This window comes from Setaria italica, chromosome VIII (genome assembly GCF_000263155.2).
Source record: "Setaria italica strain Yugu1 chromosome VIII, Setaria_italica_v2.0, whole genome shotgun sequence".
In the NCBI taxonomy this organism is placed as follows: domain Eukaryota; kingdom Viridiplantae; phylum Streptophyta; class Magnoliopsida; order Poales; family Poaceae; genus Setaria; species Setaria italica.
The window spans coordinates 8,295,843-8,367,251 of NC_028457.1; the positions used below are offsets into that span (position 1 = coordinate 8,295,843).

Sequence of the window (71,409 nt, forward strand, 5' to 3'; positions counted from 1 at the left end):
AGCTTAAGTTGGGCGGTTCCGCCACAGCACTGTAGCGGTGTTGCTCCGACATTGTTCACATGAGCTGTTTTTCTCTTTCTCTCCTTCCCTCTCACAAACCAAGGAGGAACCGATGGAGCCACAAATTGTGGCTCCTCCGGCTCCAGCTCCTCTGACGCTACAGTAGCGCATCAGGAGGAGCTGGAGCCTCTGAAGCTCCACCAAATTGGCCCTAAGTCTATGTATATATGCTTGTATGTTCTGATGATGTGTTGATTCAGTCAATCAACACGAAAAACAATGGTGAAGCCTTTTGTAGCATTTTGGATTACTCTAACCAACCAGAAAAGGAGTAAGGTAAACAATCAAACTCAAAATTCCAAAACAAGGATTTAATCTTGCACGTTTAACTTTTTATTCTCTTCTACCAATCTCTGCAACTAAATAGCCCATAAATATACAATACAAAATCCAAAGTGATGTTAGCAAATAATTTACCCCTTTTTGTTTGCGCTCAACTATAGCATAACTGGAAACATGAGATGAACTTTTGTATTAACAAAAACTTGGGTTCCATCAAACCACACAAAAATTACCAAATTTAATTAATGCTAACAAATAAATCTCGTTTCACCATGAAAAAAAAATCCCTCTTCTTAGCTAACTTCCATTATATCATTATTGTTGACAACTGTTATTTTAAAATTATTTATTTCAATATAAGTTATTGATGACTCGTTATTTCAATATAATTATTAATCTCGTTACTTCAATATAATGTAAAAGACTACTGTAGCAGCACATGTGCTACAACAAAGTTTGGATCTCTGGCTAGAACCATTCTAGCCTTTCATGGCTAGGTATTGCAGTTGGATTTATCAAAAAATTCTAGCTTTTAGGAGCAAGCTAGCCTACTGCCTACACGGGCAAGCAAAACCCCCAGCCCCGAAGAGCCAAAACGGCTCGCTCTCTCGTCGGCAAGGACGATGGCCACGAAGCAAACTGCAAACAACATTTGTAACTGCCATCCTAGCTCGATGGAACCAAACGCTGTGATAGAGCCAGCCTGGCTTAGCTGAGAACGAGCTAGTTTATTTGCCTAGTCAAGCAAGGCTTGTCAACAAGTTTTGGCTTAGCACGACCGTGTGCACAGTGCACCTGTTTGCCTTGTGTCCCCACATGAATTGTACTCCGTATCTCGCTTGCTTGTACATGAAGCTGCATGCATGGTTGGCGCCCTTTTAAGCATCACCGGCTCATCGTACGGTCCCTGATCACTCGAAACCTGCAATTGCCTGCCATCCCCTGATCTTCCACGCATTCCGAGGCAACGAGCATGACCTTTCACCGCAGAGAGCAACCGACGCGATCCATGATCCGTTCCTCGCCTTCCTTCAATTCGCAACCCGCAAGCCGCAACGCAAGATTTTAACTTCTCCACTGCCCACAAATACGCACGTCCGCCCTTCCCCATCCTCCAAAAATCACGTAAGCTAGCTACCAAATGGGCGTTCTCGCGCTCGTCGTGATGACGGCGGCAGCGGCGGAGTACAACGTGGTGGGCTACGGCGCGCGGCCCGGCGGCCGGGAAGACTCCGCGCCGGCGTTCCTCGCCGCGTGCAACTACACGGGCAGGTCGGCGCCGGTGGTGCGCGTCCCGGCGGGCACGTTCCTGGTCAGCCGGGCCTACTTCGGGGGCCCGTGCCGGAGCGCCGCCGGCGTGGTCGTGGCCGTCGATGGAACCGTGGTCGCGCCGGCGGCCGTGGACAGCACGACGTAGATCCAGTTCCACTACGCCCACGGCCTCAAGATCCGCGGCGGGACGCTGGACGGGAACGGGATGGCCCACTGATGGGCGTGCAAGAAAGCCGGCCGGCGATGCCCGCCCGGCACCACGGTAAGCGATCTTAAATCATCATTGAATTGCAAAGAAATGAAATGGAATTCTTTCGTAACAATGTGACTGATGATCAAGATTCTGCATTTGCGATTGCAACGGAGCCAGACGCTGGACATCAGCCAGTCCAACAACGTGAGCGTGAGGCGCCTGACGCTGTTGAACAGCAAGAACGTCCACCTCGCCATCTTCGACTGCACCGGCGTGACGCTGCGGGGCGTCCGGATCGCCGCGCCGGCCGACAGCCCAAACACGGACGGCGTGCACGTCCAGCTCTCCCGCGGCGTGCGCGTCCTCGGCGCGACGGTCGGCACCGGCGACGACTGCGTGTCCCTGGGACCCGGAACCTCCAACGTGCTCGTCCGGAACATCCGGTGCGGCCCAGGCCACGGCATCAGCATCGGGAGCCTGGGCGGGGACGCCGCAGGCGAGGCGCCCGTGCGGAACGTGACGGTGGAGGGGGCGGCGCTGACCGGCACGCAGAACGGCATGCGGATCAAGACGTGGGGGAGGCCCAACCGCGGGCTCGTCGCCGGCGTGTCGTTCGCGCGCGTCACCATGCGCGGCGTGCGGAACCCCGCCGTCGTCGACCAGAACTACTGCCCCAGCAACGTCAACTGCCCCGGCGAGGTGAACGGAGATTCTCGCTCTCCGCAGCGGCAGGCGGCAGCGGCCTTTCGTCTTGACCAATCCTTTTGTGTTGTTGGTGATGATTGATCAGAGCTCGGGGGTGAAGATCAGTGGCGTGGAGTACGCGGACATCGAGGGGACGTCCGCGACGCCGGTGGCGGTGAGATTCGACTGCAGCGGCAGCAACCCGTGCACCAGGATCACGCTCAAGAACATCAACCTGACGTACGAGGGCAAGCCGGCGAAGTCCTTCTGCAAGTACGCCCACGGGTTGGCGGCCGGAGTCGTCAGACCGCCTAGCTGCCTCTCGAGTTAGGAGCGGGGGCCATCGCCGGACAGCGTGCGTGCGCGTGCCGCCGCCGGTGATCGTACTGCCGGCCTACCGTCTCCCCATCACCAGATTAATGGCTGCGTGTACTGAGTACTGACGATTGTTTGGCACACACGCGTGGGGATTCACTTTGTATAGTTATATAATTTCGGAGTAAGAGGATAGTATTAAGTGTAATATTTAGCATTGGAAGTGCGGCAATTTTTAATCGAGGACGAGGTACATCTGTTTGGTGCATCTGATAAAATAATCTTCTCAAATGGGACTCCACAAACAAGCTAAGTGATAATGTGCTTAAAATGAAGAGCTTTACGCGCCATTAAAAAAGTTCGTAATTCCATATGAACCACTGGAAAATTTGTTGTGCATTAGTTTAATTTTTTTTCCCTCGAAACCAGTTCCGTCTAATTTGTCTTCCACCTTCCTCTTTTCTTTTCCCATATTCTCGTGGCTCAAGCACACGTTATCGGAGCTAATCCGGCAAGGCGGCAAGCACGACGATACCTTGGCCCTGGCCTCCGCATGCTTCTCTATTCAACTCGCCCACCCCTCGTGCAGCGCCGCCGTGGCTTGGAGCTTGACGGAGCAAGCGCCGCCACCGGCCTTCGCCGCACCCGTCGCTCGCTGGACGAAGACGCCGGCACCTCCAGCTTCCTCTCACCAAGCCGCACCCAGCCTGCTAGTCCTCATCGCCTCTCCATAGCAGGACCTTCGCTGACCGCGTGAAGCCTGGATGCCATTGATGCAACCCATCGGCTCCAACATCGAGCCGAGCCTCAACCACCTGAAGACATCGATGAATTTCCTCTAGAGCGCCGCCGTCGTTCTTGAACTCCAGCCGTTGCCGTCCAGCACTCCAGTGCCGCGGGCCATGAGAGCAAGCTCTCAGGCTTGTGCAGACAACGAGAGGCGTGAGTGGAGTACGGTGAGGGAGAGAAGCAAAGACTGCAAGAGCAGCGCGGCGACGGCAGCGCAGAGCCACAAGCCCAGCTGCGCGGGCCGGGGAGCTTGGGGCTCCCAGCTGCACGTGCCCTCACCCCACCTGCAAGCAACCGGGGGACCATCGCCATTGAAGACTTCAGGAGCTGTTGGCTTGGAGCCAGGGGCACTTTGGCTATTCCCACAAAAATCTGACAAGTTCAATAGCAGTATAGCACCAACGGTGAGTTTGAGTAACGGGGGAAGTAACGACAGTGGCATAGGAGGGTATAAAAATTTCAAGTAGTGGCTCTTGAGCTCAAGAATTTTTCTAGTGGTAAATATGGGATTGTGAACTTTTTTAATGGTACGCAGGGAATTGTCTCTGAAACGAATGCTGACCATCGTTAGCTAGCTAGCATCCATCTAGTGTTAAAAGAAGTTACTATGTTTGCTGATATAGTTTTTTTAACAAAGCCAAAACAGAGTTATAAACAGGTGTCACTGGATAGCGAGGGGCTCAAATAACGTAGAAAAAAATATATAGCACAGCAACAAGACAACAAGGAAAAAATGGGTTTGTATATCTTTGATCCTTAAACACAATACTTCATCATCTTATGAGTCTATTAGATGTGTGCCTTTCATTTTTTAGAAATAAAGAAAAAAAATTAAAGTGGATCTAGTCATGCTATATATTAGCGTGGGCTATTTTGCTAGTTACTTCAAACATGGTTTTTAAGACGCCAAGGCGAGGCTCGTCGACCTACCCCATTCTAGACGCCTTGGCAAATAAGGTGCGCGGCGAGGCGACGCTATACTCATATCCTAACCTACAATGGAGCAGCGCGAACATACATTGATTCATACCTCTTTGCTGCCAATTCTGGAGCATATGTACTAGTGATCCTCCTCTTTCCGGTTTCCCCTGCTGGCTTGATCCATGTAGCATGCATCCCCTTGCAAGTTTCAACATGTGTGGAATGTAATTATGTAATAGAAATTTGTTGCAATCATTAATCAAATGAAATATGGATCAAGCATTCAAGTGAAATACCTTTTGAACTCTCTTTCCTTTTCCCAAGCAGCAAGCTGCATATACAATAAGCAATTCAGCAAGACTAGGACAGATGCAAATTATGTAAGCTGAGATCAACTAGCAGCGAGAGTGGATGAAAACACAACATGGGTAGCAATATGGCATCACCAAATCGGTTCACAAGTTTAGAGCCTTAGATATTAGTGGCTTAAATAATAATAGTCACAGCCACATTACAAACATAAGCTAGAGTCTTATAACAACCACATAATGACACAACCAACAGCTTAAGAGCCTAATGACATACTAAGCAGTGCACACAACACAAAAGTAGCTTTGTTGCAGATCTGAAATCTGCTAGCAGCCCAACTCTTAATACCCATCATCAAATTCATCAGGAATGTTTGTAGCTTCCATGTTCTCTCCATCAACATTGGAGTCATTGGGAGCATCCTTGCAATCGCTCACATCCACATCATCATGTGGGTTATCTTTTTCCTCTTCTTCGTTGGCTGAACCAGAGTCTTCTTCAAGCAGCCTTGGGTGTCCATTTTTCTTGCACACTTGTTGCTTGCTTTCCTTGAAAGATTGCGGCCTCGCAGCGAGCTTGATGCACCAACAGCTTCATCTACAAGTTCCCATGTAAGTCCATTCTCACTACCAAGCTCACATCCACAAGCACCTTGAAGACGAACATAGCTGGAGTCTGCCCACTCATTGTGCCAATCAAACTCCTCAATGACCAAAGGGTCAAAATCTTTCCCTTTCTTCTCACACCTTTACTGGAACCTAGTCTTCATCTTTCAATTGTAGGAAACAAAAACAATTGTATTCTATCTCTTATGCAGCAACTGATTTCTTTTCTTTGTGTGGATCTAGAAATGAACAAATTGGAAAACAACAAGCAAAGAGAATAATTAGCTTGCTGAAATGTAAATTGCACTACCATCAACTAGACTTGGTGAAGTGAAAACGACAAATAGAGATGGTAATAAGTATCTCACAAACTCAAAGGTACTCCAGTTCCTCTCATAGCTAGATAATGATGCACAAAGACTAACAATATGCCTAGAGAATCTTTGAATCTCAATAGCATGGCCACCATATGAACTGCACCAATCAAGTACATTGCAAAAAAAAAGTACATGTTAGGAATAAGGAATGAAAACAGTATTGTCAATCAAATAGACTTGGTGGAATTGAATTACAAATAGCACTTACGAGGGCTCATGGACTCCATGTTTTCTTTAGCACTTTTTTTTGAGAATGCTTCTACTCTAAGGGCTTCATATTCCAAGGATTGAGCATGAATCTTGTCTCTAGTATCTTTGTCTTCCACCATTCTATCAAGCACATCAATGAAACAACCCCTTAGTTGTCCAACAATAGCATCATCTTTGTCTTTTATGAGAGGATGGAGTTTTCTTGGGTTCAAATATAGTGCAGCCCCATATAGAAGATGATCCATCTGCTTCACCCAACGTTTCTTAATAATGTCCATAATTTTCTTGAGCAGGGGTTTCTTGATATCAACAGCAAAGCTCAACTTGATCTTCTCCTTTACATGATTCATTAGTGCTATCACCTTTGTCATTGCAGGCCTCTCATCACCATCAACCACCCTAAGTACAATGAGCAGTGGATCTGAAACTCTAAGGCATTCTTTAACTGAATTCCAAAACTCCACAGAGAGAACAATGTCATATGCACCTCCTTACTGGCTGTAGTTTTTGCTTATTTGTTTCCTGTCCATTCTTCACTAGGAAATAATGACTTCAAAGGATCCTTGTGCTTGTCCAAATACTTCAAAGTGAGGAAAGCTGTGGCAAATTGAGTGGCTGCAAGTCTCACAAGATCAGCCCTCACCTGTCTTTTCTCTCATCAAACTCATAATTCTACCATGCCGGTAGATGAAAGTTGTGACACGCCTTGCACGTGCAATAGGCTTATTAAACTGTTGTAAGTTCCTATTTCTTCCAGCATCAGATCCAAGCCATATGCAGCACATGGTTTTCAAAACTGTGATGGAATCCTATCCATCAGAATCCTACCCGCTGCCTTGTAGTTGGCCCTATTGTCGGTGACAACTAACATTTTCTTTCCCAATATCCTCAACTTTCTTCTCCAACAAATCAGCAAGTATAATTGCATCATGTACCTCACTTGATGCATCAACATACTCTAAGAAGTAGATCCTCTATGGGCTGTTAACAAGGAAGTTGATCATATGCCTTCGCCTCCTATCAAACCATCTATCCGACATAAGCGTGCAGCCATAATGCTTCCATGGACGCTCATGGTCCTCCCTCATGGTACTTGTCAACTTAACAACATCTTGAAGTAGTGGCTCCCCAAGTAGATATGGAGAAGGGGTCTTGTACCCTGAACAAAATGGTGTGGTTGCTTCAACTGCAATCTGCTTTGTTGATGCTACATTAAATGGTATACCACACTCATAAAAATAGAAGGCCCATTGCATATCAACATAGTGCTTCTCTTCCTTGGTCTTCATCTTGGTTGGAATTGTTGTAACATCCGCAGAAATCACCAACTAAAATCACCCGTTAAAAACCGTCTTTAAAATCTTTTTACCGCTGAGCTCCCGAAAATCGGAAACCTCCCCGACGATTTCGCCGTCCCGGTACCCATGTGTGGCGGAACCGCCCAACTTAAGCTGGTTTAAGTGCGCCTAATCGCTGTTGGAACAGCAATTATTCGAAACGCACCTAAAACAGCATAAGTCCGGTAGTCCGTCGAGTGTCCCTAGGACTCCTCGAAGGATCCACGATGTGTCTCATAGCCATACATCAGGATAATATCCGCGATGGGATAATATCAACAAATATTACATTTTTAAAGACATAACAAAGGTACGATATATTACAACCATAGTTTGAAACAAACTTAATAGTGCAGGTTAGCGTGTTTATAAGGATTTAAAACATGCACCAGTCCGGAAGAAAAATAAACACTTAAGTTTTATTCTAGAGTATCATGAGACTCATAAGATACTCTAGATCTTCAGAGCTTCCTCTTCGGTGGGTCCCTGCTGGTCTTCTGAAAATAACAACAAGGGATCCCCTGAGTACGAAGTACTCAGCAAGTCTTACCCGACTAACCAATATAATAGCTTTCTTTGGAAGTGGATGCTTAGCTTTTTGGTATACTTGGCTAATGCAATTTTTGCCGAAAAGCTTACTACAAGTAAGGCCTTAGTTTTATCTTTTATTTAGGTTAAGTTATTACCTAACCATTCTAAATGATAGCAGAAGTAAAAACAACCATAGCTGTTAAGTCATACATCAAATATCAACTAAAGGTATATATATATATATATATATTGCATGAATTGATACTACGATGCTCAACAGTGATCAAGCGCATTCATAACCGAGAATTGCGGCGATCCGGATCTAATTACATCCTGCAGGAGAGTACCCTGATCACCAGCATTATACGGCTATCCAGGTCGTATCTAACAACCTCTCGATTAGCAAAGTCAATGATTAGGAATATGACTACCCGGACCCAGGGATGCACCCCCACATGGGACCCCACGTCTGGCCCGATCTCCATGTGAGTTTCAGGCTACACCCCTGCCAATCTCCAGCACGTCAAGCGCGGGTACGAAGCATTCTTGATCATAGAATTTACTAATCTACTGGGCTTTACTGGTCCCATACCCAGTAAGTGATCAGATGCTTATCACTTGATCAAAAGTTAAGACACGAATCGGGCCTTAACCAAATTAATCTAGCAGACAGAACTACATCTCTAGCTTCTGTCCGCTTTCAAATTTCCAAGTTATCCTTCATAAGCAACATGTATGACTTAAGAGTTTTCCTTAAGGTTGGTAAACCAAGCATGTAAGCAAGTAAGCAATTCTAGACTTGGGTAGTTTCTAAGGTTTGAACAAGTGGCAAAGATGTCCTTAAATCAAGGCATGATCATACACAAGAATAGGTTTCAATCAACTCCTAGACTTAGTGCATACATAAGCAAATAACCTATAACTAGTCACATGAAATAACGACTCCAAAATAGATAGGTATAAATGCACCGGGGCTTGCCTAGGATCAACAAAGGTTAGTTTCTTCGGAAAACTTCTTTATTAAAAGAGGCACTCCACATTTCGCGAATGCTATCCATTTCCAGCTGAATTCCATGAATTCCCACTTCAGGAGTTGTGCCATCTACGATTCAGTATATGCAAGAGTTAGAGATGCAAACTTTTGAATACAAGACTATACAACTTTCCTTCATGATAAAGTTGCAAGCCAACAAGGACTATACATTTTATCATGATAAAGTTGCAAGCCAACACAAAAAAAAACCCCAAAGATTAACCCACCGTTTTTATTTCCTTTACTAATCCTACCTTAGACCTTTTCTTTTAGTTTTAAAAGCATTATAATAATTTTCTAACCTCAAAAACCTATTTCCTATGAATTAATAAGGATTTGTGGATAGTAAAACATTTTTCAAGTTTTATACATTTAATAATGTTTTAAGTATTTATTTAAATACCTTAAACAAAAGGCATTAAATAAATACCTAAATTTTTATTATTTTTTTCCTAGGGTTTAAGAATTTTAATGCATAAAGGAAAATAAAACAATCCTAATAAAATTGGTTTCACTAATTTTGGGCACTTCTAGAATTTCCTGTGAATTAAATGGTGAAAATCGTATTTAATCTAATAAAAGAAAACCTAAGGTTTATTTAAAAACCCCCGACCCAAACTTTTCTCACCTAACCTCCTCCTATCCACTATCACTTCCACCTAGGGTCCACCCGGCCTCCTACTTCCTCCCTCTCTTCTTCATTGACAAGTGGGGCCCACGGCCGAAACCTTCCTCGGACCGAGAAGTGGCCCGTCAACTTAACCTTCCACGCGTGGGCCTTCTTACGACAGCCCCTTTTTGGGCTGGCTCCCCCTTCTCTCCTCTTTCTCAACCGCGATCGGCCCACCTTCTCTTTTCTTTTTCCACTCGACCGGCCTGCTAATCCGGCCCAACGAGCGCCCCAAAATAAACGGACCTCTTTGCGACCGGCCTGCCTTTCTCACAGGCCACGGCCCAACTTTCTCCTTCTCAACCATTCGCTGGCCCACTCTTTTCTTTCTTCTATTTCCTCCTGGGCCGCACGGCTCGGTTCCTTCCGAATGAAAAACGGCCCACCGGCTCTCCCTCTTCTTCTTTACACCGCGCGGGCTAGCTGGGCCGTCGCCTCTCTCCCGGCCCAAAACGGCGGCTGGCCTTTCTTCTTCTTTTTCTCCCACTCCCACCTGGGCCTCCCCCACCGGGACTTGGCATCACGGCCCAAGCACACTGACCGGCCTGCTCCCCTCCTTTCCCTCACAACCTTCCTGGCGCTCGGCTTCTCCTCCCTGCGCCAAAACAGGGGCGCGCGGGGCCGACGGGGGCTCGCCGGCAGGCGGCTCGCCGGTGACGGGGTCGGGTCGGGGAGGAACCCCCAGGCCGCGGCACACCCGTGGGCGGCGTCGGCGCTCCGGGAGGTGGCCGGAGATGGCCCCTCCACGGCGGCGGCGGCTTGGCTGGCTGCCGGCCATGGCGGCGCACGGAGACGGCGCAAGCGGCTCCCACAACTCCCCCAACAGCTCCCACACTCTCGCAGGATGCCCCTAGACCCGTCAATTGAGAAGAAATGGCCGGTTCAGAGGCTCACCTCGAGGAATTGGTGACGGTGGCCGGCGGATTAAAACGGCGGCACACCGAAGCTTGACGGCGGGGAGCTGGAAAACGGAGGGGCGTGGGGCGTTGAGGAGGAGCTGGCGGAACCTCGGGTGGGTGGAATCGCAAGGAGGAGCGGCGGCGTGGGTGAATCGGCCGGCGGCGGCACTGATTTGCTTGAGCTCGGTTCCTGGCTATGTAAAGCGGCGGGATGAAACGGATAAGCGCGGGGATAGCGATGTCGTGGTCTTTCACCGTTCGTAACATCCAGCTTGGCCCATGGTAGGCGGCGTGGTGCGAACGTGGCCGTCGCGCTGGCCGGCATGCGCGAGAGCCGGCGACGGCACGACTCTGCCTGTTGCCTCTGTTCTGACTGTTCTTAGTTCTTCTTTTCAAAACGATGTGTTCATCCCTCCATTTCTTAAGATATTCCATCTCAACTCGTAGAACTCCTTTAAGCAAACTTGTAGATTAATCCAAGTACTCCATTTAATAGATTGGCCTCCAACCGAATTAAGCACCCTAAGGTCGAAATTTTGGAGCTCCAAGTTTCTGTCAGCTTGTACGGTTACTGAACTTTATCGATTCAGTTCGACAGTTCTAATATGGTCATTTACCCTTCTTTGGCACCAATTTCAGTAGCCCAATTGTATTCCATATAGGCCAACCACTCCCTATTTGTGTTCTATAACTAATAAGGATTCCATTTTGCACCAGAAACCATATAACCTTTGCACTGGATTTTCCTGAAATTTGCTCCAAACATTGCTGTTTAACACTGTTTTCACACTTAGAATTTATGCAGCTCAAGAGTTGACCGAAATAGTTAGAGTGCTGACTTTGAGATTTGATTTAAATTTGATTCTTTCGCTATCTCTGAGCAACAACACCTTATTAAACATGTCCAAGGATCATACTTCACCGCTGTCTAGTTTCCTTTGCTCACTTTTAAGGAAATTTCTCCCGAAATTGGTTCTAAAGTCCTGTACTCAATACCATTTTCAGACTTAACCAAAATTCAGCAAAACTGCCGATTGTGACAAAGTGCCAACTTTAGGCTTCCATTTGAAATAGTTCCCTCTGCTATTCCTGATCAACAACACCCAAATCTTGGATTCCAAAGTTCATACTTCAACATGGTGTAGTTGTCCTGATTTACTTATTTGAGAAATTTGTCAGAATTCACTTTCCAAAATGGACTCTGAGGTCGTTTTTCTGATTTCCTGTTTTCGTACGGTGAACAGTAAACGTAGTTTTTCATTTCCTTCTCTGATTTCTTTTGAGTGTTTAGGATCAAATATTATTCCAAATTGTTGACCTTTAAGTTCTAATCATCTTTACACTGCTATTCTATATTTTTGCTGAATTTTTCTGAATTTCAAATTCAAAATTCAATTTTCGGCCAAATTTGACCCGAATTTGATTTTCGGTCAATTCCTTTTTCTTTTCTTCTCGAATTGCTTCCAACTCCTCCAAGTCACTTTGATGACTAAAATGGCGGATGTTACACCATGCCGACCCCTACCTTTTTATCTGTGCCCGTAAATCTCGCCGCGTGCCGTCGATAGACCGCCGCGCGCGTGCTCCGACCGCGTACCGCGATCGCCGCCGATCCCTCTCTTTTTCTTTCTCTTTTTCCCTCCCCCTTTTTCCTTTTCTTTTTCCTTCTTCCTTCTTCCTCTTTCTTCTTTCTTCTTCCTCCCTTCTTCTCTCTTCCTCTTTCTTCTTCCTGGCGCCCGAACCGGCCCCAGCTCCTTAACTTCCCGGCGCCACCCCCTACTGGCGCCACGCCGCCCGGCCTCCGCACGCCAGGGGCCCGCTCCGCCTGGCCCGGCGCCGGCCGCGCCGCTACCTCCCTCGGGCCGCGCGCCCGAGCCGGCCCCGGCCAACTGCGCCGCTCCGCCCGGCGCTTGGCCGCCCCTGCCCCGCGCGCACGCCCCTGCCCCACCGTCGGCCGACCCCACCGCCGGTGCCGTGCCGCCCACCGCACCCTGCCCGGCCCATCCCCTACCGCCCGCTCAGGCCCACCTACGGCGCCGGCCGCCGCCCGTGCACGCCACCGCCGATCCCACCGCAACACCGGCCACCTCCCCCTCGCCGGCCTATAAAAGGCCCGGCGCCCGGCCATCTCCCCACTCCATCCACCAGCACCACCGCCACCCGTGCCGAGTCCCCCGCGCGCCACCAACCGCCACCGCCGGAAGCCGCCACCGAAGCCGTGCGCCGCCGCCGCAAGCCACCACCGGCCGCCCCTCTCCCATTGCCGCCACCCACGGTAAGGGAGGCAAAATAGGGTCTCCACCCCTTCCTCCACCACCTCCTCCGCCCACGGCCGCCGCCGGTGAGCTTGGCCGGCCGGCCACCGTCGCCCCACTCATCCCCACTCTCCCTCTCTCTTCCTGGAAGAAGAAGAGCTAAAGTTCCCCAAGATTCCGATCTGACCCACTATTTCTTCTTATTCGCGAAACAGTCCTCCCACCACTCTCAAAATCTATTCACGGATAAGCCCCTCCACCTCCAAAAGTATTTACAAAAAGGTCCCTGGTTTATTACAAATCAGTCCTAAACCTCCGTTTAAGCCCCTAATTCATGTTTAACCTGTCATTTCATGCGCCAAACTTCCTCCAATTAATCCCAAATTCCAACACGTCATCCTCCAGAATACTTTCGCCGATCCATATCCAAATTTCCCAAAAATAATCCCTCTACCTATTTTCCGTCAACGTTTCTTGTTCGGAGCTCACGGTTAAAAACCGTTTCCTCTTTTATTTATTTGTGTGTCTGTTTGTGTGTGCCGTAGATCGCGGATTGCCCGAGGAGGAGCCCGAGGAGGAGTTTGACCGCGAGCCCAAGCCCGAGGACCAGTACCGCGAGCCGGAACTCCCGGAAGGCTTTGAAGACGGCAAGTCCAATCTCACCCTTTGATGCATACTTAATACCTAGTTTTTCAAACACAACCTATTGGCCTGTTTTACAAAATGCATATTATTTCATAGCAAGACATGGTTGGATAGCCACCCCTTGATTGTTATGAACATTCCTTGCCATCCTATGCTTATCTCTAAATATAACTTGCTCTGTTTAGATGATAACCACGGCTAGAACGCTTAGGAATTTGTTACACAACTGCAATCATTATTACCATGGTGTTTTCGAAAAATGAACGTGTGTGTGTGTGCAAGTGAGAAAAATGGCTTTTCGGGTTCAAGGGAAAAGGATGTGTAGACAGGATGGATGGGTATTCCTTGTGTGGGATGCCAGGTTGTTGTGCTCGTACCTTGGTGGTTGAGCAATGTTGGGAGATATCCATCTTGTCGTAATTAAGGACCGAGTTGATGTGTCATCTAGCCTAATTCCACCATCGTGCAACCACTCGACCGTTGTATGGGCAACGGCTTAGCATAAATCCCACTAGCTGAATTGTTAGTCCTCAGGGGTGCTGGTGAGCAACGGGGGGCCATGGAAAAGGAGTAAGATCTGGGTGACTTAGGTCCCGGTTACGGTCTCATGAATGAGCCGTGAACCCCTTGGGTGCTTCCGTGAGGGCTAGTCAGTCTTAGCTAAGGTGGGTAATGGCTTTGTTAGGATCCGCACCGGCACTAAGGTGATCGTGCTGCGGTACCCTACTTGTAGGAAAAGTGTGCAACCTCTGCAGAGCTAAAACCTATCCAGGTAGCCGTGTCCACGGCATTGGACGAGTTACGGCTTGGTCACATAACTAGTTCTTGGGCAAGGATGTCACGTGTGTGTGTGTGTGTGTGGGTGTTGGATTTTGGAAGAGTCCGGCAAATGTGCCGTGCGCTATGGCGGTCGGGGAGTCCGATAGCGATAAAAATTTGGATCCTTTGTGTAGGGTCAACCCCACTCAATATTTCAGGTACTAAAGGAAAACTTTACAAAAACCCTTTCGAAAACGATCCCCTGCATGTGTTGAAAATTTAGCTTTACCGCAAATGAACTCTAGCCTATCCTTGTTGTGACCTGTGCATATACTTGTATCCCCCTCCGTGGATGGGGTTGGACTTGTTGAGTACGTTTGTACTCACCCTTGCTTCGTTGCTACAGAGGAATACCCGGACTTCATCGCCGAAGACCTCGAGTAGAGGTTGTGTCCGCACCCAACGCTGCCTGTGGTGTTGGCCTACCCAAGATGTTGCTGCTGTCGTGTAGTCCCGAGTGCTGCCTTTTGGCAGTCGCTTGGTTAGCCGCCGTTATTTATTTACTGTTTATCGCTGCGTGGCTTTCACGCCCACTCCCTCGGGAGTTGTACGGTAACTGAATTATCTGTCGGATAAATGTGCTATCAGCCTCCTGGGACTGATATTTGTATCACATTTAAGTCTCTACTTATGTGGGGACGCTTCAGGTGGTATCAGAGCCGTCGTTGGCTGTAGGACGCGACCTTGGGACCGGATTAGCCCTTTTTGACCAAAACAAAAGAATTAAAAAATTTCTGCCTACCTCTGCTCTATTGTAAAACTAATTTGTGCCCCGGTTCTTGCCAGATGGAAGAAGGGTTGTGGACCCACAGCCGTTGCACGGAGGAACCCGGTTTCCCCAAGTTATTGCTTGTCTGCCTGAAGCGCCTTGGCATCCGAGAGCTCTCGGAGTGTTCCAGCAGAGAATACGAGCGCTACGGTATCCCTCAGTGTGAAGTAATCATCCACATTGGATGGAGTGCTCGCTACCCCAACATTGAGCCACTCCAAGTATCAGCTATGGGATTCAGACATCGGGACACCTACCCAGTAGCGGCTCGAAAAGCTCTCGGTTACCTATGCCAGATGTACGAGATGCACCTCGAACCCACATCCATGAGGTACTTTCCGCCCGCCGAAAAGGACCATCCGGGTTGGAGAGCCCGAATGAGAGCCTTGGATGAACACGGACGGCGCGAAGAGGACACCACCATATATCATATGGCCGCTTACCTCGTCAGCTTGGATAGACTCTATGATCAGCAAGCTGCAAAGCTGAGGCAACAAGTTCGCCATGTCGAGAGGGCAGAGATTCACATAAGGATGCTCCAAGCAATGCTAAGGGAAGCTAGGGCACAAGTGGCAGCTGCCCGAAGCGCAGAAAATGCAGCTATGGAAGCCCTTAAGCAAGCTCAGAATCGGCACCTCCGAGAGCTCGAGGAGGCGCATCTCAGCGGGATTTCTAAAAGATGGATGGTCACCTCGGAAGCCGAAGGGCCTCCTTGCTCTGAAGGGAATCCTCTCGCTCTCGAGTACTACAAGTACCGTGGTATCCAAATCCCACCAGTTGCCCCCTTCCCCGATACTTCCAGAAGGGGCATTGATCTCACAGTGGGAGAAGCCGCAGATTCCCCTCTCGAGTGCGGAGCATGGAACAAGGACGATGAGTCATCCCTCCTCATCCCATTAGAAGACCACTCAGTCCAGGGAGAAGACTCGCCCCGCGAGTAGTATGCCCAGCCAGGATTGCCCAAGGAATGAAGCCGTCATGGTCCGCAGTTTAGAGTTGTACCCTCCAGTTGTGTTGCTGTAACCGGTCGTGTAGTACGTGTTTTGGCCTTACCCCCAACAGTGTTGTACCCCCCCCTGGCAAAATAAATAAAATCGCTTGTGTTTGTTGCTTGTTAGTCTGTGTGTTTGTCGACAGGAGGTGGATTCTGTCTCTTCAAAAATACGAATTAACCACTTTAAAGATCACTAAAATCCAAATCACACTCTCATAAAGTCTCACTCAATCTGCAGATGCCGCCCAAGCGTGCCACCAGGACTTCCCCAAGTCAGGCCCATGCCACCCCCAGTGCGGAGAGGCAGCCAGAAAGGCAAGAACCGCCTCCGGCAGCACTTCCTGAGGAGCAGGAAGTGAGCCAGCCAGAAGGAAGGGGAGAAAGCCAAGTGGGAACACAATAGCCACCGCCCCCACCAGTTATTGATCTGGTTCAAGTGATGAACAACCAGACCCTTTTGCTGGAAGCTCTAGCCAACGCCGTTACTCGCCAGAGGCCCCGCGGGCAGAACATGAATGAGAAGTTGACGGACTTTCTCCGGACCAAGCCACCCACTTTTGGTGGGTCTGTCAACCCTTTGGACACAGATGACTGGCTGCGTGTCATCTAGAGGAAGCTGGAGCCATTTGGTTGTGAGGGCAGGGACAAAGTTCTCTTGGCTGCCCACCAGCTCACTGGGACCGCCCTAGCTTGGTGGGAGAACTACTGCTCTGCCGCCCAGGATGCCTCCACTATCACCTGGGATGAGTTCGTGACGGAATTCCGTCGCTACCATATCCCCGCAGCCACCATGAAGCGCAAGGCGGATGAGTTCCGTGAGCTCCGCTAGGGTAACAGATCTGTGGAAGAGTATACCTTTCAGTTCATGGAGCTGGCCCGTTATGCTCCAGAGGAGGTGGACAAGGATGAGAAGAAGCAGGACATGTTCAAGAAAGGCTTGAACGCGGAGTTGAGGACCCTGCTCACTCCCTAGATCTACCCCGACTTCAACACCTTGATGAACATGGCCATCTTGACCAAGAGGGCCAAGGCAGAAGAGCGGAGGGACAACAAGCGTCGATTCCTGGAGAGCAAGGCACACCAGCAGGACCGATTCCAGAAGCCAAGGAGCTTTGGTCACCCCTTGCCCAGATCCCAAGCTCCCATGCATTATCGGACCTAGTCCCAAGCATCTGGCTCGCATCAGACTGCTGCCCCATTCAAGAGCCAGAACCCTATCAAGGCCCCACAGAGCAGCGCCAGCCAAGACACTGGCAATGGTAGGGCATGCTTCAACTGCAGGGAGCCAGGACATTTCATCGCCAACTGCCCCTATGCCAACAAGCCAGCAGCGTCAGCCTTGTCCAACTCAGTAGCTGGGCCCAAGGCCGCATTGTTAGGGGCCAACCGTGTGCCAGTCCGCAGCAGCGGCAACCCCAGCAACAACAACAGCCAGCAGATGAGGCCGCCCCAGCAATCATTTGGACGAGCCCGCGTCAACCACATCGGCGCGCAGGAGGCTCGCGAAGCTCAGGGCGTGGTACTCGGTGAGTTTCTAGTCAGCTCAGTCTTGGCAATAGTACTTTTTGATTCTGGAGCATCACATTCCTTCATATCCTCAAGTTTTGTGGAAGAACACCATATACCTACAGATTCGGGGTACTCATCCCCACTCTCCCTCTCTCTTCCTGGAAGAAGAAGAGCTAAAGTTCCCCAAGATTCCGATCTGACCCCCTATTTCTTCTTATTCGCGAAACAGTCCTCCCACCACTCTCAAAATCTATTCACGGATAAGCCCCTCCACCTCCAAAAGTATTTACAAAAAGGTCCCTGGTTTATTACAAATCAGTCCTAAACCTCCGTTTAAGCCCCTAATTCATGTTTAACCTGTCATTTCATGCGCCAAACTTCCTCCAATTAATCCCAAATTTCACCACGTCATCCTCCAGAATACTTTCGCCGATCCATATCCAAATTTCCCAAAAATAATCCCTCTACCTATTTTCCGTCAACGTTTCCTGTTCGGAGCTCACGGTTAAAAACTGTTTCCTCTTTTATTTATTTGTGTGTCTGTTTGTGTGTGCCGTAGATCGCGGATTGCCCGAGGAGGAGCCCGAGGAGGAGTTTGACCACGAGCCCGAGCCCGAGGACCAGTACCGCGAGCCGGAACTCCCGGAAGGCTTTGAAGACAGCAAGTCCAATCTCACCCTTTGATGCATACTTAATACCTAGTTTTTCAAACACAACCTATTGGTCTGTTTTACAAAATGCATATTATTTCATAGCAAGACATGGTTGGATAGCCACCCCTTGATTGTTATGAACATTCCTTGCCATCCTATGCTTATCTCTAAATATAACTTGCTCTGTTTAGATGATAACCACGGCTAGAACGCTTAGGAATTTGTTACACAACTGCAATCATTATTACCATGGTGTTTTCGAAAAATGAACGTGTGTGTGTGTGCAAGTGAGAAAAATGGCTTTTCGGGTTCAAGGGAAAAGGATGTGTAGACAGGATGGATGGGTATTCCTTGTGTGGGATGCCAGGTTGTTGTGCTCGTACCTTGGTGGTTGAGCAATGTCGGGAGATATCCATCTTGTCGTAATTAAGGACCGAGTTGATGTGTCATCTTGCCTAATTCCACCATCGTGCAACCACTCGACCGTTGTATGGGCAACGGCTTAGCATAAATCCCACTAGCTGAATTGTTAGTCCTTAGGGGTGCTGGTGAGCAACGGGGGCCCATGGAAAAGGAGTAAGATCTGAGTGACTTAGGTCCCGGTTACGGTCTCATGAATGAGCCGTGAACCCCTTGGGTGCTTCCGTGAGGGCTAGTCAGTCTTAGCTAAGGTGGGTAATGGCTTTGTTAGGATCCGCACCGGCACTAAGGTGATCGTGCTGCGGTACCCTACTTGTGGGAAAAGTGTGCAACCTCTGCAGAGCTAAAACCTATCCGGGTAGCCGTGTCCACGGCATTGGACGAGTTACGGCTTGGTCACATAACTAGTTCTTGGGCAAGGATGTCACGCGTGTGTGTGTGTGGGTGTTGGATTTTGGAAGAGTCCGGCAAATGTGCCGTGCGCTATGGCGGACGGGGAGTCCGATAGCGATAAAAACTTGGATCCTTTGTGTAGGGTCAACCCCACTCAATATTTCGGGTACGAAAGGAAAACTTTACAAAAACCCTTTCGAAAACGATCCCCTGCATGTGTTGAAAATTTAGCTTTACCGCAAATGAACTCTAGCCTATCCTTGTTGTGACCTGTGCATATACTTGTATCCCCCTCCGTGGATGGGGTTGGACTTGTTGAGTACGTTTGTACTCACCCTTGCTTCGTTGCTACAGTGGAAGACCCGGACTTCGTCGCCGAAGACCTCGAGTAGAGGTTGTGTCCGCACCCAACGCTGCATGTGGTGTTGGCCTACCCAAGATGCTGCTGCTGCCGTGTAGTCCCGAGTGCTGCCTTTTGGCAGTCGCTTGGTTAGCCGCCGTTATTTATTTACTGTTTATCGCTGCGTGGCTTTCACGCCCACTCCCTCGGGAGTTGTACGGTAACTGAATTATCTGTCGAATAAATGTGCTATCAGCCTCCTAGGACTGATATTTGTATCACATTTAAGTCTCTACTTATGTGGGGACGCTTCAATTGTGGGTTGAGAAATCCCTTTATGCCTCTCATCAACTACTTCTTCAGATGTTTTCGGAAGAAATTCAATAATTGACTACTATTTCACCTTAATATTGCTTGCAGGAACTTTGAATAAATAGGATGCATGATTTTGTTTGGCTGCAATCCCTGAACTTGGCTGTACCCAAGAAACTTGAGATGCAGGAGAACTTGATTCCACTTGAACATATTCAGTGCTTCCACCACTACTACATCATTTTTCTACTCTTGTTGCTCATTATCTTCTAGGAACAATGGCATTCTCCTCATGTTTCCCTACAAGTAATCTCTCATCTCTTTTTTAATTGCAATAGTGGTCCTCGCACACATTTTTACATCTCCATAGACCATAGCCACTTGCCAAGTACTGCTTCAGCCTTTTAATCCCTCCACAAACCATGATATCTCAAAGGGTGCATGTCACTTGATCTCTATTCTCATGGTTTGCTCAATAGCCATACTTGTAATGAAAAAATAAATTTTTGATGCTAGACATTTTTGGTTTCTCACATATGCTTCTGTCCAAACAAATATTGACCGAAGAACATATCGTAAGGTAAAAGATATAGATAATAATAAAAAAATAACTTCATATATTTATCAATATTTTTTTGCCTCTACAATCTAAGTTTGTTGAGGAAGACTGCAAGCGCTTTATTCATCAATCCATTTGTGAAATATATGCCTTTCTTTGGAAAGTTTCTCTATAGTCATTTTGTTAGATATAATTTTTTTTCAAGAAAGAATACGTTTGTTTTAGAATGTGAGCTCAAAGATGTGTATCTTAAAATGTTCTAGAGTATGGGGGCAAGACGAGGCAAGAATATGTATATAGTAGAAAAAGGACTCTATTCAATTCATATGCCAATACAAAATATCTTTCTCAACCATGGTATGGTATTAAATAATTAGTTGGGAAAATATCATGCATTTCTTATGAGAAAATTTGTATGCTAATTATGGGTGAATTTTCTCGCTTGCAAATTGCCAACCTTTGGAAAAATTAGCATATAAAATTGATCCATATGATTTAGGCTTGGAAACACAACCTTTGTTCGCTTTATTCATTCATACCACAGCAACACCGCCAGCGCACGTAGGCGTAGAGGCGTGATTATTCCTTACTATTAAATATTTTGTGTGAGTGTGTCCATCCATAGGCAGCAGAGTAGAGGCGCCATCCGATCACAGATCAATGGTTGGCAATGATCTGCTGCCCCTGGATCTCGTACTTGAAGCCGTAGCTGCTCTTCTTGGAGCTGTCCGCTGACCAGATGAAGAGCCCCGGCAGCTTGTTCTGCCGCTGCAGCTCCTTGGCCGCGTTGATGCCGAGGTCCGGCGAGATCAGCCCGGTCGTGTTCCCGGTCATGAAGCTGGCGAGGACCTTGCCGCCGGGGTAGTTCGCCGACTGCTGGTCGTAGAACTGGACGTACAAGGGGACGTCGGTGTTGTCGCCGTAGCCGTAGAACTGGAAGTTGACGTAGTCGATCACGCCGTTGTACTTGCGCCACAGCGGCTGGTAGTACCTCTGGATCGTCGGGTCCTCAAACGGCGCTATGGAGGTCGTGATCCACGGCATGTTCGCCTTCAGCTGCGTCAGGAGGCGGCCCATGCACTCGACGAAGGTGTTCACGTCGGCGCCGGCGGCGAAGTGCTCGTAGTCGACGTCGACGCCGTCGAGCTCGTACGTGTTGATGATGTTCGTGAGCGACGTCGCGGCGTTGGCCACCCACGAGTTGATGGACGTCGGGGTGAAGACGGCCTTGGTGATGTCCTGCACGCTGTCGCCGCCGATACCCACCATGACGGCGACGTTCGGGTGCGCGGCCTTGATGGAGGCCACGGCGGCGGGGGACAGATTGCCCGTGTCCCAGAACGGGCTGAACACGCCGTTCGTCGGCACCGGTGTGGGCTGCTGGTTCACCGGTGTGTAGTCGATGGCGAAGGAGAGGATGAAGTGGAAGCTGACGAAGGCGTTGATGGGCACGTCGGAGAACCGCACGCCGGTGAACTGCGCGCCGATGTACTCCCGGAAGAGGTAGCCGTTCGTCATGGCTGACCGAGATCGAGATGAGCTCCGGTTGCTGACTTGCTGTGTCTTGAAGCAAGCAAAGGTAGTGCCGTGCACACATCGATGGAGGAGGCGAGGGGGCAGATTTATAGGCGTCGTGTTTTGCTTCTGATCGTCTGCATGGATGCGTGCAGCGAATTACCAAAGTCATGTCATGTCCGTGAAACACTAATTTTCTAGTCAGTACCAGTGCTCTGTCACGTTAACAAGGAATAAGTCCATATTATCTGCCAACGACGACTTTGCATAACGGATATGCTAAAAGGATATTTGATGAACACACTATGGAAAAAGAAAAATACAATAATGCCAAAAATGTATTTTAAATATATAATCAATAGTTGAAGGATATTTATTATAAAATTATATTTCTCATTTTTATATGAATATTTATATATGTGGCACGCCGTTTTTGATGATATCAATTGACAAACGATCGACCAAATGAGCTTTTCTCTGATTATTGTTCACTTATCCGAGACGTCCTGATCGTTGCCACCGCACTGGCAAATAAAAAGACCATGTACAACCACAAGAGGGTCAAGTGGTCTCAATTTTTAGGTTCAGTGGGTTACTGCATCCGTTCTGTATAGATGGTGAGCATGTGGACCTTTTGCAAGTAGGAAGTGAGTCGAGCTTGGGAGGTGTGGTCGTGCACTCTAACCCCATCTAGGTTCGAGTCCTTTTAACTCAAATTTGAGTGTCTATTTCTTCTTCTTAATGAAAAATCGTTAGTGTCTAGCATTGCAGACTTGCACATTTTCCCTTTGAATTGTCGTGGAAAAAGGATACCCATTTGGAAACAGTGACCTTGCATATTGCCGACCTCCATATGCGTAGACTAGCTAGCAAGCATACAAATATCTGCCTAGACAAAAGTCGAAGGAGATCAGAACTTGAGCGTCGAGAGCGACTTATATAGCCCAGGAGCAATCCTTTCTGCTGCAACTTGGGGGGATAGTGGATATACCATTATTGAGACATGCCATCCCATATGCATATGCCCCCGAGTGTATGTGCAACAGGGATCGACACGACGGGACCACCGCATACACATCTCAACTTTCTCCGTCTACAAACGTAAGGATTTGTGGTTTGTTCCGAGCCAGACAATTATAGGTCGGACCAAGATTGTATATAGAAAAGGCTAATAATTAATATTTATGGTATAAAATTAAAATGATTCGATCTATTATGAAATATATTTTCATACTTCACTTTTTCTAATAATGTTGCATAGATGCTAGTTAATACTTGTCACTATATAAACTTGATCAGGCTTTAATTAATTTGTATAGTTGATCAACTTAGGACAATAAATCAGAAGTCCACGTGTCAATGTCAGATGATGGAGTGTTACTCCGGCAAAGTTGGCTTGTTGCGTATGCGAAACAGCACACATGCGCAGTCCCGGTTGCTACGCTGCTGCCCTCGCACACACGACAGAAATCACCTTATTAGAGCCGCCGGGCCGGGGTAATAGCTGGAGGACTGGAGGAGGAGCCCCACGCGTCCTTCCACGCGGCCGGCGCCGAAAGAAGAAGACTTTGCCATGCGACCCGGCGCGCGCGTCTCTCGGCGCAAAGCTCGCGCAGAGCCTCCGATGTTGAATTCTCCCCGGCCGGCCGGCCGGCGTGTTGTTTCATCGATCAAGAGCGCTCCTTGAAGCCAGCGGCGGCCGCCAGCCGGGCTCTACTTGTACTGCTACGAGCTTATCCCATGCAGTACGTACGTTCACGTGATGAGCTAGGGCGTCGTCGGCCACGCAGGTCATCGGCCGGATGCATGTGACCCGGGTGAGGTCATCGATCGCCGGCGGCTTGCGGAACACCGCAGGTCAGCCACTGGCGGTGGAAGTCGACACGCGGCACGCGTTCGTACTTCGTACACGCACGTACGTAGCTCGCCTCCGTGCATCCACAATAGGTCCGCCTCGTCGAGCTAAGCTATAAGGAGCGCATCCGGATCCGTAGTAATTATTTGCCGAGAATCCAGCGCTAGCTGTGCATGTAAAGCTAGGCCCGCTTGAATCAGGTTGTGTGGATTTTAAAAAGCTAGCTAGATTCTGGATGGATTTTCAGGATCTGGAAAATCTGGATGGTATTGTTTGAATCTAAAAATCCGATTGTATGGTTGTTTGTTAGATAAATGTCTTTCATGCCCGCTCGCTGCTATCTAGAAGGACGATGAGCAGAAATGTAAAATATGCATGCAGAATCTGGTAGAAGCAAACCCTTGAGCAGCTTTTATAGGGTAATTTTGATTCCGGTCAATTCACCTACCCACGTCAAATCCCGGCACACAGTAAAGTCTGCAATTTTTCACCATATATGATTAGCTTTTTAATTATAAAGTTGTGGTCCCATTATCTAAATATTTCTATTTTTTAGATGAAAATTTATGAGTATTCGAATATCAAAAATTTAAATAGCATTTGTTTTCCTGGAATCAACATGCCCCAACATGGGAACAATATTTTTGTACCATTTTCTCATATTGTCCAATTTCAGAATGAGTTGAACGAGTAATATAATACTGCTTTATTATGTAATCCATTCGTCCCAAATAACTATTTGTTTTGGATTTTCTAAGTACATATAGCTTTTGATATCACCTAGATATATACTATGTCTAGATATATGGCAAAAGTTATGCATCTAGAAAAGTCAATACGAATATCCCCTTTGTTCCAAATTGTAGGTCATTTTCCTTTTTCTAGATACATAGATTTTGCTATGTATCTAGACATAATAATCTACAATTTGAAACGGAGGAAGTAGTATTTTGGGATGGAGGAAGTAATTATTGTTGTTAGATCACATCACTGGTGGTGTCAACGCATCGGCTCCGAAGTAAACAGGATTGATAAGATCTCAACACAACCTGTCAACTGATCCTTGAGGATACACTACTACGCAAACATTCAAATCCAGCATCACCGCCAGTTTTGATTTCGTCGGCAAAAGGTCGGCGGTGATAGGGAACCATCACTGCCAGATCTAGAACCGGCGGTGATAGTTATTAAAAAAATAAAAAGAAGAAATTCCACCCGCTGGGCTGGCCACACCCCACCGGATCCGGCCGGCCGCATCCGATTCGGCCGGTGCACCCCGCTGGAGCCCCACCGCGCGGTTTGCACACCAGAGCATCGAAGAGAGGGGGAGGGGGGGAGAGAGCTCACACACCGTGCCGTTGCCGCCAGCTGCCTCTCACCCGTTGCGTGACCTCATCGCGCCGTCGGCCGCCCCTCACCCCGTCACCACCGGTCGTCCCTCCATCGGCGGCGCCGCTCCCTCCATACTAGTGAGGAGCGAGCGGAGGGGGGAGGGCACCTTCGGCCGCGGCCGCTACCGCACCGCCGTGAGAGGGAAGGTAGAGAGAGGAAGAGAGAGGGGGCGGAGAGAAAGGACGCGGGGAGAGAGAGGACGTGAGGGAGAGACGAGAGGATAAGGCGGGCGTGACCGTGTGAGGAAGAGAGGAGTGCTCGTGAGTGGATAAGGCGGACGTGAGGTGCTATATATGAATGGAGGTGGATAAACTTTTCAGGTCCGAACCTTAGGGCATCACTGTCGGTTCCAAATATGAGCCGACTCGTAATTGGAACCGGCAGTGATGGTATATGGTCACCGCCGGTTTTAGTTTTCACCGTCGGATCATATAAAAAACCGACGGTGAGAACTTATTACCGTCGGATGGCTGAAAAGCGGTGGTGATGATATTTTCTATAGCAGCGATACATGATCCTTACTAACAAGTAACTTACTTCGCAGAGACCGTGAGAAAACACATAAACCACCGGTGTCCAGTGTTCTCATTTCTTTTAAGTTTACGTTAGCATACTAAAAGAAATATATCTCTAAAGAAGTCATGTGAGTTATTACACAGTCAGATACCCAGCCGTAGTCAGAAGGTTCAGTGGAATTCTATGGCCTAGCAGCCAAAGTTGACCCATTCCTTAAATATTGCAGCGAGAAAAATCCCAGATTCCCAATTTTCTAGAACATGGCGGCATGGCTTTGGCTTGTTTCTTCTCTGATCTGCTCGCCTGCTGGCAACTACCAGAGTCAAACATGCATGTACAACCACTATATATATGCCACCTCGCGTCCTCCATTGATGTGTGCACGGCACTGCATAATATAGCTGCTTCGAGACAGAGACGATAATCAGAGGTCATCTTCTTTGTCAGCCATGACGAACGGCTACCTGTTCCGGGAGTACATCGGCGCGCAGTTCACCGGCGTGCAGTTCTCCGACGTGCCCATCAACGCCTTCGTCAGCTTCCACTTCATCCTCTCCTTCGCCATCGACTACACCCCGGTGAACCAGCAGCCGACGCCGGCGCCGACCAACGGCGTGTTCAGCCCGTTCTGGGACACGGGCAGCCTGTCCCCGGCCGCCGTGGCCGCCATCAAGGCCGCGCACCCGAACGTCGCCGTCATGGCGGGGCTCGGCGGCGACAGCGTGCAGGACGTCGTCAAGGCCGTCTTCACCCCGACCTCCGTCGACTCGTGGGTGGCCAACGCGGTGTCGTCGCTCACGGGCATCATCAACACCTACAGGCTAGACGGCGTCGACGTCGACTACGAGCACTTCGCCGCCGGCGCCGACGTGGGCACGTTCGTCGAGTGCGTCGGCCGGCTCCTGACGGAGCTGAAGAAGAGGATGCCCAACATCGCCACCTCCATCGCGCCGTTCGCGGACACGGAGATCCAGAGGTACTACAAGCCGCTGTGGAGCAAGTACTCCGGCGTGATCGACTACGTCAACTTCCAGTTCTACGGCTACGGCGACAACACCGACGTCGCCCAGTACGTGAGGTTCTACGACGAGCAGGTGGGCAACTACCCGGGGGCCAAGGTCCTCGCCAGCTTCAAGACCGGCAACGTCACCGGGCTGATCTCGCCGGACCTCGGCGTCAGCGCCGCCAAGGAGCTGCAGCGGCAGAACAAGCTGCCGGGGCTCTTCATCTGGTCGGCGGACAGCTCCAAGAAGAGCAGCTACGGCTTCAAGTACGAGACCGAGGCGCAGCAGATCATCGCCAACCATTGATCTGTGATCGAACGGTCAAATCTTGCCATCAAAGGACTTAAATAAGGATCAGCTTCTTCTTTTTTTCTGAAAGAATAATAAGGAATAAAGATTTTATAAAGCCATCTTTTGAAGTATCATTGCGTATGAGGCCGGCGAGAGGGATTATCATCCATGGATGTGGTGAGTCTCGGAGTGGTCAGCGTGGACGCATGGTAGGCTACTTTGTTCTCGGCCCAGTTTGACCTCTTGCCACCAATGCCCCTCTCACGCTGCCACGCAAATGCATTTTTTTTCTTTGCAGGCGGACAAGCCAAAACAGGGCTAACAAAATGCTCGCTTGTGCGCAGCCCCGCTGCACCTTTAACGCCGATGTATAGTTTCAGCGCACTCTTACTTAAAAAAAAGTATCATATCAGCTTTTCAACGAAATAAAGATATCACTTTCAATGTTTCATTGCACAATTTCATAGATAATTATATGCATCATTTATTTTTAACATGATGTTATGATCAAATTTGTCATGTCATGAAACCATAACATGCTCAGTGCAAGTTTCATGGGACTTGGTAAATGTGCCAAGTGGATTTCATGGGGATGAAACTCCCTTCTCCTCTCTCCTCATAATTAACCAGTCAAGTCAGCAGTTTTGTTGATGTGGCATGTGATTTAATTCCTATGAAATTCCATGACACTTCCATTGAGACTGGCCTTAATTAATGTAGTTTGACACCTGAATGTAAAAAATATCCTAGAAATGCAAGTCAAATATTATGGGCTCACCAAAATTGGTAAGACTTTCCTAGCACTCAATTAAACATGCAACTTTTGGCTACTTCTAAATGATCCCAGCTTAACCTTACCAAAAAATGTCGAAAAAGGGTGGAGGCTCATGATCTACTTTGTGCTCGGCTTGTTTTTGACTTGTTTCAATATCAACTCGAGTTCTAAATGAGCCAAGCTCACCCTTGTCCCCAAAGTTCTAAGATTTTTGAGCTTTGAGATTTGAAAGCTTTGGTAAGCTCCTGCTTTTACTAATATATGTGACTCTGTGAGGTGTATTTTAATTTTCTTTGTATATTGTCTAATTTCTCCAAGTCTACAAACAAGACAATGACTCAAGTCTAGTACTATAGTAATTTTTAATTAACTAAGTTTATGATCGATTTCTTTAGGCTCGTGAACTACTTGTGTTTGATTTGCTTTTAAGCTTGACTTGATATCCACATAATTACAAGCAAAAAAAGAAACTTGAGCTTAGTTGTAGGCTCGGACGATCCTGAGAATGGAATCGAGCTTGACTCGACGCTTTAGCAAGTCCAAGCCTAAAAACAATGAGATTGATCGAGCTCGTCTCATTTTCAGTTTCTACCATTTTCATATTCTTCTACATCTTGTCCGCTTCCTTATGTACCTTTTTTTCCTTCATCTTGGACATCCTTTTGTTGCCATGTGCCACCTCATAATGATTGATTAGTATCAAGCATCTATTTAACCTCATCCTTAGTACTCTATTTGTTTGAAATTATAGGTCATTTTGATTTTTTTAATTCATAGATTTTATTATAAATCTTGACATAACTTATATCCAGATGAATAAAAGAACTATAAATTTTGAAAAATCAAAACGACCACGTACGGAGTATATCATAAATTTTAAATCCAAAAAAAACCTAAACCTCGTCCTGTGGCTGATGCAAATTTCCCAAGCTTTCACCATTTCCAGGCCAAGTACAGCAGGAAAAAAAGAACTATAGCGCGCACGCGGCAGGGATCAATATCATACTAACGGACACGACAGCCACGGGTGCGGTCCGCCTCGATCCAATCCACCCTGCTGCTGCCACCTCTCTCCCTCTCCTCCGGGCCCCACACCCTAGTCAACCTCAGTCCCCTCCCCTCCCCCCCACCTCCCGTACACCGCGTCCATACACCGCACGCCGCAACCCACATCCCAACACCAACACATGACAGACCCACCGCACCATGCACCGTGTCCACGCGCCCCCGGACAGTCCACCTCCCTCCCGCTCCGATCGGAGGAGGCGGAGCGCCGCGGCGCCGACCAGTGGCAGTCCCGATCTCCCCGGGGAAGCCAAAAAAAAAAAAACCCTGCGCCTATAAACACCCGACCTCGCCGGCGCGCGCGCGAGCTCCGAGAAACCCTCCCCTTCTCCGCCGCGCCGCTACCCTAACCAGCTGACCTTGCTCGCTGTATCTATGCTCGAGCTGCTAGCTCCTAGTTGTTGCTACTACCACCGCGGCCGCTGCTGATCGTTGGTGGCGCGGAAACCATAGCCTCCCGATGGAACATGGTGGTTCGGGGCCGGCGGCGGAGGAGGAGCGGCCGGCGGGGGGGCTTCCGCGGAGCGGCTCCGCCAGCCGCCTCAACGCGCAGGCGCCGGAGTTCGTTCCGCGCGCGGCGGCGGCGGCGCCCCCACAGCCGCCGCCGCCGCAGGCGGTAGTGCGCCTGTTCCCACCGCCTCCCCCCGCGGCGTTCTTCGTCGCGGGGCCGCCGCCCCCGCCGCCGCCGTTCGAGTACTACGCGGCGGCGGTTGCTGGTGGTGGTGCCAGGTTCGGCGGTCCCCCCGGCGCCGCCGCAGGGGCGGAGCAGGAGGTCGACGCCGAGTCGCCGGCGAGGGACGTGGGCTTCGACGACCCGGTGCACAAGATCAGGAAGCAGGTGGGTTGATGCTCCTCTGCTTGATTCGATAGGCCTAGATCAGGGACGGAGTTTCCTCAATTTTTTTAGTCTCGTAGAAGCTGCTAGCTTTCTAGCTAACTTTAGATGCTTCTCTCTGTTGCTCGATGTGCTGCCCACTTCCATAGGCGCAATAACATTAGGAGTGAAATTTGCTACATCTTCTAGTCTCAGAGATGCTGGAACTGTTAGGCCTGAATTTGGGTTGATTGAAAAGGCAAAGCATTGCTCAGATTGAGCTGCATGCTCTTATAGGCTCGTAGTGACGGTTGTGTACCAGCTGCGTTGTGCACGTGGTGTTTAATTGAGGTGGAGTGGAGCTGCTACTAATCTAACTTGTAATTGAATGAGAAGGCATTTGTTGCTATGGTTAGCTGGATGCTCTTATAGTTATAGTAAGATTACTGACGGAGCTTTCTAGTCCTCTGTGCAGTGCAAGCAGTTTAGTTGAAAAGGATTTGCACCGGATGGAATGGATCTGCAAGCAATCTAACTTCTCAAATTTATTATCTGTAAGGATGGAGTACATTTTGATGGGTTAAGATGTTAGATAACTAATCCTTTGGTTGAGTAATAATGATGGAGGAAAAATTGGTGGGGTTCCCTAATATTTAATAATGGATTGATTCTTCAAGGTCCAGGGTCAGGGGTGATACTGGTGGACAGGGTGGGATGAAGACTGTAGCTGCATGTGGTGAATGGGTGAGGCAGTGGAAGCGATTGCCGGCGACTCGGTGTCACCGGCAATGGTGGGTGGTGATGTCATGTGCGGGGAAGGGACGTGGTGGTGCTAAGGCATAGAGGCAAAGGGGGTGACGGAACATGCGCATTGGGGGGGGGGGGGGGGGTAGCATGAGATGAGATTGAACCTCTTTTGTCCTTTTTCTTGCTTGATCCAAAAAGGGTGCATCACCTCTCGTTGCACTTGGCTCCCAAGTAACCAATAGATGGAATCCTTATAGATTGTACCACTCTTGCCTAAACAAACTTGAACAATTTCAACTTTCCTAACGAAGCCAGCCCATGATTCCGAAAGATAACCTTCGGGCAGGGCTGACTTCATGAAGAAAAAGGAAAGGGCACTCACACCCGTTCTGCTGGCGGCGGTTGTCCTTGCGTTGCTGGCTGCTGCCGTGCTCTGGGTCAGCTGGGCTGAGCCGGCCCATGGCCTGCCAGCCCATGCAGCCAGGCCTGTGACAGAGGATCGGCATTTTTATTCCTTTTAACGCATGTTAGTGGCAAAACTACTTGACATTCATGTTTTAGAGTATGCTCTGTAGTTGTGGTATCTACTCCCATTAGAACCTAAGTACCTAACACATCCCATGCTGCTGAGTGGTGGAAGCAGGAGGGTGGGTGCTCCTCTCCGTAGTTCCTTGTGCTGCCTACTTCGGTAGGCCCAATTAGATCACTAGATCAGGAGCGAAATTTGTTCAGTTTGCGATTTTTGTAGTCTCACAGGAGCTATCTGCTCTTTGGACCACTTTAGATGTTCCTCTCTTCACTCGATGTGCTACCCAGTTCCATAACAGCCAACCACATTAGAAATGGAATTTGCTTCATCTTGTAAGCTCAGATATCCTGGAACTGCTAGGCTACTTTAGATGCATTTGGGTTGCTTAAAAAGGTTGCAGGCCACTTTAAACAGCATTGTTCAGATTGAACTACAAGCTCTTACCTGAATATATTTTCCTATGATCTAACTTTTGTTACCTGAATACATATTGCAAGAGAAATTATCGGTCAAAGTATGATTTACGTAAAACCGCGCCTTATATTTGTTTATGTGTATTAGCAGCAAATAAATGCACCCAAATACATGACTTGTCAGTAGTGGTGGGCTGGTGGCTGGACAATAAATGCATACTTATCAGAAAAATATTCGTGAGGATAAAGAATGATATGATGTATTAGCAGCCAATAAATGCTCACTTCTCAGAAAATGTACTATGCAGTCTTATTTCACTGAGTTATATTTTCTAGGCATTAGAGCTCTAATTCTTTCATTGTGTTACTTGAGCAGAATCATATTTGGTATTAGCTAATTAGCATTATATCAGTTGTTTCCATGATTTTGTGTTATATATTACTTTCATTTTTTTGCTTTACTATTTGTCATAAGCAACAACTGCTCTTGTCATGCATAATTCTGCTGTAAAAATATTATAGCAGTCATCTTGGCCACTTCAGATTGAAAAGAAAAGGTTGTTCACATGCTTAATTTAGCAAATGGTTGTTTCATGAAATGCAATGTAATTATACTGGAAGATCCTTTGGTACGATCATGTCAATTAAACAGGTTCTTAGTGCGTATTGAGTAAAGTATAAGTAAGGGGGTGTTTGGATCCTGGAGCTAAAGTTTAGTCCGTGTCACATCAAATATTCGGAGGCTCCGTGTCACATCAAATATTCGGAGGCTAATTAGGAGGACTAAATATGAGTTAATTATAAAACTAATTACACAGATGGAGGCTGAACGGCGAGACGAATCTATTAAGCCTAATTAATCCATCATTAGCAAATGGTTACTGTAGCAGCACATTGTCAAATCATGGACTAATTAGGCTTAATAGATTCGTCTCGTTGTTTAGCCTCCATCTGTGCAATGGGTTTTGTAAATAATCTATGTTTAATACTCCTAATTAGTATCTAAACATTCGATATGATAGGGACTAAAGTTTAGCCTGGGGATCCAAACACCCCCTAAGTTGAATTGTGTATTCTTCTGTTTGTTCAATGCTTGATGCTCTCTGGTTCCAGTCTGTCAGTGCTTCATTTAATATTTGTAGTTCAGAGAGAGATTACTTTTAAATTTTTTATCCGAGATCCACAGCCTTTGTGATTGGTAGTAATCTGGAAAATCCAGTTAAAGGCAAAGTAGTATCTTACGGTATGTTATTTTTTATTTCTGTATTTACTAATTTCATGAAATCTGACCTTGTAGGTGGAGTATTATTTCAGTGATATAAACCTAGCAACTACTGAACATTTGATGAGGTTTATTTCGAAGGACCCTGAAGGATATGGTGAGTTGTATGCTTGCTTTTGAAGTTATTTCATTGAAATGTGGAATATGAAGTATCAAATCACCATCTGGTGTTGAATGTACAAGTTTTCTTTGGAATAGAAAATGTTTGATATTTAAAATTTATAGCTTTCTTTCCATAATTAGAATTTAGAAACCAAGTCATGTTTGAGCCATTGAGGTCTTGCTACCTTAAGGTGATGGTAATCAAAGTAGGGTTCCAAAGTGAATATAGACATAGACTATATTTATTCTAAAATACTGACGCACTTTCTCACTCAATGCAGTGCCAATATCAGTTGTTGGTGGCTTTAAGAAAATCAAGGCTTTGGTTCAAAGTAATTCCATGCTTGCTTCTGCTCTTCGGACTTCATCAAAACTTGTGAGTTCCATGACAATCAAATTGATAGTTACACCTGATACTAGCATAGATTATTTTGTTCTGTTTCTTTGTTCGCTCAATCCTTCATTGATGGTAGGCATAAGATTAGTGGCATCATACACTCACTGTTGCTTATGTTTCCCTTCAAATCGATATTAATTCTATCTGCAGCAGCAATATTTTTAATTATTTGGGCATATATACAGGTCGTTAGTGATGATGGGACAAGAGTAAAACGCCAGCAGCCATTCACAGAATCAGATTTAGAAGAACTCCAGGTGATTAGGAACTCTTTATATATGGAATGGCACTGCCATATTAATTCTATAGTATTCTCTACTAAAAAATCTATGGTAGACTGTCAGATAAGGAACACCTCTTCTGTGTTGCAGGCCCGAATTGTCGTCGCAGAAAATCTTCCAGATGACCATTGTTACCAGAATCTGATGAGGCTCTTTTCAGCTGCTGGCAGGTAAGCATTAATGTAGGTCTATGTAAAAGGCACTACTTACCTTTCAGTCTTGAAAACTGGATGAACCATATTCTGCATTTCTAATTTTTTATTTTTTGCCATGTTCAAGTGTGAGGACAATTCGGACTTGCTACCCTCAGACTCCAAACGGCACCGGTCCAGCTACTAACAGATCTGCCAAGCTAGATATGTTTTTTGCCAACAAAGTAATTTCCTTTTCTTTTTCTGCTTAAGCATCGTCTCGTATTGGAAATTGAATTCTATTATTTACTGTGGATAGGTGTTTCTGATAGTGTCCATTGAATCAGAACCAGATGTGCTTTTTACCAATAAAATAATTGCTCATCCTGTTCTTGGTAATTACTAAGAACCGAATTGTAGTGCTATTAGTAAATAATAACTATTCTGTGCATTGAATCTTCCCTGAATCCTGCATCCTAGGAAAGTGGAAAGAATCGAGCATCTAATAAGTAGTAATGTTTCTATGTATATGTAATAGCTTAATGGGATTTTAGAAAGCCTTAATGGTGTAGTGTCATTACAACACCTTGCCCTTGCATTTGAGGCACAACCCTTTTCTTTGTGGCTTTCATAGTTTGAGCAAGCTGTGGAAATTGGAGACCAAGCTTCCATCCTGACATGTCACAACACATATTGTGCTGGGAACATAAATGAAGTCTTAGTTTGTGCCATGTATCATGATACTATGGAAAAAATGAGAAAGAAAGAAAGAAAGAAAGAAAAGGCAAAAATCTGGAAAGTTCTCATGTAATTTTCATTTGCCTTTCTTTTTAAATATATTTCTCAAAGTGTCAAGCTTACGTACTGACCAGGGATAGAACAATGCTTCAAATTGCTAAACATATCGAATATTAAGATGCATGCTTGTCATAGTCTTGTCATACAATGATGCACCTTTTGCGCAATTATGTCTTGCCAAAATAATTTTTTTTCCTTGATGGCAGCTTCATGCTTTTGTTGAGTATGATACTATGGAAGATGCTTCCAGAGCGGTATGCATCTTTATCTCATTTTTACACATTTGTTTCGTACATGCATTATTTTATATTGCTTCATGTGGTACAGATTGTAGAACTTAATGATGAGAGGAACTGGAGAAGTGGGCTCAGAGTACGATTGTTGAGTACTTGCATGGTAATTATCTCTTTGACTTTATCAACTGCACATGAGATGATTTGGTGTTGCATTGATGTACAACTTCAACTTCATATACATACGTCAAGATAGTATTGCAATAGTATCTCAAGATGACATACTACAAATGGAGCATATGTATTTTTCTTCTATATAGCGAATGTTACACAGCAGTATAGCAGTTTTTGAAGGCTCAGATGCTTCCAGAAACAGGTTGCTTTTGAATATACATGAGTGAACAGAAGCCACTCAACAATGTCAAGCCCAAAGCTAGGACCAGACTCTTAGGAAAATGCTGCTTTTGAAGAAACAAAGTTATCTTGAACTTCTGTGCTATAGCTTATCAGTGATTTTGTTAATTGTGGTCATATGCCATATAAGCAATATTTTGACTTGTTTAGCACCTAATCAGCATGCTTCTGTGTTAAACTTAGGAGTCATGTCAATTTCAATTAGTTTTCTGATAAGGGGGGTTTGAAAACCTTTGCTTATATTTATTTGGAAAATATTCATTTGCACTGGCATAAAATAAATTTATATGAAAAATGTTAAAATTTATGAACTTCCACTCAGATAATTTGAGTTCTAATGTTGAATATTGTTACCAATTATAAAATCATAGAGAATTTATTGTGAGGTGACAACTTCTAAATTCCTTCAAAGGAATGAAATCCAATGTATCTTCAACATTTTTCGATAATTCTGCAACAGGATAAACTTTGTAGTAGCTCCTGCAGTTCATGATATATACATTTTGTTGTGTTACTGTGTTAATACTTAATTGTAATTGAAATAACTGTACTTAGCATTATAGAACAATTTTCCTGCAGTTCATGATATACATTTTGTTGTGTTACTGTGTTAATACTTAATTGTAATTGAAATAACTGTGTTAAGACTGGATTTATTTTTTAAATCGTGTGGTGTTTAGGCATAAAGCCACGATGAACGCATTCATTGTTTTGATTTCATATTATCCTCTTACCATAGTTAGTTGGGTCCACTGCAAAGTGCATTTGGCGAGCACTGTTTATTTACATACTTGAGTGAGATGAATTCAAAAGGGAGTTGTTTGGCATGCTCTCTGTGTATGTAGTCCTTCCTTTTACCAAAACAACGGTTTTCATTTATTTTTAGCAGAATGGAGTTTGTGTTGGTGTCAATAATGGCTACAATCATTTATCCACTTTTTGCTGGATATAATTTACTGCATGACTTTTTTCTTAAACAAGTAGGAGAGTTGCCCATCACTATATTAAGAATGAATAAAAGCTACTAATACGGGAAAAATAAATCCATACACCAACACATGCAAAAGGATGGACGTAGGAGGAAGTATTCTTCAAAACAAACTTATGCATCAAAAGTGTTTAATCACAATCCATTTCATTTCAAACACTGAACTGTGAGAAAGAACTTCCGTTGTAGGAAAAAAATTTGTGAACTTCAGAGGTTGTAATCAATTGAAATTTTGTGTATGTTAACTATGCTATTTTAAACTCATTTTTATATTGCAGATACAATCATGTCCACAATAATTTTTTTATTTTTCCTTTTTTAGCAAACAATTGTCTTGACTCTAATTTATTGTTGGCTGCTCTTTCGGGTTCAGATAAAGGGAGGTAAAGGGAAAAAGGGTGGTCATGAAGCTGATGGGTATGGTGACGAGGAGAATGTCTCGACATCTGATCAACGAAATGATAAACAATTAGAAGAGGCACCTCAACTATCAGATGCAGCTGGAGAACACATGGTACGAGTTCCTTTTACTCTCTAGGCTCATTCATTCTAATAGTGAAGGAGAAAAAAGAATCAAAGTAATACTCTGGCTATGCCAACATATTTTGAAATATGGGTACTAGGTGCAACACCAATATTGCTTATTCTTTGTACTTAGCTATTAAGGATTGAAAACCTAGACACCAAAAGGAAAAATGAAAAAAAATGAACCTTTGCTATTACTGCTTACCGGTTTTATACACGTGGAATATCACATCTGTGTATACTGGCAGGCTACCACTGTTTTGTATCCCTGCTTGTCACTGTACCTTGGATTGTTGGTTGGTAAAGAGAGCAATATTTCTGGCACTGTACAGGGTTTAATTTGTGTGTGGATTTTCACTAGTGTGTCTGGTCGCGTACCACCTCCAAAACTTGCTAAAGGGGTTTCTTTTTGTCACATGCCTGATAACATTTTGATTTTGTACAGACTGAGGATGGCACTGGAGATATGGGAAGAGGACGTGGCAGAGGCCGTGGGCGTGGTGGCAGAGGCCGAGGGCGTGGTTACCACCAATATAACAACAATCAACAGCACCAAAATCAGCAGCAGCAGCACCAAAATAGCAGTCAACATGGTAACAACCGTAACGGTGCCCATCCGGTTGGAACCCCACCATCTGGCCACCAAGTCAAGAATGAGCAACAGTCACAGCCGCAGCAACCCTCAGCAGCTAACAAACAGCCTCCAGGTCCTCGCATGCCGGATGGCACGCGTGGATTCGCCATGGGCAGAGGGAAGCCGCAATCATCAGCGCCCACTGTGGCTGCTTCTGAATCTGAACCTTGAATTTGAATGCGCAAATTGACAGACGAGAAGCATGGATTGTTGTTTGCCATGTTGATAGATATGGTGAGAGACTTGCCTTTTAGAAGTCTGTCCTCGGAGGTTGGCTTTCTAATTTATGGACCGTTACGTGTCTGCATGTGCTGTGTACTTCAAAACCAGCAGGGCGCTACTGGTTTGCGACTAGTACGTTTGCGGCCATTTTGTAAGATCATTTTTTTTTGCCCCCTTTGCTGCAGTTTTGGGTGTAAGACTTCGAAGCGAAAACACATGCTAAAAAAAGGAAAAGAAATTAAACATTGTAAAATGGTTGTGTTTGTTGGTGTGTGTTGTGACAAATGATTGCAGGAGACCGATGTCTTATGTTTATACTATTTTGGGGTTTATTTTCCATGAATGAATGGCACTGAATAACGGTAAACATTGCCCAATTGAATTGAATCTTCAGAGATTGTAACTCGCTGACTAAAGCAGAGCTGCATCAAATAATTAAACATCGAAATCGCAATTCTCAATTTACCATCTTTAATTCTTTATTTAGAAGGGTATGTTATTTGACCAATTGAATCATCAGATCATAGCAACTCCCCGGTTAAGGCATTGAACTCACAATCCTCGATTTGTCATCTACTCATCTCCATTTAGAAGGATATGTTTCGCTACCCTACATTTATTAAATATCGGAATAAAATTTATTTTGACTCTCAATTCTTCTATCCGCCTTTTAACCCGTGAGTCCTTTTTTTTTTCTTCGGGCAATGTGATAGTGGCTTCTCCTATAAATTGCACACACAGAAACAAAAGCAAACAAAGAGAGGATGGCTAGCCACGAAATGCCAATTGAGGGAAGAATCATGGCAATGCCACCCCCAAGGCTCTTGAAAATGAGTTTGGGTCAAAATTAAAATATTAGTTGAGTTGAAAAATTAAGACGGTATTAGAATAAATCTAAATTAGAAATACAGGAGAGTTAAAATACCACAAGTAGACTTATTCCTTAAATTCTCGAAATCCGACTCATCAAATGCTGATATCCGTGCGCCATCTCTTAATATATATCGTTAATAATATAGCCAAACACATTTAAAATATAGATATAACGATACACTAATTTTTATATCTACTAAAATACAGCCTGCATAATTAATAAAATCATCGGCATCCTGACTCTGCCACACACACACTCTCCCACGATTCCGTTGCCGTGGGCGCGATTACCGTTACAGACGATCAGCCCTTGAATGCTCTGTGTCCATGGTTGACGCACACGCAGAGATCTTTCAAACCACCTTCCATCCATCCAACCATCCTCCAACGGCTATCTCCCTTCCCACTGTCCAAACCCCGATGCGGCGGCCTCCACGAACCCCATCCCCGTGACCGCCGCCGCCGCCGCTTCTCCCCATCACATCACCGCCATGCGGTCCTACACCGCCGCCGCCATGCCGCGGCAGTCATCCAGGCCGTCTTCCTCCTCCGCCTCCAAGCCCCGGAAGCCCTCTCCGTCCCGTTCCCCTTCCCCCGCGACGGCGCCCAAGCCCAAGGCGGCGGCGGCGGGGAGCTCCGCGCGCCGGCGCAGCCCGCTCTCCGACCTCAACTCCAGGGACGCCTCCGCCGCGCGCGAGCGGCCCGGGTGCTTCCGCTTCCTCCTCCCCTCCTCCGCCGCGTCCGGGTCGAGGTCCGGGTCCACCCCGCGGACCCCCAAGCGCCCCGACCCCAAGCCCCGGCCCGGGGCCAGGAGGCCCGACCGGCTCCCGGATCAGGAATCGAGAACCCGGACCGAGCGATGCGCTGGCCAAGAGCCGAGGAGGCGGGGGCTGGAGCCGATCGGCGGGCAGATCAAGAAGACGGAGCCGGGCGTCGGCAAGAAGCAGTGGCTGGGGAAAGGGCGGCAGTTAGAGCAGTTCGAGGCCCTGACGCCGGAGAAGAAGGCGGACTCGTCGGGGGCCACGCCATCGACCGGCGCGACGCCGCCGGTCCACGCGTCGATCTCGCCCGAGGTGGCGGCGGCCGCGTGCGGGTCCGCGACGCCGGCGTGCTTCGCGGCGGGCCACCACGTGCTCCCGGGCGTCGGGGACCGCCGCAAGTGCCGGCCGCGGGGCATCCTGGCGATCGCGGGGGCGGGGCTGGCGAGCGGCGACCTCGACGCCGAGCCGTCCCGGGCGTCCATCCGCTGGCTGTCCTCGCCGTCGGGGGCTGAGTCCGGGACGTGCTCGACGAAATGCGGCTACGAGGAGGCGTCGGTGAACTGGCTGGTGTCGCCGCGCGATGGAGGGGTGGACCCGCTCGAGGACGAGATCTTCGTGCCGAGGTGCTCCTCGGACGACGCGTTCTGGCGGTTCTCCCCGGACTGCACGGGGCTGCTAGGCTCGCCACTGCTCGGTGGGCTGCTGGACTTTGGCACGCCGGTGTCGGACATGTCCGGGACGACGCCGTCCTCGGGGTTTCTCCCAGTGCAGAAGACGCCGAGCAGCGGCGATAGCATTAGTCCCTTCTCGCTTATTGTCAAGAGGGCGTCGGAGTCCTCTGCAAGATTACGCAGTTTGTGTGCCCAGCAGGGAGTGGGCAGCAGCTGTCGTTATGGCTCAGTGGCGGATCCCACACCAGTGTCCGGTGAGTCATGGCCTGAAAGTGCCAGCAATGGGACACGGTCAGGATTGACAAGAACAGGCAGTCATCCGATGAAGATGATGGATCCCGTCCTGGAATGTCTTGAGATGATGAGTTTGTCCCCAAGGCCCGGGGACGATTACTATGACAATGGTGCGCTGCTTGTGAAACTTCACAAAGGGGAGCTGGACATAGCAAGGTTAAACTTTGGTGTGATCACTCTAATCCCAAAGATCTAGGGAGCCACAAACATCAAACAATTCAGATCTATATGTCTACTTAATGTGATCTACAAGATCATCACCAAAGTGCTAACGGTCAGGCTAACCAAGGTGGCTCATAAAGTGATTGGTCCTAGTCAGACAGCATTTCATTCCTGGGAGGTATATCCTGGATGGCGTGGTGGTCTTACATGAGGTCCTGCACCATTTGAAGAGCAGAAAGTTGGAGGGAATAATTCTCAAACTGGATTTTGAGAAAGCGTATGATAAAGTGGACTGGAACTTTCTGAAGGAGGTACTGATAAAGAAGAACTTCCCAAAGGAGAGGATAGAGTGGATGATGAAGGCGGTAACAGGAGATAGAGTGGCTATAAACCTGAATGGTGAAAGAGGTGATTACTTCAGAAGCTATAAGGGTGTGCGGCAAGGTGATCCTTTATCACCGCTGCTATTCAATCTGGTGAGCGATGTTTTCTCGGGAATACTCAATCATGCAAAGGAGAGAGGCCTTATTGAGGGTTTAGTGTCAGATCTAGTGGAGGGGGGCCTCACTCATTTGCAATACGCAGACGACACAATACTGTTTCTGAAGAACAGTGAAAACAATATTATCATGCTCAAATTCCTCCTGTTATGCTATGAGGAAATGTCGGGGATGCGAATCAACTACAACAAGAATGAAGTCTTCGTGCTGGGTGTGGAGGAGTGCGAACAAGAAAGAATCGCCAATGCATTTAATTGTCATGTGGGGGAGCTACCAATGAAGTATCTAGGGATTCCGGTTAGCGACGTAAGATTATGAAAAGGAGAAATGAGTCGCCCAGTAGTGAAAGTGGAGGGGAGATTGGGCACCTGGAAATGTGGTCACTTGTCCTATGGAGGGAAAGCCATTTTAATCAACACAAGCTTGACAAGCATTGCCATGTATATGATGGGAGTGTACTGGTTGCATGAGGGGACTCACCAACGGTTGGACTCGATCAGGGGGAGATTTTTCTGGCAGGGTGTGGGTAACAAAAAGAAGTATCACATGGTGAAATGGGAAGCACTGAATAAGCCTAAGGAATTTGGAGGTCTGGGCTTCATTGATACTAGAGCTATGAATGTAGCGCTACTGTCCAAGTGGAGGGGGGACAGATGTGTGGAGGGGGGGACTGTGCTCTAAAGATTACTTATCCTAATCTGTTTAGAATTTGTAGTGACCAAAATATTTCAGTGGCGGAAGCTCACCAAAGAGGGTGGAGGTTTAGATACAGGAGGGATTTAAATGAGGAGATGGAGGAGTGGATCAGGATGAGGGGGATCTGGAACAGGTCGCATTACAGGACCAGGAGGATCTGATACTGTGGATGTTAGTGGGCAAAAGGAAGTTCTCTACTAGATCATTATATAGATTTGTTGTCAATCCCGGATGTGTGGACCAAAGAATGGTGGATGTGTGGAACACGAGACTTCCCCTGAAAATCCAAATTTTTTTTTGGATGTTATGGCATGATCGGCTGCAAACAACGGTCCAGTTGAAAAAGAGAAACTGGGATGGACCCAAACAATGCAAACTCTGCAAAGAGCAAGAAGATGCTGACCATCTGATTTTCAGATGCCCATTATCTGCCTTTGTATGGTGTTGGATCAGAGATAGCTTAGGCTGGACAGGGTGCCCCATCAGTCTAAATGAATATGCCGAACTTAGATTAGGGGGGACTTCTGGGCGGAGAGGAGACGATCTGACGTTATACTTACTTGCAGGAGTGAGCTGGGCCATTTGGCGTACAAAAAATGATTGGGTTTCTTTTCCAATATCTTAATAGCTAATCCTAAGGTTCTTGCTTATAAAATCATGGGCTTTCTGCAGTATTGGAGAAAGATGGCGACAGTGGAGGGGCAAGCAAACCGGGACGATTTACTTCGGAAGCTGGCGCAGGGACTGGAGAAAATCTGACGCTCAAGGATGGCGAGGTGGTCTACTGAAGACTCCCAACAGAAGAGGCGCCCGGCGGAAAAAGTGTTGGCGACGCTGCGTGGGTGTGTGTGTTTGTCTTAGCAAGCTAGCAGGGGGTTGTGTTTGCTATCTAACAAGCTTGAGGAAGTGGAGAGTCTTTATTTTGTTGGAGAATGTTGTAGATGTTAAGATGTTACGCTTCATGTAAGCTGGAAACCCCAGCAGAACCTTTTGCTTTCAATATAAGTAGGACGAAACGGTCTTTGGTCTAAAAAAACTGCGGAGTGCTGGTTGCGATACGTTGAGCTGTTGAGATTTGCTGAATCTGCTGCTAAGAACAAGTAGAATGCAGCTGGTGGAATTTAATGAATTTGACTGCTCATCAAAATTCTGAAGCAGCAGAGAAGAAATGAACTTCAATGGCATGATGGTTTTATTGTTCAAGAAAGCAGTTTGCAAACGATTTATCCTCTGATTTCCTACTCGGGTGTTAATTTTTGGAAGCTAATTTTCGGAAACAGCAAACGCTTCGGTTCATTTTAATCCAGTGGCCACAGTTCAGAGCAATCTCTGCATACTTCTGAACTGTTTGGTTGCTAGTTCGTCCCCCTACTCCCCTCCTTGTTCATCAGGAGCATATTGTCATGCGCATCAAGGTTATAAGAAAATATTGCGATAGCCGCCCCGCTGCCATGTGGGCCCGACTTGTCGGGACAGCGGTTTTCCTCGGGGCTCAGATAGAGTTCATCTCCTCTGCGCACGCAAAGCACCTGTTCGCTTCTCAGGGGAGCAGAATGCAGAGATCAGCGATGAGCAAGAGTGGGGTGGCGATGATGGCTTCCAGGCTCCGTCTCCACGGTAAGAGATCATCTACTCTTCTCCCCTCTCCTTTCTTTAATTCCACTTGTTGTTCGATGAATCGCGAGGCAAGACCTCCTATGCCGCGGCGGCGGCGGCGGCCGCGATGACCCCGTAGGCGAGAGGTAGAGGTTAGGCCGAGGAATCGCAACGGAAACAGGCTAGAAGGGATGCCCACTCTTCTTCCTTGAAATAAGTCATGTTTTTTCTTCACAGGCATTTGTCTCCTGAAAGAAGTCATCTTCCCCCCTTTCTTCTCTTCAGTTTGTTTGCTTGTGACCGTCAAATCATTGGGGTTTCCCGTGGGAAGGGAAATTTCTTGGATTTAGTTCAAATTTCGGCTGAATTGGTCTTGAAACGTGGGCCTGACCAACTAGGGCGATTCCGTTCTTTGGTATCTGCCTATCCGTTCTTGTTGTTATGTTTCCCCAGAGCAGATATGATTAATTCGATCTAATTGTTGTTTGTTTCGTTGTTAGACTGGTTGGGGTCCGGCCAAGCTGCTGTCCTCCTCCCGTGAATTTGCAGCTGTCAGAGCTCAAAAGATTCAGCTCCCCAAGAAGTAAGTGTTCTAAAAGTTCTAATGTATATTTGTGCTTTTCTGATTTGCGCCCATGCATGCAAGCAATTTTATCATACTGTATGGGTACTGTCAAATTGATGAAGTTGGTAAGATGAAGTTGGTAGCGGTGTCTTTGGGCTTTGTAATTTTGGATAGGGTGCTGATATGTAAGTTGGTCATTGGACCATGCATTTTGTTGAATTCAATTGTCCCATAGGTACATAACAAAAACCACAGACACCATTATAATTATAATTGTGTTGGAGTATGTGTGGCTTCTGCATCCTTTGGGGTCATCATCTGTGTTTTTCTTTTACTTTTCTAGGAGAGTTGGGCCAGTAGTGTATTTGGAGCACCAATAAGCTTGCCATTGTGGTGACAATTAGAATCTAAACTTGCAGATATTTATTTAGGGTCATAATATGTGGGAATGTGAGCTCCTGGATGTTATTGCAGCCTTTTCATTGAATTGTTGAATTGATCTGACTTTTTTAGTTGCTGCTTAATCAAAAGTTAGTTATTCCTGTTTGTTGGTAAAGATAGTTTCAATTAAAATGGGTGAAGAAAAGAGTGCCAAATGCTTATAGTACGAATTTTTTCTTGAGATTATTTTTGTTCAACTAATACTGTGCCTGACTCGCATTATTTTCACACAGAAAAAGGTGACTGGATGAAGTGTGCTTGGAAAGGTTTCAACAATATAGCAGAACATACATCCAGTCATGGATTCTTCAAGGTTGGTTCATACTTGGTAAAAGTGGGTTGTATGATACTCCCAAAAAAAGAAGCAATCATCTCAGCTTCTATCGAAATTCAATAAAAGTGGGTTGTAAATTTATGAATAGAAAATAAAAAATATACAAACAAGGAACCCATTGTTTCTTGTATTCTTGTATTGCTGTTTGTTCTGCTTGTTCCTTAGTACTTGAGCAAATTATTTGATTTTGTTGGAATTTCAGAGTTGTATTGTGTATTTAATTTGTTATCTGTCACCTGCAAATGTATCTCTATTGATCCGTATATTTCTTAGATATGTTCTGTGGAGTGATACTGGTCCATGGATAGGTCACATGCTTGTTTTTGTTTCTCATGCTGCTGCTGCATTCAATATGTATAAGCAGTTTCTGAAATCATTTAGACATTTGCCATTTTTGTACCTTACTTTGTATACAAAGCCACACTTCATAAACTATCCCTATTTATTGAACCTTCTTTATGTTTCTGTAGGTAAAGTCAATGTGGATGGAAGAGTTGTGAATAAATCTGGGACACAAGTATCTGACAAATCAGTCATTGAAATTAAGGCTGAAATCCCAAAATATGTATGTAGCTGATGCTCTAATTAATTGGTGTATGAATTATTGTGCTTTGAAATATACAAAATTACTCCTTTCTGAAGCTTACAATCATCCTTTTTTTCTTAAAAAAATAAATTCAGAGCGGGACATAAGCTTGAGGTAGCTATCAAAGAATTTGGTATTGATTGTGATGGAAAGATAGCCCTTGATTCGGGATTATCCACAGGTGGCTTTACTGACTGTTTACTTCAGCATGGAGCATCACATGTTTATGGTGTAGATGTTGGGTACGGACAGGTTTCCTTACTTGAAATTATCTATTGCCCTTACCATTTTTTCCATCAGTTGCAGGTAGTTGCTAAGCACTATGACTATAAATCTCATTGTGTCCTACTCCATTTCAGGTAGCTGAAAAAAATCCGTATACACAAATGTGTTTCAGTGATTGAACGTACAAAATTGAGATATCTTTCTGAATTGCTACAACCAGTCGACTTGGTGACACTAGACCTGTCATTTATCTCGATTCTTTTGGTATGATTTAGTGTGCACTGTATTATCATTCATATTTAGTGGCCAGAAGGTTATCCACTTGGATAACGTTTCTAACAAAACTCATATCGTATAGCACAATATCATAATAAAGTGAATAAATGCCTTTTAGCTTAGTTATTCAAATTCTACATCACTTTTATGTCTTTTGTTATCTGTTCTATTTTGTTTTTCCGTGTTCAAAATTTCCTTTCTTTTTGTTGTAATGCTTTCTTGGTGTAGTTAGTGTGATATAAAGAGTTAATGGGCTTTAAAATCAACTTCTCATGAAGCTACTTTGCCATTTCTAAAGCAACCACAACAACTGCGCTGATGACCACATAAATTTCATCAATTATTAGGCATGGGATTAGCTTCAGTTAGGCAGTAGAGTAAAAAACAGGTATTAGGAAAATTGAGTGCATTTGCCCTATGTGAACATGTGGTTACTATCCAAGTCTGTTCTGTTACTCATTGGTGCATTTGCAAATTTGCCTCTGGTTTTTTCTATTTTTACAGAATGCCAGTCAAGATAGTTCTGGTGGCCTTTTACAATTTTCTAGTTGCAAGCTTGCAATAGTGGTTCAACGCGTTGAAAAATTCTCTATATATTCTTGGGTTCTGTTCACAAAACTCATTCTTGGTAAAGTTAGCGTGATATAAGGGGTCATTGGGCCTCAAAATCAAGTTCTTGTGCCCTCGCAACTGCACAGATGAGCTGCACCAACCGTCAGATGTTATTAGGCATGAGATCATCTTCACTAAAGGAGTAGAGGAAAAAAATGCATCAGGAAAATGAAGTGCATTTGTCACATGTGAATATGTAGTGTAACTATTCAAGTCACTCTGTTTTTCATTTCTATCTATCTTTACCATGCATGTTTCTGAAGTTATAAATCATAAATTCTTCCTAGCACACACTCATATTATCTGTACAACCTAGGTTATGCCTGCTGTTATCAAAGTAATGAAGATGGACTCTACGTTGGTAACGCTTATCAAGCCTCAATTTGAAGCTCGTAGATTACAGGTGGTTGAATGGAAAGAGTAGTTCATTGTAGATGGAGTTCAGGCTACTTGTTATATTCACAGTGATAGAGATAAAGTCACTCAAAATGAATATTATTTTTCATCATTCTCAGGTAGGAAGTGGTGGGATTCTTCGAGACCTTCTGGTTCATAAAGAGGTAATAATCCACTGCTTTACTTTCAAACTTGTTCGTCTGATAATGCCATAATCCTTTCATTGATAATTTATCATTTCTCATTATTTTCCACTATAAATAGCTCTATATGAATATGATGCTTCCTTGTGCTTGCCTATTTGCTTATGGAAATCTAATGAAATTGGTGTATATCTAAACAATTAAAAGCTTTTCAGCATAATCTTTGACTACCCTTAGAGAGCGTCCTATATTTGTGGTGTTTATTTCATTGTCTGCTTTAACTTTGAATATGTTTTCCTCACCGAGTGACCTGGGAATCACTCTATGCTGATTTATTCCCTCCAGGTACTGGATAATAATTTCAGGCGTGGAAGAGTTTGGATTCTGCAATAAAGGCTGGATTGAATCTCCCATAAAGGGTGCAGAAAGGAACACGGAGTTTCTTGCTTGCTTCCACAGGGTCCCAATATCAGAATGGCAACCAGAAGTAGAGACTAAGGCAGAGATCGAAGTTACATGATAGGGAATGCTGCAGAAAACCAGTCAAGGATGATATGTCATCAATCAGAGCGCACCATAAAGTATCTGGAAGCTGCACATGAACTTATGCTGGAAAGATCTGTTGATAGTGTTCACAAATAGGTTGAGTATGGTCAGTGAGATATTCGTTAGAGGTATAAAATTTTGAGACGCTTAACTCTGAATGAAGTTTCAGGGGTCCGCTTGCTGTTCCCCGAGGGAGAACAAACACGCAGAGATGACCAGCCTTTTATTCATTGCAGAGCATCGTCAGCTTATTGTGATATTCATTGACCGCTCAGTTTCCTACCAAACACTGATTCGGGCAGTTGTTCAGTTAGCACGAGGTATACTTGTTCAGTTGGTCAGCCTTTCGTTCATTTTGCATGTAATTTATTCAGGGGTCTGCATGAGGTATGCCCTTCTTGCTCCAGCAAAATTGTAAAGTTGTTCAGTTGTCTGCATGAGGTATGCCCTTCTGATCGAATTTGGAGGCCATGGCTCCTACTCGTGCACGCTGGACGCATGCACAAACCCAATACACTGATTCTCTGTAACAGTATACCAAAGTAATTAATCACATTCAGAGTCATGCGCCTCAATAAATTTGAAATTTACAGACTGCTTCTGGGCTCATCTACCGTGCCATTGAAAATTTAGAAACCTAGATCTCCTACTAAGGTGTTTCCATCCTAGATTATATAAGTTGGATTATGATTTAAGGGTAAAAGATTATTATGGGACCACTATGGGAGCACATATAATCTAAAATAAGATAGTTTTATTTTAGATTATATGTGGTCCCAGTGCGATCCCAAAGTGATCTTTTGTAGTACCCATAAGACATAATCTATAGGGCGTGTTTGTTTCAGCTTATCTGTGAATTGATTTTTCAAGAAGCTTGATGGTACAAAAATCTGCTTCCTCAAGAATTGCTGGCAGGAGAAGCAAAGCGTTTGGCATTGTCGATTTTTTTTCAGAGAGCCTCGTCCCCGACGCTTCAGCAGGGGAGCTTCAGCAGAGGAGCTGGTGGCGTGCCGACGACGTCGGAGCTGGGGGCCGAGAGAGGGAGTGCCGGCCGGAGCGGGGAGCGACGACCGGATCTGGGGGGGCCGGAGCGGGGAGCGCCGGCCGGAGCTGCAGGTCACGCGAGGGAGCTGGGGGCCGGAGCGGGGAGCGCCGGTCGGAGCTGGGGGCCGCGCGAGGGAGTGCCGACCGGAGCTGGGGGTTGGAGCGGGGAGCGCCGACCGGAGCTGCGGGTCGCGCGAGGGAGCTGGGGCCGGAGCAGGCGGAGGCGGCGGAGGTTAGTGGGCACGGAGGGGTCGTCGGCGGGGCCTCCGGCGGCGGCGCGCGGACCGGCCAGGAGGGGCCGGCGGCGGGGCGCGGACCAGCCAGCGGCGGACGAGCGGGATGGTGTGGGGAAGACGGGCGGTCGCGCTCGGGTGCGGGAATCGAGTGAATTTTCCCGCAAGTGCCTCCGCGCCCGATTCTCCCGATTGTCGGTCTCGCGTTTTCATAATATTTTTTACACTATTTGCATACTAATTTAATATCAGTTTTGTTGCACAATTGCTCCGAAGGGAAGATGTATTGACTAGCGCACGATCATGTATTACAATATATCATTTTCATGCGAAAAGCACTTGCTTCGTCCATACATATTGGTTATTTGCTAACAAGGCTTTTCAGATCAGTGAGTTAGCAGTTTCCTAATAATTGGGAATTCATCGCCATCTTCGTCCGTCATAAAAGGGGACAAATTATGGGGCTTCGTCTAATTGACGAAATATTTATGAAATGATCGGACATCCGTTAAACTCACCCAATTTATATGTATGGCAAGATCCGAAGGCAGCCTCGTCGCACAATGGATGAGGTGCATCATATTTTCATTTGGATCACTAGTTTGGCTACCCAGTAAGCATAGGTGCTGCTGAATTAGCCTTTGGTTCGAAAATTCAATCGTTGGACCGTTCGTCTCTGCGGGTTATTGGGCTTCGGCCTGCTCAGGGGGCCTTCGTAATTTTTGTTTTGCTGAGAGCCATCGGTCGAGTATTGGGCCACAGTTACGAAAGCGTCTGGGCTATCTATATACAGCGTCTGGACCCTTCGTCAGTTACCGTTGCAGGGCTGCTACATTTGCTATTTAAACACATATAAATGATACTACCTCCGTTTTTTTTATTTGGCGTCGGTGGTGGTAACCGAAGGCTAATTGACGATGAAGTTGCTGTTGGAAACGACATACAAATAAAAATGGAGGTAGTATTAGTAAAAACTAATGCTACGAAGGGAATTCGAACATCGGTCTCAGTGTGCACAATCTTTCAACCGAGGTACCCTTCGTTTGTGTGGCCAGGGGGCTCTAAACAGGATAGTTAGATCCTCGGATAGCTGAGTTAACTGAACGAATTATGCATAGGAACAATAGTCGTTTGATCCAACCATAGTTCACGTATACGTGCTTATCTTTTTTTATGAATATTTAAGCATCTATTTCTTAATTAACATCATTTCTATACCCTTCGGTCATTGCAACTCATGCTATTCATATCAAATGCTCATTATTTCTCGCATATCAAATAAAAAGGCACAGAAAAAACATTCTTTGGGCTTTATCTTCTTTCGCTCATTAGCATTGTCTAGAGATTGCTTGCTCACACTTCATCTAGTAGATGCAGGAGCATTTTATTTGCAGGAACCTCATCTCATTATTGTCATTTACTTCACCAAGCCACGCCGAAGCAATCAACCCCTTCGCGAGCGATGCGGAGTTATCTTCGGCACGAGGGTCGAAATCGACCAATCTAAGTAAGCTGCCCCGCAATAACCGAGGTAGTTATGGCAGCACACCATTTACTTAGTCGCAACATGCGAGCGAGCTTAACCTATATTCATGCAACAAGTTAATATTTCGCTTGATCTTGAGCTAATGCTCTACAAATGCCCTTTCATGTGCAAGAAAAGACCGTTGTGTGCCGAGGAATGGCACTTGATCTCAGTCGCATTTCATATGCACTATACTTCTCACTCTTTGCTTGTGGGCAAAAAACCAACTTTTATACTTCTCGATTTTTTACTTTTCTCACTAACATGCAGGTTTGATCAATCTCTGCAAGTATCTCTTCACCTTCATAAGCTAACCCAGCTTAACCCTTCACATGAAGTATTTTGTTTCTTGAATGCAGTATCTTACTATCACCTCAGTTTTATTTCTGCATATCGTTTTTCCCTCTTACCTTTCGTTTTGAAAGTCTTTACTTAATCTAGCGCTCACACTAACCCTTCCTATGGAAGGATATAACATCTCTTTTTCCAGGATGGCCCTCCTCACCAAGGTAAGAAATTCCAATGCATTTGCCCTCCGCTTTCAATGTTAGTGTACCCTCATCTCAAATGCATTACCTGCTTGTTCTTAATTGTGCTTGGTATCCATTCACATCCAGGGGATGCATGCAACTATCATGTTTTGTATGCGCACTTCGTCGTATTTTTTCCAGGATGCCTTCCGGTTATGGGTTTTCTCCCCGAAGCTAATGGTTACACGGTTATCTTATTATATCATTGATTTGGAAATGGCTATGACATATCAATTGGTTTTCTATATCTATTGGACTTCATCAACTAGTCTCCGGGAATTCTATTTGGACTTCGGTATCATTAGATTTCAGTTATCTCATGAAGCTCTCGTCACATAAAGACGAGAGACTAAATCAAAGGGTGTCTTTCCCTTTAACTTGCTAACCCTTCATTCTTACCCTCATTCAAAAGCATCCATTCATTCATACATTCATTCCATATATTGCATTGCATTGCATTGCACCGAAGTATGGAGCTGAGAGCGCTCACGCTAAAGACTCTATCGTGCAAGATGCCAAAGAGCCGTAGAGCCCAGAGCACCTACATTAAGACCTCTATGAAGTGAAAATACCATAGAGTAAACGCCAAGTGCGTATGAAGGGCTGTATATGCCAAAGAGTGGTTGTAAATGCCGAAGGGCCCCTGAGAAGTTGTAACGCCAAGGGCGATTACATCCTTGCGAGTAGAAAAGCCAAGAAAGGCTTGCTCTATTTTTATCTAATTCATAACTTTCCTTAAGCAAAGGAAGTTTTATTGATTCTTGCAAAATTGTCATGTCCTTCATTGACAAACTGCCCTTCATATTCTAGCCGAGGCTTGTGAAATTGTAATGAACGAGGATTGAGTTCTTATAATAAGAATGAATTGTGAAATAGTTTGTTGAGTAGAAAAAGATGTAGGACAACTTTGCCTCCACCTTCGCCGTCGACTACTTCATCATCGACCACTTCATCGTTGACTACTTCGTCATCGACCTCACCTCCACCTTCGTCGTCGACGGTGTTCGGTGCAAGCGACTTCGTCGACTACATCATCTTCGATTTCGCCTTCATCCTCATCGGCGATAGTATTCGGCGCGAGGGACTTCGTCAACTACTTGATCATTGACTTCGCCTCCACCTTTGTCGTCGACAGTGTTTGGCTCGAATGACTTCGTCGTCGACTCGTACTTGGTTCTTGACTCAGCCTTCGTCGCCGATAGTGTTCGGCTCGAAGGACTTCGTTGTCTACTTCATCGTCAACTTGTACTTCATCGTCGACTCGGCCTTCATCACTGACAGTGATTGGCTCAAGGGGCTTCATCGATTACTTCATCATCGGCATGACCTTCATTGTCAACTCGGCCTTCGTCGTCGTCGTCAGTGTTCGGCTCGAGGGGCTTCGTTGACTACTTCGTCGTCAACATCGTTGTCGACTCTGCCTTCATCACCGGCGGTGTTCGGCTTGAGAGGCTTCGTCGTCGGCTCCACCTTCATCGACGACGGCGTTCGGCACGAGGGACTTCGTTGTCCTCTTTGTCATCAACTCTGCCTTCATCGCCGACAGTGTTCGGCACAAAGGGCTTTGTCGTCCTCTTCGTCGTCGACACCACCTTCATTGCCGATGATGTTCGGCTCGAGGGACTTCGTCGTTGACTACTTCGCCATCGACTATCGACTACTTCGCCATCGACTACTACTTCACCTAACCTCTCAACATTGATTTGAGGGGCTTGAAGAATTGAACTTAGGATCTCCACTTTAGAACCTCCATCACAAACACCGGCCAAGAAGGGCTACGGTGGTATCGAGATGAGCGGAACCACCCCGAAGGATGAAGTCTTGCCCGGTGCTCATGTTCGAAGAAGAGGGGCTCATCATCATCGATCGTGTTTGGTTCGAGAGACTTCATCGTCGACTTCGCCTTCAACCTCATCGTCGTCGACCATGTTCGGTTCGACTCCACCTTTGTTGTCGATGGTGTTCGACTCGAAGGGCTCGTCGACTACTTCATCATTGACTCCGCCTTCATCGTCGACTACTTCTTGTCGACTATCGACTACTTCGTCGTCGTCGACTCCGCCTTTGTCACCGATGGTGTTCGGATCGAGGGGATCGTTGACTACTTCGTCTACTTCATTATCGACCCCGCCTTCACCATCAATTATCGACTACTTCATCGTCGACTACTTCATTGTTGTTGAGTCCGCCTTCGTCAACTACTTCATCGTCCACTACTTCTTCATTGACTACTTCATCTGATGAAGGTGAGCGGTCTGCTTCATTTGCATCAGCCACGATGAAGGATGATTCGGATTATCACAAAGCGCAACCAACTCCGAAGATGCGAGCACTTGAATATGTACCAAGGCTCCGAAGGCAAAGCCGAAGAGGGAAGAAAAGGAGCTTCGAGAGCGAAGACCTTCTCAGCAAAAACAAAGCTTCTGGCTATCGCCATCACCAAAGATCCCCTTCATCATCAAAACCGAAGGCGGCCATTAGCTAGGTTGGTAACTTGTTGTATGTGTAGATCCGCTAGGCGTACGTGCTCTTTTCTCCATTCTGTTTTTCCCACTGGGTTTTCAGAATGGAGTTGTTAGTAAGGCGTGCGAGCGGATGGTCATGAGGGTGTTCCTTAGGGCTGAAGTTATAGGGAGGTCTGAGCCGCTTCATATTATTCAGCTGCTTCACTTTGTTGTACCGACCAAACCAAAGTAGCTGAGGGGCTACTATTGGGGGAATAGCCCATGTAGGAAATGGGCCTCAGGCATGGTGGAAAATTGCCATCCCCTCCCTTCTCTATATAAGGAACCCAAGGGGTCATGAGAAGGGAACTCACTTGAGCTCTTCTCACTTCCTATATTTTTGTGCCTTCAACACTTTTACTTCTACCCTTCTACCCTCCTCCTCTCTCTTCTCTGTGCGGTGGAGTAACATCCCCAATAGATATACTTACTATTTAAGTTGCTCTTCTTGAGTCAGCAACTAAAATACTGCGGGAAATTGAGGTGAAATGCAATCAAGAACCGCCTCTCATTACCATTCCCTCGCCCAAAACTCCATGATGCATTGAGTGAACTTTTGATCAGCCAAGGCAAGGTGCACTGAACTACAACTACTATATGTGCCTCTCCTTAGAGATGAAGAGTAACGTAGTTGTTTGGTTTAGACGCATAGACGTAACTCCTCTGGGGAATCAAGGATCCAAGAGAAAAGTTAAGGTTCAATGCATTTGCGATCTATCTGACCTGACCTGATCTGTCCTGGACATATGCACTCAGGCATCGCTCTGACCTGTGGCCACGCATGTGGGGTTTTTCCATCGAACAAGACACCACCGGACCTGTGCTGTCCGGCTGCTGCCGAGTGCAAGGAACAAACAGATTCCAATAAGATATTTTCTCCATCCAGAAAAGAATGCAATTCTAGAATCCAAAAGTTGTTTCAGAAAATACAACTCTAGTATGTAGTACCATCGATGCACATTGCAATTTAAGTTGTGAGTTGGTACTAGCTAAGTGGCTATAGAAATTTCTAGTAACTTCTTAGAGTGAGTTGGTGCTTAAGTTCCATTTAAAATATTTGTTGGAGGAGGGGTACATGCATAATTTTACCTATTTATTAGTTTGTGTGAGAATGTTAGAGTTGCATTCTTAGCAGTATCTAAGAAGCTTCTGGAAGATACTTCGGTGATGAGCTCTAAGCTTGTGTAAATAATTAAAAAAAAGTCAGCGATCAAAGTCTACTGGATGGCAAACTGGCAGAGCCGAGGCTTCGGGGAAGACACTGATTAGATGACCGCGTTGGTGCGTTTACTCCAGGGACTCGAGTTTAGCCATCAAATATTTACATACTAATTAAGATATTAAATATAATTAAGATATTAAATATAGGTTAATTATAAAATCAATTGTATAAATAAAGGATAATTTGCAAGATGAATCTATTAAGCCTAATTAGTTCATAATTTGACCATGTGATGCTACAGTAAATATGTGGTAATCATGAATTAATTAGGTTTAGTAGATTCGTCTCGCGAATTAGCCACGACTTATGCAATTAGTGTTATAATTAGTTCACGTTTAATCCTTCTAATTAATATCCAACCGATTCATCTCGTTGTTTAGCCTCCATCTGTGTAATTAGTTTTATAATTAACTCATAATCCCGAATAAACCTCCGCTCCACCGTGATTGTTCCTCCTCACAGCTACTACGGGAGGTCTCGTCACTTGTCAGCTCGGGTCGCCCGTTGTAGCTGTGCGGCAGTTGGCTCTCGTTGGCAGGACGCAGCACCCGACCTCTCGTCCCTGTAGGTGGCAGGGCGTGCCAGTCCCAGTCCCACCCCCACCAGGGTAGGGCGCGGCGCGGTGATTGCCGGCAGATCACGCGAGGCACGGGATCGTGCCGGCTGCCTGCATCTCGTACGAGCATCTCCTGTGCCGGGGTCCGAGCGGGCCGCATATACGAACGGCCAGCAACCTCAGATTGATGGGATGCTGGTACATGCTCTGTATTAAGGAACAGTGCTTAGCGCGTATTTAGATGATTTGACAACATGTGAACAGACCACAGTGCAGTCAGTCTGGCCCCGCTGTGCTGGTCAGTTTCTTACACAGCTGTACCATCCATTATTTTTTATCAATAGGCCTAGATACTTCTTTTAAATATGCAGGTCTAGAGACTTCTCCGATCAACACAATTTATGTTAAGAGTTCAAATTTAAAGTTACCGATGCATCTTTTTTTAACACAACATACATGTACACGATGCACATATTTTTGTTAAAAAACGAATTTGCAAAATAACATTTCCCCAATAATACGTGTCTTGTTTGGTCTGAAATCTGGAGGCTTCCTTTCATCTAGCCACAATGACTTGGCAAAAGCAAACACAAAGGATCACATATTTTTAAGCCAATCTAAAAGAGGATGCACATACATTACAAAAATTAGTTTAAAGCCTTTCAAAAAGGATGCATGCATTCTCGTTCAGAGAAAATTCAAAAAGCAGGATGCACTTTTCCCTCTCCAAATTGCTCAACATTAAATGTGCACATTTGTCCAAGGAGGATGCACTGGATTTTCTATGTCCTAGAGAAACTATAGATAAACATATATTTATGCCAAAAAAACGTTTCATGATGCATATGTTTTGTTGCATAGTGGAAGCCGGAGAGACCAGAGAAAGGCATCTTTATTCACAAAAAGATTCAAAAAAATCTGTCTTGATGCAAATATTTCGGTGCATAGTAGAGAACATATATTTGTTCACAAATCGATGCACATGTTTTTTGTGCATGGAAAAATTTCTTGCATCTACTAAGGTGCACATGCTTTATATGGATAGGAAAAAATCAAATGTTGCCCACTGTTTAACAAAATGCACATATCTTTTTGTAGTGTACTATCATTAGCAATGATGCACGAATATAGCAAAACTACTTGCACATTTAACCAAGAATTTCAAAGGCCAAAGCTACATTATTTATCAAACAAACTATGTGCGCATTTGAATATGCACTCACATAAGAACATGTAGAAGTATTTCATCATGAAACAAGGCACAATGAGCAATTGAGAAGAAGAAATGATCAACGAGATGCAAGGGAGGGGAAGTATTTCATCATGTGGTGACCCAAGCGGCTTCATTTTGTACTTCCACTCACTATGCTTCATCAAATCTACTTATTCCTGTAGCTACAGTACACACTAGCACGGTGCAAGAGCAATTTTGATAAATGGTAAAGCTGCATCCGCTCTCTCGGAGTCCCTCCCTTTTGCCGCCACATGTGCTGGGTGGTCTCGTATGTATATGTCTGACAAAGTAGCTAGTGTATTTCTGTTTTCATATTTTTATTCGCTCGTATGCAAAAAAAGAAATCACCTGAAACGGTGGAGAAGTGGACGCATGCATTTGGTTCGCAGCCGTCCGTATATCCGGCGCGGCCGGGCAGCGCGGCACCGTTTATTTTCTCCGGCGTCCTCCGAGTCGAGAGCACAAAAACGGTGGCGTACCTACTGGCCCGCTGGATCCCATTCTTGTCTCAGCTAGCAGTCAGCGTCGCGTGAAGCGCGCTGCTGCCAAGTGCTGACCCCAAGGTTGGGTAAGTTGCCATGATCTCAGACGGAGGGAGAGCGAGCGTGGCAGCCTAATCGACCTGGTACCTCTGCTCTTTGATACGATCTTAGAAAAAGCCAGTACCGTCTAAAATCCTAGCTAGCGAGCTAGTGTATTAATAATCCTCAAATAGGTGGAATTTTTTTTAAAAAACAGATAATGTGCTATGGTCGTGTCGTGTGTGTGCCCTTGGATCACATAGAGACGGAATTGCCAAGGTGGAGTAGAAACAAGGACTCTGCCCCCACAAACAAGCGAAAGAATTTACCTGGACAGAGGGTACAGCACTACAGCGAAAAGGGCGGCCAGGGGAGACGACGTGTGCTCTTCAGCAGCAAATGTCTGGTTAAAGAATTCTTAGGGCGCGTTTGGATCCCGTTGGGATTATAGGAATCAGTTACAAAGGTAAAATGACCACAATATCCTTGGCTCATTCACCTTTCTAAGAGTTGGAGGTGGCAAAATCATAATTTGTCATCCAAGAATAAAAAAAGCTAGGGGAGCGGAGATCATGGATTATGGGTGGGGATTCTAGAATCCTCTAGCACAATCTAATTTGTTTGGTTCAGATTTTGATTTTTTAGTCCTAGATTATTGAATCCTTTGGATCCAAGCGTCCCTTAGTTTTCAGAAGTGCTGGGAAGAATACTGCCACACTCCACCATCCAGCTTCTAATCCCTGCACAAATCTTGAGGCATTCCTGGAGGGGTATGCATTTTGCTCTCCCAAGGCAAGAGTCAACGGTAAACATAGAGAGAGGGTCGGTGTGCATAGAAAAATTGGAGGGATCTGTGCCGACAATTTTTCACGTGTGCAATTTTCTAAGCCACTATTCTGATTCCTTAATCCACTATTTTGTATTGCGGTTTCAGGAATTCAGAGCGCAAATGGAACATATGAGCAAAGAGCATCTGATCACACACATGGCAATGTTGATTGACTTTTATTAAATATACAAGTTTCCAGGTGTTGACCTTCTGAAAATACAAAAAAATACTAACAGCGTCAGGGCTTTGACAATATTAATTAAAAACCAGGTAGATACTATTTGATCAATTGTCCTTTCTCGAGCCCAAGTCAACAGCTAAAATAACAATCGTCCAGCTGAACGTCAAATGATTTACCCATGAGGAAAACTATTTGATTTCCTCTATTGGTTGACTCCATGATTTGTGCATTTGTTTATATTGTCCTTGCACGAGTAGTTTCCTTGCATACCATTTAATTGCAGATAATTCCAGATTCAGTGAACAATTTCTTTCCAAATATTTATATTGGGGGTTATATAACTCATCTAGTATTTTTCTTTCCACAGATGTGATGTATAAATTACAATGTTGTGCAAAATGGAAGTAGAAATGCAAAATTTGCTTCACCATTATTCCCTTGCCCAAAAGTCCATGACACATTGGTATAATTTTGTCGAACAATTGGTGCAGTGAGTATAATTTGATCAAACAAGGTGCATTGTACAATGCCACAATTTGATTTAACAAGTACTCGACACAAGAAATGAATGATTTTTTTTTATTTTTGCATCAGACATATAGATATGTGACATGACTTCTCCGGGGATCAAGAATCCAAGCGAAACGATTCAATGCATTTGCGATGTAGCATCTGATCACTCAAACCGGTCTTGGATGCATCATGCAGACATGGCCTTACTTGTGGCCATGTGGAAGTACCACCAAACAAAGACACCACCGAACTAAGGTTGTTTGCCTACGTGCCAAGTGCATGGAACAAACTCCTACAATAATGGTACGGTGTTGATTGTTGACACACATGAGTAGTGGTATGGGCCGCCATTACACAAACTAAACTTTTATAGTCAATGTTCAGAATAATTATCCTTCTGGTGAAGAATTCCATCAGCAGGTCGCCTGATAGATTTTGTCGTCCGTCGAGGAATAATCGAATATATATTGGGTGTCCTACAAGTTATGTTGGCATATATTATAAATTAAAGTTGGTTACATTACTGATGAGCAAAACCTTCCACTCAGAAGCAGGAAGTGAATAAACTCTAATGAGAAACTTAGATGATAAGGTTCCGTGTGATGAAACATGTCTATATGGGTTCGAGTTCTCGACTCAACACGGTTACTCACATATTCCTATATTTATTCAGGGATTTTACGGCTCAGTGGTATGCGACACCCATCCATAGCAAGGCGTCAGTGGTGACTTCACAATCGCAAGGATCTGCTGGCTCAGTCTCTCGAATGTGCTCATAGGAGTAGAGTTGCATGCGTGTATTAATATGAACTTCTGCATCTGTACTGTATTTAAAAAAAACTCTCACGAGAAGCAGATTTGTATACAACTTCAAGTTCATTCGTATGCTAATCAAAAGCGATCGAGACAATGGTGTACAACTACGTGATGAAGTGTTTGTATTCCGAAAGCAACAAGGATTGCATATAATGCGTGGATATATTGCTTGTGCCCCTTGGGCTGATTATATAAGAGTACATGGCTTGGAGGGCAAGTAGCCTCTCCTAGAAATAAGGAAGGTTATCTCGGGATTAACAATCAATCCTAAACTAACCATATTCGGAGTTGCCTAATATACTCTAACATCCCCGCAGTCACAACAGGAGCGCGCAGACGATGAGACTGGAGAATAAGCTGAAGAGATGACATCCCCCCGCAATCGCAACCGTTGATGCGTCGCCGATGTTGTGGCTGGAATGGGATCCGAAGAGGTTTGTCAAGAAGATGGTAGCCCCTCAGTGCTGAAGTAGCCAAGGTTGAGGTGGACGTGGTCGAAGCCGTGGAGGAGGGCATGGGTCCGAAGCGTCAGCAAAGGTGCCCGAATACACAAAAGTAGCAGCTTCTTGTCGATAGGGTCAGTAGGACGATGAGCCGAGCGCGATGGTAGATGGTGTAGCTAAAGAGCGCAATTGAATCTTCCTTTAGCAACGTCAGCAGCGGTGTCCACGAGCGTGCGGCAATAGGTGCGGACTCGGATCAAGAACCAACGTGATGAGGACCAGCAGCATGGGTGGCGCCACCGCCTGAAACGGTGGCGTCGCCGACGAGGATGGCTTGATCACGAGCGTTGCCACAGCAGCCTGAAGGGCGCAACGACAACCTCGTCTTCGGGAGTGTTGACGATGAAGCGACGACAGGACGGTAGGGCGACGCAACCTGATCTTTGATCAGGAAAAACAAAACCAACAGCAGTAGGAAGAGGCCCACGGAGAACCGGTCTGACCGGCGGAGGTCGGTGGAGGACCGGTTGGACCGATGTCTCTGACCGCGCTGGTCGGAGCGGTCGGATGCGCCGGTCGGAGGTGCCGACGGACCAATCGGGAGCGGTCGGAGGTGCCGGTCGGGGGCGGCGCTAGGATGCGCCTGGAGGGGCGCCCGCCGACGCCGGGGCGGTCGGGGCGGCGCCAGGTTGCGCTTGGAGGGGTGCCCGCCACCGCTGGGGCGGTTGAGGGCGGTCGGGGTAGTCAGATGCGCGGGTCGAACCGGTCGGGGGTGGCTCCAGGATGCACCTGGAGGGGTGCCTGCCGCCGCCGCCGGGGGCCGCCGCGGGGGCGTGGCCTGGAGAGACGCCCGCCGCCATCGGGGGCCGCTGTGGCCAGGAGGCGCACCAGCCACCGCCGAGGGCCGCCGCGGTCTGGAGGAGTGGAGGGGCGATCTGCTTGCTGCTTGACCACGTTCGGCATGGCGGATCAGAGGGATCGGCCGCGCATCCTACGAGGACGCTGCCCCCGGCGGAGATTGATCTCCTCGGGGGCGGCGCGAGGGTAGCAGAAGCCGGAGGCCTAGGGTTTGTAACCTAGACTCGTGATATCATGAAAGCAACAGGGATTGCGTATAATTCGTGGATATATTGCTTGAGTCCCTTGGGCTGATTATATAGAAGTACATGACTTGGAGGGCAAGTAGCCTCTCTTAGAGATAAGGAAGATTATCCTGAAATTACAATCAATCCTAAACTAACCATATCCGGAGTTACCTAATATACTCTAACATATTCATTCGTATACAGCCGTCTTGTTGTTGGGTGTCCCACAAGCCTCTGATTTCTCCAGATCACGCAAGCCACGAGATATGTGCTCCCTGCACACACGCCAATGTCAGCATTGCGATGATGTTTAGGGGGTATTTAGATACTAGGTGCTAAACTTGTGTCACATCGAATGTTCGAATGCTAATTAGGAGGATTAAATATGAGCTAATTATAAAACTAATTGCGGAACCTTGTGCTAATTTGCGAGATGAATCTATTAATCCTAATTAATCCGTCATTAGCAAATGGTTACTGTAGCACCACATTGTCAAATCATGGACTAGTTAGGCTTAATAGATTCGTCTCGCGAATTAGACTCCATCTGTGCAATTAGTTTTGTAATTAGCCTATGTTTAATACTCCTAATTAGTATCCAAACATCCGATGTGACAGGTGCTAAATTTTAGTGGGGTGTATCAAACACCCCCTTAGTATCTTGGAAAGACTAAGCCGGCAGATTCTCGAGATTGACGAAGTTACCACTAGTACTTTGTCATCGATGGGCACGTCGCGAACCACTAAAATACGAGGACCGGCGCCGAGTCCACCACAAATCTTACCGGTTGAGCTAAGTTCGCGTGACGAGGCTTTTGTACCGCATGATGTTACTGTAGGGCCCGGTGTGAAATTCAGAAATATTTTTTTTTGCAAAGGTCTACTTGCTTTTTTTGAACAGTTTGGGTCAAATTTTGCGAAAATACTATACCCCGTGGAGGCCCTGAGCCCCCACGTCCAGATAAGTAAAGGTAAATGCACTGGTTGTGCGAGCAGGCCGCAGCCGCATCTTTTTCCCTGCAATGCAAAGGCAGCATCTCTACCTGAGCCGGTGCATTGAACCTTGTTGAATGATGATGGCCGGATTCGCCGTCACCGGGCGCAGGAGTGCGTGAGTGCGTCACGCTTTGTCGCTTTCCTCAGAGGGACGGGGTGTCGCGTGTCTCTGTTTATCTAGGACTACTGGTAGCATGATTTCGAGGAGAGACAGGGCGTGGCAGTCTACTTTAGCTTCTAGAGTTCTAGTACTACACATCTGATGACGTATTAGCATAGGGCCCATCAGCATAATCTAGAAGGGTGCTTGCATGAGCTTATTGGATCCAGAGGATTTGATTCAAAGCTTTGATACGGTACTTGCGCACATGTGGGTGCGTGTTTGATAGTGCTTATCTTAGTACTCGCCCTCATCTCTAGATAATTGTCATTTGAAGAGAACTTAGTTCTCACCTGTACGTGCTAGGAAAAAGATACCAATATCTTTTTGGATATTTCAAATGAACATTCGAAAATAGTATTGCTAGATTCATATTCAACAGAAGTTTTAAAATCTAACTAGCAAAAAGTCCAAATTACAACCCTTGAAAATAGTGTGGGTTGATTAACTAGTGTTATAAATTGTGGTAGCTCTCATGAATGTATATTTGCACCTTCTTTTTGTAAGGAACATTGAATTAATGGTGTGCCATGTCAAGCAAATAAGCAATGACAGGACGACCATCTTACTGATTTGTGCCATTTATTGTCGTATATAAATCTATGAGCCGACCATAAGGTTTGGACACTCCCAAATATGAGACTGGATATCGAGACGCATTTGACATGGAGACTAGGGCGCAGGACGGCGTGATCTACATAAAAAGATAGAAAGTAGTCAAGGATTAGAAAAATACTCGTTGTAATAAGAATAGGACTTATCTAGTTGTATCCGACTATTTTTCTTGTAATCAACTGACCTGTAACCCTACCCCCGTAGATATAAGGCGAGGCAGAGATCCCTCCAAAGCAATCCAATACAACCAACACACAAGACGTAGGGTATTACGCTATTCAGCGGCCCGAACATGTTTAAATCGTATGTCTGCGTTTACCTTCGAGTTCCTAATCTCGACGAGCCCCACCAAACAAAACACTACCTTGGGCACCCCCCTCGGTAGGTTGCCGGGTCTAAACACCGACAGCTGGCGTGCCAGGTAGGGGATCTCGCCGAGAATCCAATGGCGAACTTGATGGCATAAGTCATCATCAAGCTAATTGTCGCGTTTGAAGAAGGCGCGACGTTCGTCTTCGGCTCTAGGATCACTCTGGCAAGGCTAGCAGGATCACTCTAGAGAACAACCCCAATTGATTGATGATCCGCTGCTGAACCCGGAGATGATAGCCAGTATCATGGAGATGCACCGTCATCTTGGTAATTATGCAGAGGTGAGTTGAGATTGCCTTACTCTGTTGTCACAATATTTGCTAGTACCCAGGTGATAATGTGAGTACTAATTTTTGGGTTCCAGGACATTATCAATCGCTCCCGCCGCAAGTTAGAAATGCTCGAGAGGTATGGTGATACCGCGCTCCGTGCTGAAGCACTAGAGAAAGAGCTTGCCAAAGAAAAACTGTACATCCCCCACTTGATGATGAAGCACGACAGCTCAACGGCGGCCTTCCGGAACCGGATTCACGACCTGGAGGATGAGAAGGAGCGTCTTGTTGCTCGCAATAAATCTCTCAATCACAAAATTGAAGGTAGTTTCTTCTCCTTCGGTGTTCGTCGACTACTGATTGTATGTCGATTCTTATTAACCCCATGCTGATGTTGCGTAGAATATAAGAAATTAGAACCAGAGCTTCAAGCGTCAATCACCGATTGAAAAAATATCTTCTATCGGGTGATAGATCAACACGACAAGTTGGTGCTTCATGTTGAGAAGTTGGAGCATGATCTGGAGAAGGAGACGCAGATGCGCGAGGATGACGAGGTTGATCTGGTCAATGCCATGAAGACCATCTGAGAGCGCAAAGCTAAGCTGGAAGCTGCCAGTTGAAGGTGTAGAGCCCCGTCCACTATCTGAAGTACTCAAGGACATGCTAGGGAAATTCACCAGCTACATTCAGAAGATGGCGAAGTCTGTCTCCAAGCAACTGCTGAGCTTCATCAAGTCTTTCTATCCTTAAGCTGATATGGCTCCTATCATAGAAGGTATAGCTGAGAACTGCTCTGACGAACTCTTCAAGCAGTACATGCAGGAGATGGACCCCATTATAGAAGAATTAGCAATCATTTGGTGCTTGAGTTGTTCTCTATTAAAGCAAACATTAGTTCTATATTGAAAACATGATAGGAATGCTTTATAATGTAAATATTTCTAAGTCTTGTTGCAATCTCTGCTGCTTTCGACTTGTAGTTTTAGTGCATCTTACAATCTTCCCTGATATTTGCTCGTACGGTAGATGTAAGAAGGCTTCTTTGATGAGCCTCATTAGGCGATAGTTGTGAGTACTCTTGTTATGTGTTCCATTGTTGCGGTGCACGAGTACTCAAGCTGATTGGGCTGTAGACTTCTTTTAACAGAGGTGTCTTTAGGGTCTTATGTACAGAGCCTGTCTCCATGTCCTCCATGGGCTCGCTTTGATGTTCGGTTGAAGATTCTTGGAATTCTGCAAACTTGTTTTTACAAGCCACGACTGGACAAATTTGTCCGATGAGTTAACTAACTCATGAAGTTTACTGCAGACTTGCTTTGCAAGCTACAATTGACGATTTTGTCCAGTGAGTTGAATAACTCATTAAAATTTTGCAGATTTGCTATTACAAGCCGTACTTGGGCGATTTTGCCTGGGGAGCTAAATAGCTCATTGGAGTTTTGCAGACTGATTATTACAAGCTGCAATTGGGTGATTTTGCCCAGGGAGCTGAATAGCTCATTAGGAGTACTGCGAATTTGCTTCAGCATGCCGTGATAAGGTAGAGATAAGTAGTCAAATTATGTCGAGAATATGACTGCTTTATTGAATTGTAAATCTACCATGCATCTAGGGCCAATGGCTGATTATGGAAATCTAATTTAAGAATAAAATCGACAGAGTTGTTTGATGTTCCATGAGTTGTCAGTGTCTTCACCAGAGGGGTGTTGTAGTCGATATGATCCAGGTCCAGTGAGCTTGGAGACGATGAAAGGCCCCTCCCATGGTGAGTTGAGCTTGTGCAGCCCTTAAGTGTCCTGGATATGGCGAAGGACCATGTCACCTATGTTGAATTATCGTTCTTTACGTTTCGATCATGGTAGCGGCGAAGGCCTTCGAGGTGTCTTGCGAACTGGATGAGTGCTGCGCAGTGAGCTTCTTCGAGGCTATCAATGTCTAGACGCCTTGTTTCTTTTGCTGTGTCTTCCTTGTATTGATCGACTGTTGGGGATTTCCACATGACATCAGCGGGTAGCACGGCTTCAGATCCGTAGACGAGGAAGTAGGGCGATTACCCTGTAGGCTTGCATGGCTAGGTACGTAGCCCCCAGAGTACACTAGGTAGCTCCTTGAGCCACTTGCCTTCCTTGGTGTTGGAGATTTCGTGCAGCCTTTTCTTGAGAGCGTCTAGCACCATCCCGTTGGCGCGCCCAACCTGGCCGTTGGCCTATGGATGAGGGACGGAGCCATACCGGACGTCGATCCCATTGTTCTCGCAGTATTCCCAGAACCAATGGTTGTTGAAATTTGAACCCAGGTCCGTGATTATGTGACTAGGTGACTGAATTCACCTCAATCCACTTGGTAAACTTATCAATGGCCACCAGTACTTGATTCAATTCTCCAGGCACCGTGGGGAGTAGGCCGATCATGTCAAGCCCACAGCACGCAAAGGGCCTAAAGGGTGGTATGGTGATCAGCTTGTAGGTTGGGACATACTACTGCTTGGTGAAGAATTAGCACCCTTGGCATCGGCGGACTAGTTCCTCGGCATCAGCAAGAACTATAGGCCAATAGAACCCTGATCTAAAAGCTTTACCCACGATTGTGCATGAGGACGCGTGGTTGCCGCAAATTTCTTTATGGATCTCCTCCTATCTCCTTGCCTTGTTGCCGTGAGACGCACTAAATGAGTACTCCTGATGATAAGCCTCTTTTGTAAAGCTTGTCTCCAACTAGAACATAGTTCTTCCTGCGCTGTGAGACTTGTTCTGCCTCTGTCTTGTCTAAGGGTAGCTTGTGCTCTTTGATGTAGTCGATGAAGGGAGCAGTCCAATCTACATCGATCATCATAACCTCCCGATCTGTCATGGTAGGATCTCGATCAGTGGTTATTGATGGTGCCGGCTTTGTTATGGATGGCTTGTGTAGCTCATGGACGAAAAATCCTGTTGGAACTTGAGCCCGAGTAGATCTAAGTTTTGATAGGACGTCCACAACAACATTGTTGGCACAAGCGACATCGTGGAACTGCAAGCCAGAGAATTTGTTCTCTAGCTTGCGTACTTCTAGGTAGTACGCGTCCATGTTCTCCTTGTGGTGGTTCCACTCATCGTTGACTTGATTGATCACTACCAGAGAGTCATCATAGACCAGCAATCGCTTTCTTCCTAGCGAGACTGCTAGGCGGAGCCCATGCAAATGTGCCTCGTATTCAGCTTCGTTGTTGGACTCTTCCTAGAAGATTTGCAAGACGTACTTGAGTTGTTCGGTTTTGGGAGATATCAAGAGTACTCGTCCACCGGTGCCCTCGATGCCGTACATACATCTATCGGCCCACCAAAAGGTTTGGACAGTACTAAATACAGGGCTGGACACTAAGATGTGTCTAACATGGAGGCTATGGTGCAAGACGGTGTAGTCTACGTGGCAAGATAGGAACTAGTCAAGGATTAGGAAAAGTATTCGTAGCAATTAGAGTAGAACTCGCTTAGTCAAATTTGACTAGTATTCTTGTAAATCAACCGACCTGTAAGTCTGCCCCCGGCAATATAAGGAGAGGCAAGAACCCCCTCCAAAGAAATTCAATCCAACCAACACACAGGACGTATGGTATTACACAATCTAGCGGCCCAAACCTGTCTAAATCGTGTGTCTGTGTTCACCTTCGAGTTTCTGATCTCAACGAGCCCCACAAGCCAAACACTACGTCAGGCACCCCCCTTGGTAGGTTGCTAGGTCTAAACACTGACAGCTGGCATGCCAAGTAGGGGCTCTTGCTGAGAATCCTCTAGCGAACTCGATGGCCCAAGTCATCATCAAGCCAATTGTCGCATTTGAAGTAGGCGCGACGTTCATCTTGGCTCCTGGGTTTGCATCACAAATGGTGCTGGAAACTTCTACCACCATATCACGCCGACCCTGGAGAAGAAGCAACAAACCATAAAGCTCCAGCATCAAGCTCTGGAGAATCTCATCGAAAATTTTGACAAACTTTCAAAATCTGACTTGGTCAAAGGCTGGGGGGAGGAGTCCAAGTAGAACTCGACTTCTCCTGGTCGGATTGATTTTCATGAGCTGGTGTGTAAGCCATCGTGCAAATCAGACTATAACCCGAGTTGATTCCCGTTCGGACTCCACAACACGAGCACTGCTTATCAGGCGATCCTATCCAGATCACAATCTGACATGGATAAGATTGAGGACCTCGATTACTACTCGAACCTGGATGAGGAGACCCCTTTATCAGGTCTGCAGCAGGGCCTGGTGATAACATCGACTCCCCAAGGTAGATTCGTCTACTGGCCTAACATGAAGCCACCAGCTCTCACCAAGGACGATGATTCAAGCCTTATCGTCGACCTTGATACCCTCCCATACTAGGAGGGAGCTCCTCTATCGCCCATCTATGAGGAAGAAGGCACCAGAGAGGTCATCACTTCAAAAGCTATTCTCCATAACGAGAACTCTTTGCCCTCATTGCTAGATAAGAGGGTGAAGAAGAAGAGCATCCGGATAGAAATTCACGGCATGAACGTCACCCAGATGATATCTCCTAGGATGAACTCACTGCTAACATTGCTGGAGAAGAGACTGAAGCTCAAAGGACTCGACGACGAGCAAGAAGCGCTACAAGAGCAGAGCACCGCCGTGTCTTGCAGCAAACCTACCAATCATGAACCTGGATAACGCATTCAAAGCAATTCAATCATGTTAATATCGTACTCCTCTCGCCACCATCATGTCCATTGATCTCATTACCTGCGCAACGCCACTGGACAAGTACACTAGACAGTTGGTTGAACTAGCAGAGCGCACATATGAGCAACTTGATCAGCAGAACCCGATACATTTAGTTCAACGCACCCCATCCTAGTGTAGTCAACATGATAGCAGCTATAGAGGCACTCCATCCAGACCAAGTCAAATTGGAGGCGCTAGGTTAAGCCAAGTTGGAGCACAGGGTAGTTTGGTGGGACCCTCGGGAGGCCGTGGCCACTATGGGGCTAACCCAGAGTTTGAACACCTAGTAGAAGATCTTCGCAACAAGATCAATGCCGGCCACGATGCTCGTACAATCATCGATGGACGGCACCACAAGCGCGATCAAGAAGTCGAGTACCCAGGAGATGATTCTAATGGATTCCCTACCTTCTCAAGACATGTGAGGAGGACAATTCTACCCGAAAAATTCAAACCTCCGGGTATTACCAAGTACGATGGCAAGCATGACCCAGTCCAATGGTTGTGGTGCTACTCGCTGTCAGTGCAAGCCGCAGGGCAGAACGGCGACATCAAGGTCATCTACTTCCCCATCTGCATGGAAGCTGCACCACTCACATGGCTCAAATCATTAGACAAGAACTCCATCGACACATGGAAGGACCTCAAGGTGGCATTCACCCACAACTACGCAGGGGCAATGCAGCATCCTGGTAAAAGGATCAACTTGTCTCAAGTCAAACAACAAGAAGGTGAGACCCTGCACAGTTACTTACGTCGTTTCTTCGACAAGAAGGCCACAATTGTGGACATCACGGAGCGTGATGTCATAGATTGCTTCCAGAATGGTCTCTACGACTGCCGGATGTTCTAAGATTTTGGCAGAAGACGCCCCACTGATGTCAAATCTCTCAAGATCATGGTGCGGGTGTGGGCAGATGAAAAAGATAGGGAGATTGAGAGGTTCGAGTCTAATCGCAACAAGGGCCAGAACAACAATATCAGTACAATGGCCAACGCAACGACTAGAATCACAACGATCGCCCTAACAACAACAACCAAAATAACTACTTGGGAGGTCAGAATCGCAAGTGAAAGCCAGACAATACTGTCATGGCAATGTCACAGTCATCCAAGAAAGGTGGCGGCAGGAATCAAGACAAGACCTGGTTCGGTGAGCTCCTAAAAAAATAGTGCCCGTGGCACCCATACCACAAGCACTCTGTGATAGATTGTTTCAGTCTACGTAGAGTCATGAAGGACCTGCTGGAACCATCTAGCACTAAAGATAAAAGCAAGGCCAAGGAAGATGAAGATGATGGCGAGAATGGAAAATTCCAGAACCCATCCAAGACCATCAACGTCATCTTTTGTGGCACACCGAGTATTGCCACTAAATGGTTCCAGAAGCTCGGAGATTATGTCCATTGAACCTACCACATCAATGTTCCTTAAATTGTTCGAGATGCCAATTATCTTCTCCAGATAAGGACCAATGGACTAGTTTCTCAGATCCAGGATGGTATCCCCTCGTCCAAGACCCAGTTGTCGCTGGCTCCAGACTCACTAAAGTACTCATTGATGGCAGTAGTGGTCTCAATGTACTGTTCACGAAGACACTGAAAAAGATGTGCCTCGACATCACTTATATGCTCACCCCGATGAACTCTCCGTTCTATGGGATTATCCCAGGCAACACAGCTATACCCCTTGGATAGGTGGTTTTTCCACTCACCTTTGGGACCAAAGAACACTACCGGATAGAGTATATCCGGTTCGAGGTGGCAGATTTCGAAACATTGTACCATGCTATCCTTGGAAGACCAGCATTAGCCAAATTCATGATCATCTAGCACTACATGTACTTAGTACTCAAGATGCTTGGACCTAAGGGAATACTCTCCCTATGTGAAGACTTGAAAAGGTCATACGACTGCGACACAGAAGCCGTTGACCTAGCAGCAACTACTCAAGTACCAAATTCAATGATGCAAGTCTTTGCCGCATCCAATAAACTATCCCTGTCAGAACTCGAGATCCCAGAAAAGAAGTCAGGGGCAACCAAGGTCAAGTTGGCAAATGATGTAGACGTTAAAGCCATTGACCTTGAAACTGGTTATAGCTCCAAGACAACCTTGATTGGCGCAGGGCTGGATCCCAAATTGAAAAGCGCGCTCATCAGCTTCCTCTGGACCAACCAAGACATCTTTGCGTGGAAACTAGCAGATATGCTAGGGGAGCCCAAGGAGTTGATCGAGCACTCGCAAAACGTGAATCCAAAAGCTACACCAAAAAGGCAACGCCTACGACGATTTGTCTAGGACAGAATGGAAGCAACCAAGAAAGAGCTGGCCAAACTACTCGCGGCGGGCTTCATAAAAGAATTCTATCATCCAGAATGGCTTGCTAATCCCATCTCAGCGCGAAAGAAAAATAACAATGAATGGAGGATGTGTGTCGACTAAACGGACCTCAACAAACATTGTTCAAAGGATCCCTTTGGGCTCCCTAGGATTGATCAAGTCATTGACACCACAGCTGGATGCGCCCTACTCTGTTTCCTCGACTGCTACTTGGGGTATCACCAGATAGCTCTCAAGGAGGAAGATCAAATTAAAACTGCATTGATCACCCCATCTGGAGCTTTCTGCTACACAACAATATCTTTTGGGTTGAAAAACGTAGGCGCTACTTATCAATGGGCAATCTAGGAGTGCTTCAAGAAACAGCTACACCACAACCTAGAGGCATACGTGGACGACTTGGTCATAAAGACCAGAAATTCCGACGACCTAATTACGGATTTGGAAGAAACTTTCGCACGTTTATGTGAATTTTGGTGGAAACTCAACCCAACGAAATGCATTTTCGACGTACCCTCCGGGAAACTACTCGGGTTCATCATTAGTCACCGAGGAATTGAAGCCAACCCTGAGAAGATCTCCACCATCACTGACATGCATGCCCCATCATGCATTAAGGACGTCCAGAAGTTGACTGATGCATGACGGCCCTCAATAGATTCATCTCAAGGCTTGGAGAATGGGGCCTACCCTTCTTCAAACTACTCAAGAGGCAAGACAAATTTTAGTAGACTGAGGAGGCAGATCAAGCCCTGCAACAATTAAAGGACTTCCTATCAAAGGCACCGGTCCTCACGGCGCCAAACCCCAATGAAGACTTACAGCTTTACATCGTTGCGACTACTAACGTTGTCAGCATGACAATCATGGTTGAAAGACTAGAACCAGGCCATGTATACAAAGTATAGAGGCCTGTCTACTTCATCAGCGAGGTGTTGTCGGATTCTAAGGCTAGATATCCGCTAGTTTAGAAATTGCTATACGCAATATTACTCACCTCGCGGAAGCTATGACACTACTTCCGGGAGCACAACATCTCCATCATCACAGACTTCCCTCTGGGAGAAATTCTCCACAATCGGGATGCAACGGGAAGAATATCTAAGTAAGTAGTAGAACCATGAGCTATATCCCTGGAATTCAAGTCGAGGATGCAAATAAGTCTCAGGCACTAGTCGATTTCATGGTAAAATGGTAGGAAAACTAACTACCAATGCCAGCAGCCGTCTAGAGCATTGAGTTATGTATTTCGACGGATCACTCAAGCTCGAGGGCATCGGCGCATGAGTACTCTTAATATCTCGTAGAGGCGAACAACTCAAATACATGTTGCAAATATTCTGGAAAGTATCCGACAACGAAGCTGAATACGAAACGCTTCTGCACGGGCTCCGCCTGGCAGTCTCGCTAGGAATTAAGTAATTGTTGGTCTACGGTGACTCACTGGTGGTAATTAATCAAGTCAACGATGAGTGGGATCGCCACAAGGAAAACATGGATACATACTGTCTGGAAGTACGCAAGCTAGAGAATAAATTCTCTGGTCTGGAGTTCCACAATATAGGCTGCGACAACAATGTTGTCGTAGACGTCCTATCTAAGCTTGGATCTACTCATGCTCAAGTTTCAGCTGGGGTTTTTGTTCATGAGCTACACAAGCCATCCATAACGGAGCCAGCACCATCAACAACCACCGATCGAGGTCATACCGCGCTAGACCAGGAGGTTATGATGATCGATGTAGACTGGAGAACTCCTTTCATTGACTATATTAAAGAGCACAAGTTGCCTCCGAGAAAACAGAAGCAGAGCAAGTCTTTCGACATGGCAAGAACTATGTTCTAGTCAGAGACAAGCTTTACAGAAGAGGCGCATCATTAGGAGTACTCATGAAGTGCATCTCACGACAAGACATCAAGGACATACTGGAGGAAAT

General features: G+C 46.2%; 4 protein-coding genes, 1 long non-coding RNA gene and 1 pseudogene across 5 annotated transcripts; 5 read left to right on the forward strand and 1 right to left on the reverse strand.

Moving 5' to 3' along the window:
* The first annotated feature begins 1,483 nt into the window (after window positions 1-1,483).
* LOC101766746 lies at window positions 1,484-2,822 on the forward strand (annotated as a pseudogene).
* A 17,790-nt stretch (window positions 2,823-20,612) lies between these two features.
* On the reverse strand, window positions 20,613-21,744 carry LOC101765106 (chitinase 2). The gene has a single exon (XM_004978909.2). The coding sequence runs from the start codon at window positions 21,671-21,673 to the stop codon at window positions 20,813-20,815; it is 861 nt and encodes a 286-aa protein (XP_004978966.1). The 5' UTR covers window positions 21,674-21,744; the 3' UTR covers window positions 20,613-20,812.
* Window positions 21,745-25,822: 4,078 nt separating this feature from the next.
* LOC101765914 (chitinase 2) lies at window positions 25,823-26,862 on the forward strand. Its single transcript, XM_004978911.2, has one exon. It carries the CDS (start codon window positions 25,883-25,885, stop codon window positions 26,741-26,743), a length of 861 nt encoding a protein of 286 aa, XP_004978968.1. The 5' UTR covers window positions 25,823-25,882; the 3' UTR covers window positions 26,744-26,862.
* Window positions 26,863-28,789: 1,927 nt separating this feature from the next.
* LOC101765503 (la-related protein 6B) lies at window positions 28,790-37,421 on the forward strand. The gene is made up of 10 exons (XM_004978910.3): window positions 28,790-29,406; window positions 32,369-32,450; window positions 32,737-32,831; window positions 33,038-33,109; window positions 33,224-33,303; window positions 33,413-33,509; window positions 34,269-34,316; window positions 34,390-34,458; window positions 36,071-36,211; window positions 36,668-37,421. The coding sequence occupies exons 1-10, from the start codon at window positions 29,029-29,031 to the stop codon at window positions 37,025-37,027; spliced, it is 1,422 nt and encodes a 473-aa protein (XP_004978967.1). The 5' UTR covers window positions 28,790-29,028; the 3' UTR covers window positions 37,028-37,421.
* A 639-nt stretch (window positions 37,422-38,060) lies between these two features.
* On the forward strand, window positions 38,061-40,657 carry LOC101767160. Its single transcript, XM_004980251.3, has 2 exons — window positions 38,061-39,833; window positions 40,018-40,657. The coding sequence occupies exons 1-2, from the start codon at window positions 38,443-38,445 to the stop codon at window positions 40,655-40,657; spliced, it is 2,031 nt and encodes a 676-aa protein (XP_004980308.2). The 5' UTR covers window positions 38,061-38,442.
* A 1,840-nt stretch (window positions 40,658-42,497) lies between these two features.
* Window positions 42,498-48,297, forward strand: LOC101767556. Its single transcript, XR_001164655.2, has 9 exons — window positions 42,498-42,652; window positions 43,132-43,214; window positions 43,871-43,950; window positions 44,442-44,536; window positions 44,653-44,799; window positions 44,917-45,046; window positions 45,987-46,073; window positions 46,186-46,230; window positions 46,555-48,297. It is a non-coding gene; the product is annotated as an uncharacterized LOC101767556 (long non-coding RNA).
* The last annotated feature ends 23,112 nt before the right edge of the window (window positions 48,298-71,409 follow it).

Coding starts and splice junctions, on each gene's coding strand:
- LOC101765106 (XM_004978909.2), bottom strand. CDS start 21,673: ATGACGAACGGCTACCTCTTCCGGGAGTACATCGGCGCGCAGTTCACC.
- LOC101765914 (XM_004978911.2), top strand. CDS start 25,883: ATGACGAACGGCTACCTGTTCCGGGAGTACATCGGCGCGCAGTTCACC.
- LOC101765503 (XM_004978910.3), top strand. CDS start 29,029: ATGGAACATGGTGGTTCGGGGCCGGCGGCGGAGGAGGAGCGGCCGGCG. Junction 32,832..33,037: donor TTCGGACTTCATCAAAACTT/GTGAGTTCCATG, acceptor GCATATATACAG/GTCGTTAGTGATGATGGGAC. Junction 33,510..34,268: donor ATATGTTTTTTGCCAACAAA/GTAATTTCCTTT, acceptor CCTTGATGGCAG/CTTCATGCTTTTGTTGAGTA.
- LOC101767160 (XM_004980251.3), top strand. CDS start 38,443: ATGCGGTCCTACACCGCCGCCGCCATGCCGCGGCAGTCATCCAGGCCG. Junction 39,834..40,017: donor GGGGAGCTGGACATAGCAAG/GTTAAACTTTGG, acceptor CATTCCTGGGAG/GTATATCCTGGATGGCGTGG.